The sequence below is a fragment of the Acomys minous genome (genome assembly GCF_964271855.1).
Source record: "Acomys minous genome assembly, chromosome: 16".
Lineage (NCBI taxonomy): Eukaryota > Metazoa > Chordata > Mammalia > Rodentia > Muridae > Acomys > Acomys minous.
In genome coordinates this window covers 83,553,673-83,620,416 of record NC_140498.1, presented here as the reverse complement: position 1 = coordinate 83,620,416, position 66,744 = coordinate 83,553,673, and the positions used below count along the sequence as shown (strand labels likewise).

At 49.3% G+C, this 66,744-nt stretch overlaps 2 protein-coding genes and 2 long non-coding RNA genes across 5 annotated transcripts in view; 1 reads left to right on the top strand and 3 right to left on the bottom strand.

The window, feature by feature from the left end:
- Positions 1-7,331: 7,331 nt before the first annotated feature.
- Positions 7,332-8,488, bottom strand: LOC311586276. Its single transcript, XR_014775509.1, has 3 exons — positions 8,374-8,488; positions 8,037-8,142; positions 7,332-7,528 (listed from the first exon to the last, which is right to left on the bottom strand). It is a non-coding gene; the product is annotated as an uncharacterized lncRNA (long non-coding RNA).
- Positions 8,489-16,031: 7,543 nt separating this feature from the next.
- On the bottom strand, positions 16,032-36,330 carry DHX37 (DEAH-box helicase 37). The gene is made up of 27 exons (XM_084762976.1): positions 36,192-36,330; positions 33,980-34,149; positions 33,034-33,146; positions 31,881-32,217; positions 31,206-31,354; positions 30,009-30,101; positions 29,008-29,104; positions 27,902-28,015; positions 26,808-26,909; positions 26,561-26,675; positions 26,051-26,146; positions 25,740-25,822; positions 24,248-24,392; positions 23,411-23,487; positions 22,975-23,207; positions 22,075-22,186; positions 20,587-20,693; positions 20,306-20,494; positions 19,992-20,116; positions 19,784-19,900; positions 18,785-18,957; positions 18,408-18,522; positions 18,155-18,292; positions 17,888-17,982; positions 17,730-17,803; positions 17,212-17,309; positions 16,032-17,078 (listed from the first exon to the last, which is right to left on the bottom strand). Exons 1-27 carry the CDS (start codon positions 36,292-36,294, stop codon positions 16,993-16,995), a joined length of 3,456 nt encoding a protein of 1,151 aa, XP_084619102.1. The 5' UTR covers positions 36,295-36,330; the 3' UTR covers positions 16,032-16,992.
- Positions 36,331-42,914: 6,584 nt separating this feature from the next.
- Positions 42,915-62,708, top strand: BRI3BP (BRI3 binding protein). Of its 2 annotated transcripts, XM_084762990.1 has the most exons (4): positions 42,915-43,268; positions 53,878-53,980; positions 54,171-54,245; positions 56,598-56,865. In XM_084762990.1, the coding sequence occupies exons 1-4, from the start codon at positions 43,044-43,046 to the stop codon at positions 56,726-56,728; spliced, it is 534 nt and encodes a 177-aa protein (XP_084619116.1). In that variant the 5' UTR covers positions 42,915-43,043; the 3' UTR covers positions 56,729-56,865. The 2 variants fall into 2 exon arrangements, with proteins under 2 accessions (XP_084619116.1, XP_084619115.1); XM_084762989.1 differs by lacking the exon at positions 54,171-54,245 and having other exon boundaries at positions 42,925-43,268; positions 56,621-62,708.
- A 1,259-nt stretch (positions 62,709-63,967) lies between these two features.
- LOC311586275 overlaps positions 63,968-66,744 on the bottom strand; it is an 11,489-nt gene continuing 8,712 nt past the window's right edge. Inside the window, exons 2-3 of the long non-coding RNA XR_014775508.1 lie at positions 64,798-65,249; positions 63,968-64,391 (exon numbers count right to left, since the gene is read on the bottom strand). This is a non-coding gene — a long non-coding RNA (uncharacterized lncRNA). The remainder of the gene's footprint in view (positions 64,392-64,797; positions 65,250-66,744) is intronic.

Here is a 66,744-nt window from a genome sequence, read left to right as displayed (position 1 = left end):
GGGCCCTCTGCTTTAGGAATTCATAAAAATTCAAGATCAGAGGTATTGTTCAAAGTGGACTGTTAATTTCTGTGATTTTTTTTCCATGAAGTCATACGCCACTGAGACATTAAAATGCCGTTCTCTGGGTTTGGTGGGAAATCTCAGTGGTTTCTAAGGCCGGTTTCTGTGCAGGTCAATTATTTTTCGCGATTTCAGACAGAAGTCTGGGAGGGGACAAGAGGCCGTGGTTGGTTCTGACACTGATTCTGGGTTCCAAACACACCACACACCGTGCTATATTTGGCTGTCACTTTGCTTCAGCCTCGTGATTCCTGTTTCTTGGCTGAGTCACCGGCTTCGTGGCATCAGCATTTTTCCAGAGTCTAGAAGGCTCAGAGCCAAGGCGCACAGATTGCAGAGGTGGGGGAGGGGGAGGCAGGCTTGAGCACTGGACCTGGCCAAGGGTCAGGGTGAAAGGAGGAAATGTTCAGAGGGCCCAGGGGAAGGAAGAAAGTAATAAGGGTAAATGTGTAAGAAATCGATTTTCTTATTTCCAACAAACATGATCAAAATTCTCATGCATGAGAATATCACAGTAAAACCCATTGTTCTATATAATTAATTCATGCTAATTTTTGTCAAAAAGAGAAAATATTTTTGACCTAAAGGGAAAATTCTCTGAAAATCAACACACAAGATTTTTATTTTTTTTTATTTATTTTTTATTATTATTATTATTATTTTTTTTTTTTTTTGGTTTTTTGAGACAGGGTTTCTCTGTGTAGCTGTGGCTGTCCTGGACTCGCTTTGTAGACAAGGCTGGCCTCGAACTCACAGCAATCCGCCTGCCTCTGCCTCCCGAGTGCTGGGATTAAAGGCGTGAGCCACCACGCCCGGCAGATTTTTATTTTTCCTTGCTTTTTTACTTTATTTTATTTTACTTTATTTTATTTTATTTTGATTCAAGATTTCTCTCTATAACCTTGGCTGTCCTGGACTCGCTTTGTAGACCAGGCTCCCATTTTAAAATGTGTATTTTAAAATAATCTTTGAGGCTAGGCGTGGTGGCACACGCCTTTAGTCCCAGCACTTAGGAGGCAACTAATGCTTCCTGGACACTCCTACCCAATCTTCCTCTTCACATCCAAACTGTTTTTCTGTTTTGTTTTGTTTTAAATAACCCATCGGCAGTGTGTTCTTACAACAAACAGAGGCGCCCTGCTTCCCAAGGGCACCAGAGGAGCAGGATGACAACAAGTGGCCTCCCCTCAGAGCTGGCTGCAGCCCCACAACACAACAGCTTCCCAGCCAGGACTGAGCCATCCACCAAGTTTGTCATGGCCCTGAGGGTTAAGGAGGGGATAATCCGAGTCGCCCAGGCTAAAGACACTCATAAACAAGTCACAGTGCCAGGCACTGCCACCCACGTGAAATCCTGTGTCCTCAGACGTCCTCTGGGGAGAACTTGGGAGGGCAGATATCACAGTTGCTGGTCTATTTTCTGAAAGGGACACCGACGTCCCCATGTCCTACTTGGCCTCAGGGCTTAGGTAGCAAGTAACAGCATTAAAATGCCAAACCTCCTGACCTAGAATGGGAAATGCTAGAACGTGCTAGAAGCCCCGTGACTCACTGGATTCCTTTTGCAGTTCGTTCCGCACGCAGATCCGTCCTTTGCAGGCTACCGGGGGCGATTGCTTCAGAGCTGCCACCAATGGGGACAGACCAAGGGACCCAGCAACGGGGAGGGATTGGCTGAGGACACTTGCGCCTACGCGCGTGACGGGGCGCTGCGGGATGGGGGAAGGGAGGAGAAGGATGACGCCGCCAACTTGTCCCTATGGAGTCAGCCTGCTTGGAAGGTCACACCTGGTGTGTGACCGGATTCGGTCATTGGGGCTGGGACAAAGCAGAAGTGTCAGTTGCTGGGGTCTTTTTTTCCCCTCCCGAAAGAAAAGGAAGTGTGGAGCCAAAAGTCTGTTCTGCCTCGGGTTGTGCAACCAGCCGAGGTTACCAAGGCCGCTTGGAGAGCAAAGGGAGAGAGAAAAACAGGGTGCTGTGTGGTTGTTTATGAACAAGTGAAGAAAGGCTGACCTCGGCCTCAGCTCACACAGGACCAGCCATGATGGCCCACCCTGAAGTTCGGACTTAGGCTCTGAGTGTTACATGCTTTTTTTTCTTTTCTTTTCTTTTCTGTTTTCTTCTCTCCTCCTCCCCTCCTCCCTTTCCTCCTCTTCCCCTCCCTCTCTCTCTCTCTCTCTCTCTCTCTCTCTCTCTCTCTCTCTCTCTCTCTCTCTCCCTCCTTTCTTTTGGCAGGGTTTCTGTGTGTGTAGCCCACAAGCAAGCAAGCCAGCAAGCAAAAAACCCAAACCCACACCAAGTGATATGTCAAAATTTCTAAAATTAGAAACATGTAGATCCCAGGCTGGGTCCTGTTTGAACTGAGGCCCACTGAGTGCAGCCTTTCTACCTTTGTTCATAAACAGGAAGTGCTTTTCTCTCTCCCTTTGCTTTGACAGCCGAGGCCTGGCCCTGGCCCTGGCCCTGGCCAGTAAAATCACACAAATAAATGCAATCCAATACAGGTATTATTATCTGTATCACACAAATAAATGCAATCCAATACAGGTATTATCTGTAAGGGCTACAGAGTTTCTATTATCTTCATATATAAATACTTTGTTAGAGAAACACTGAGCAAGGCTTAAAGCCTGATGTTTTATGGCCTCGGGCGTGGCCTCATCCCTTCCTGAACACATCACTCAGGAATCTCACACTGTTTACAGTAAAAGAACCCCACGTGGGGTGGGAGTGGGGGCAGTGGTGGTGCTCACCTTTAATCCCAGTGCTTGGGAGGCTCCACAGAGAAACCCTGTCCACAAACAAACAAACAAACAAACAAACCCCACCTCCTGTATTACAGTGGGCTTAACTGGGCCTTTATTGACTGCCTCTGCCTGTGAGTGCTAGGATTAAAGGCCAGTGCCAATGAAAGATCCCCAAAGGGAGACCCTCACTCAAGCCTCGGGATGGCGCGCACCCAAAGACACACAAACGACCGTCTTGCTGTAAACACATGAGGCAGTTTATTGGCGGAGCTCCGGGTCGACACGTATCTCACGCAGGAGACAGAGGGGTCGACCCAGAAGCCCAGGGGTTTGGGGTTTATATGGGCAAGGGTCGGGGGGAGTGGGAAGTTTTGGCGCGGCCACACACAATTGGTTGTTTCAAACATTTGAACATCAGCAAATTGCGTAGGCAGATCTGGGGTAAGCTCAGACTTAATCACATGGGAACAGTCCTTGGTTCCTGTTTTTCTTGAAACCCGAGGGTAGATGTTTTATCTGAGCTGACAACACATCTGGTTAAACTCAAACCTGGAAGATTGTGTGCAGGCCTCAAAGAGGATTAAGCAAACACCATAAAATTGGATGAGGGGTCTTGGCTCATTACTCACTTGATCATGTCCAGTACCTGCTTCTCTCAGGAATTTGTCCTTGTGTATCCTCCCTATCTTTTATGGCCAGCCGGTCCCTGGAACATCTCCACATTCTTTGTGACTTATCATCTGGGACCTTGGGCTAGCATACCTGTCGACCTGCACTTATGAGTTAGAGAGCTCTGCTGTTCTGGTTGCTTTAATGCTAATTAAAAATTTTCCCTTTCACCACCACATCCGACTTTTTTGTTTTTATTTTGTTGTTGTTATTGTTGTTTTGGGTTTTCTTTCTTCCTTTCTTTCTTTTTGTTTTTTTGAGACAGGTTTTCTCTGTGTAGCTTTGGCTGTCCTGGACTCCCAGCGATCCACCTGCCTCTGCCTCCGGAGCGCTCAGATTAAAGGTGTGTGCCGCCACGCCCAGCAGAGAAAGAGTGTTTGTAAAGACCATACAAACTCTATTTTGGGTTTTTGTTTTTAGATTTCTTTATTTACTATTCGTACAGTATTCTGCCCGTATGTGTGCCTGCACCCTGAAGAGGGTACCAGATCTCATTATAGATGATTGTGAGCCACCATGTGGTTGTTAGGACCTCTGGAAGAACAGACAGTGCTCTTAACCGCCATTTTGGAAAAGGAACTCCATTTTGTGTTAAACCTGGCCAAGGGCTGAACCCAGATTCCAGGAAAACTACAAACTAGTCTAAACAGAAAAACTCCCCTAGCCACACAATCAGCTCACCTTGGGAAAGTCCAGATATAATCTCTGCTGGTTAATGTGACCAGCAGGTGGTCTGGCACATAGCAACAACCAATTAGGAGAAGCCAGGCCAAAATTCCTAATACCCCCATGACTGCTTCAACCAATCTTTTCTATAGGTCAACTTGCCCCTACACCTATGACCCAACCATGAAACACCAAGGCATGTAACTCTTTGCTTGCAGCTTTTCTGCCCAAATGTCATGCAATCGCATACTGTAAAATCCATATCTTTGTCTAAAACCTATAAAAAGCCCCTCTCAATTGAGACGCAGGGCCACTTCCCTGCATCTGCTGTGTCACTGCACAGGAGGTGTGGCCCGGGCTCAAGCCTGCAATAAGACTTCCTTGCCATTGCATTTGGACTCAGCTCTTGGGTGGTCTGTTGGTGGGGGTTTATCTCTCACAATTGGGCATAACATGTTTTTATTTAAAAAAAGTGAAAGTCCTGCATGGGTCAGCCACTTTACAAAATGGCAACCCTGGATGTTGACTCACAGGCCTTTTTATGGGTAAGGAGGGGAATTTCAGTAAGATTAGGTAACTTTTAACCTGATTGGAGGGCAGCAAGGCAGTTACATAAGTCGGTCTCTGATTGGCTCAGCCAGGTGGCCACCAGGCCGAATTCTTGTGTCATGAATGTTTAACCACAAGCCAAGCACAGATGGGCAATCTTTTTTTTGTTTTTTTGTTTTTTTGTTTTTCGAGACAGGGTTTCTCTGTGTAGCCTTGGCTGTCCTAGACTCGCCTTGTGGTCCAGGCTGGCCTGGAACTCACAGTGATTCGCCTGCCTCTGCCTCCCGAGTGCTGGGATTAAAGGCGTGCGCCACCACGCCCGGCTTTCTTTTTCTTTTTTCTTGAGACAGAGTTTCTCTTGTGGTCCTTGCTGTCCTGGACTCAGTCCCTTTGGAGACCAGGCTGGCCTTCAACTCCCAAAGCGCCCCCATTCCCACCCCCCACCCCCACTCACCACCTCTGCCTCCAGAGTGCTGAGACTTAAAGGCGAGTGCCACCACACCATAAGATAAGATTTCTCCACACTCTTGTGGTTATCCATTTGTCCTTTTCTCTGGTGACTTTCCAGGGTCAGGCCTAGGTCAGGTGGGGGGATTTTTTGGTTTGTTTGTTCATTTATTTATTTATTTATTACAATATTTATTTATTATTTATACAGTGTTCTGTCCTCATGTGTGCCACACACCAGAAGATGGCACCAGATCTCATTATAGATGGTTGTGAGCCCTGGGAATTGAACTCAGGACCTCAGCACTCGGAAGGCAGAGGCAGGCGGATTGCTGTGAGTCCGAGGTCAGCCTGGTCTACAAAGTGAGTCCAGGACAGTCAAGGCTAACACAGAGAGACCCTGTCTCAAAAAACCAAAAAAGAAAAAAGAAAAAAAAATTAACTCAGGACCTTTGGAAAAACAGACAGTGCTCTTAACCTCTGCGCCATCTCTCCAGCCCCTATTTATTTATTTATTTTTGGTTTTTCAAGACAGGGTATCTCTGTGTAGCCTTGGCTGTCCTGGACTTGTTTGTAGACCAAGCTGGTCTCGAACTCACAGCCATCTGCCTGCTTCTGCCTCCTGAGTGCTGGGATTAAAGGCGTGCGCCACCAAGCCTGACTTTATTTTTTATTTTTTTGTTGTGTTTTGTTTTGTTTTTCGAGACAGGGTTTCTCTGTGTAGCCTTGGCCATCCTGGACTCACTTTGTAGACCAGGCTGACCTCGAACTCACAGCCATCCACCTGCCTCTGCCTCCCCAGTGCTGGAATTAAAGGCGTGCACCACCACCGCCCGGCCTGACTTTATTTTTATTTCTTTTTGGTGAGACAGGGTTTCTCTTGTAGTCCTGGCTTGTCCTGGACTGGCTTTGTAGACCAGGCTGTCCTCAAATTTAGAGAGATCTGCCTGCCTCTGTCTCCCGAGTACTGGAATTAAAGGCGAGCACCACCTGACTCAGGTGGTGGTGCAGGGGTTAACACCATGAGTTGAAACAGCAGAGATCAGATCCGGCTTACTCTGGCCCTTCAATGACAGGCCTGTGGAGTCACCTTACCCAGGCCTGGTGGAACCTGTAGCTACCACATTACTCACTAAGCCATCTCAAAGGCTTCTGTCTAGGGATTTTATTACTGGCGTCCTGCACGCATGGTCTGGTCACCCACCATGTGCATGCAGTACCTGACAGGGGAAGGTGTAGAATTCACTGGAACCGGAGTTATAGGTGATTGTGAGCTGCCCTGTGAACCTCTGCGCTTGCTCTCTCTCTCTCTCTCTCTCTCTCTCTCTCTCTCTCTTTCTCTCTCTCTCTGGTTTTTCTTTCTCCTCCTCTTTTTCTAAAGATTTATTTATTTATTAAATATATAGTGTTTTGCTTGCATGCACCCCAGATCTCATTATCGGTGGTTATGAGCCACCATGTGGTTGCTGGGAATTGAACTCAGGACTTCTAGAAGAGCAGACAGTGCTCTTAACCTCTGAACCATCTCTCCAGCAGCGCCGCCCCCCCCCCCCCCCCCCGCCATTTATTTTATTGTTTAAATTGTTTTTGGAAACAAGTCTCTTAGCTCGAAGTGGCTTGGAACTCATCATTAGAGCTCAGCCTCCCAAATCCTGGAAATACAGGCATGGACAACTACTCCTAGTTTAAAATAAAATCCAGCAGTTGAAAAAGCATATTTTTTGCCCGGTGGTGGTGGCATGCCTTTAATCTAATCCCAGGCAGAGGCAGGCAGATCTCTTTGAGCTCCAGACTAGCCTGGTCTACAAAGCAAGTTGTAGGATAGCCAGAGATACACAGAAAAAAACCCGTCTTGGAAAAAAACTGTGTGTAGGGGGCTGGGGGGGGGGGGAGGAACAACATAGACACACATGCGCAGATGTGCTTCCATGAAACCTGGTAGTTCACATGCTAACCAAAAAAATATTAATTAAAAATGAACTTTCAAGCCAGGTGATGGTGGTGCACGCCTTTAATCCCAGCACTCGGGAGGCATAACCAATAAAAAACTTTAGTTTTTATCAAAGTGCACCTTTAATTGAACGATAAGACATGCAGGTACGTGCATCTCTAAGCAAGAAAAGCCCACCTTGTGTGTGTCTTATCAGATGTCGCGTCCCCCTTGTGTGTGTCTTATCAGATGTCGCGTCAGCTGCGTAAAGCCAGGCCCTGGCTGGGGCTGCGGGACTTCTAGTGCCTTGCACGTCTGCACCGTGAGCGTCAGACGATGATCCAGAGCCACAGCGTACAAAATCCCCTGATGGTTCTACCTCTAGTTTTGCAGCGGTTCAATAATCAAAGCCATCTGGTCACCAACTTGCGCTGATGCCCGCTCTCTTCGGACTCTTCTAGCAACGAATGTTCAAATTTTTACAGGTTTTAGGATAAGAATTGAATGTAAATTTCTCAGTTCCAAGAGATCACTGCAATAGCGATCATTACAACGATGTCTTTCCTGGCACTATTTAGTTGCAAAGACCCGGAAACAGAAAGGAAACAAAACCAGATCCTGTGCAAAAGAAGTGGAGATGCCGGGGATCGAACCCGGGGCCTCATACATGCAAAGCATGCGCTCTACCACTGAGCTACATCCCCCACCCGCTCTTCCTACTTATCGGAAAATCCTCCCTATGCCGATAATGGATCAGGTTTTTTTTTTTTCTGTCTCCTTCAGAATTAAAATTGTATTTATTTAAAAGAGTTTTAAGAAAAACAAATTGACTTATATTTCCAAAGTGAGTAAGTTCGTTGTTTATAAGCTAATTTTTTTACAATTCAAAGAACAAACAGAAAGTAAATACATAAATAAATATATTAATTCCCCCAAATTAAGGACTTGACCCCAAAGCTCATTACCCAGAATTCTCTGCTTCCTCACATTTGAGACGCTTTCCAACCTCGATGACTGAGTTTATAGGTCTGCTTGTTACTCTTCCTCTTTCTCTCTCCTCCTACCCAGCTCCTGGAAGAAATTTCTGTACATGAAAATGGCCAGTTTCAGGCACCACAATTACGACTCAAATTTGGAGCAAGAACTCAAACTGCAATATATCAGTGAAAGGGTCGGGGTGGGGTTGGGGGGCGGGAGTTTGTTCTTTGACTGCGAGCTCTGAGGAGAGGCCCCCAAGCCTCCAAGGCTAACCCCGGGGGATTGCCTATCACGTTTAGTGTGGATGCCGCGCCCTCAAATTACCTGCCATTCATACCCATCTGCGGGCTCACAGCAACTGCGGCTTGACGTCGTCTGCAAGAGTGCTGGGCGTAGCAGCTGGGGTGACCTGACCTCTCTGAGCTTCCGGTGGGGGTATGGAGACAATCGATAGACCCAACCCTGGCTGCTTACAGGGACAGTCGTCAAGGACAGAGACTGTAGACTCGAATACCAGTTGTGGCAGTAGTCGCTGGGGTGGACTACCCGAGAGGGGCTGTTGCATCCTATACCGTCATGCCCCTGCCCCATGTGTGAAGTCCCACACCATCTTGCCCCTGGGTCTCCGGGTGTTGGAGGCTTCGTTGCTCACGGAGTATAAGAGGCGTCCATTGGCAACTGATGTGGCCCTTAGACCTCTAGGTCCGAGGCTCTGGGAGAGAACAGAGGGCACGACCTTGCAGGCTCAGGAGCAAGCCGAGGTTGCTCCTCTTCTTCCCGACAGCGCATTTGCACTTGTTCCCTCATCGCGGAACGATGTTCCCAGTTCTCCTGGTGGTTGGCTCCTTTTTACTGACCACCCAAGCCCTCTAAGAGGGCCAACAAAGGAATAAATGGACGGAACGGGAAGATGTGCAGTTGTGCGGGGACAAGAAAGCGTCCCAAATTCACAGACATCAGAAGACCCCGGGGCAAGGAGACGCAGTTACGCAGAGAAACCCTGTCTCGATACCGCCCCCCCGTACCCCCTCAAAAAAAAAAAAAAAAAAAAAAAAAAAAGGAGACGCAGCGCGCTCCGAATAGAGAGCCGGGTCGGGGGACCAGGGAGACAAACACATGGCAGTTGCAAAGAGGTGTCTTTCTAGAGACCTGCTACCCGGACTCAGCTCGTGTTGAAGAGGCTAGAGTCCAGCAAAGAGGGTCGGGCTAATTCTTCGGCGACGGGGTTGGGTATATTTGAACTAGTTCCAGAGTTTAAACAGGTTGGAAAAGGAACGGAAATCACCAAAGAGTTGATTGAAAAAAGACAATTTGCCAACCTCCCCGTCGGGGAATCGAACCCCGGTCTCCCGCGTGACAGGCGGGGATACTCACCACTATACTAACGAGGAAGGGAGCTGAACATGGTTTTGGCAAGAAGCTCCTTTAAGGCTCTTTTAATACCGTGACACACTAATTTACAGAAAATTAATCTGATTTGATGAAATCGTGTTCTTGAAGTGTCCATTCTTTACTTAGGCTTTTACTTAGCCACCTGGATTCAGAACGCAGACATTAATAAATAGACGCTAAACGTACACCGGCAGACATCACAGAGATTAGTACACGCGTGAGCGTAAGGCACTTGAGTTAGGTCGATTCACTGTCAAAAATGAGCGGAATGGAAGTTTCCGGAGCTTTTTCACCAGTGTATGATGCTGCGGGATTTTGTGTAGAAAGAAAACGAAAAGATCTGATAAATTGGAAAGGAGTTTCGAAAAAGGAAGAGCTGCCGAAACCCGGGATCGAACCAGGGACCTTTAGATCTTCAGTCTAACGCTCTCCCAACTGAGCTATTTCGGCGGCTGCGAGTATGGCGCTGTTTTTTCTCTCCTTGTCGTTCCTAATGTGTTTGTCCTTTCTTTCTTTCTTTCTTTCTTTCTTTCTTTTGTTTCTTTCTTTCTCTTTCTTTCTTTGTTTCTTTTTCTTTCTACTTTTTTTTCTTTCTTTTCCCCAAGTTCTGATGCCTAGAAATTCACACCACCCGACTCATTCTTGGATCACCCTCGTGCTGTGGTCCTCTCGCGTCCCCTAAGGCCACTAAGAGAAGGCACTTTCTGGAAGCCCAGGACCTTATTGTCCGCTGCGAATTTATTTATCATTTCCCCTATCTATAACTGGAAACACACACCTACGCTGGTCTCAGTCACTGAGAAGACCCCAGTGCTGGCGCGATATAGAAGGTGCTTATTAAATGTTTGTTGAGCGAGTAAAAAACGCTCGAATGAGCCCTTCTTGGTTCAAAGTTCTGCTCCTCCCCGCCGGTGGTCTATTCGGAATGCCGTCAGCTGCCAGGCGCCCGGGGGTAGCAGATGCCGGCTGGGCAAGTAAACACTCCGGAAATGAGGCTCAGGCTGGGCAGGGCCACACCTGACTCAAATCCGGCCACCAGACGTGGTCTACATATCTGCACTCATGCTCAGCACAGCAAAGCACGGGGAAGCGAAAGAGGTGTCGATGGGCAAGGGCCATGCCTGCTCTATCCCCTTACGGGAAGCAGAAAGTGGGGGGAAGCAAGGGGAGGAAGTGAGCCCGAGGTGGGCTGCTGAGAGCATACAGCAGCGAGCTTAGGGAGGCAGCCACATAACAGGAGTGGGGAGAGCTGGTGTAGTGGTCCAACCTGGAGCTGTGGTGTCTGGGCCACGCCTGCAGGAGAAGGCCTGGGAAGGGGACATGGGGGAGGGGAGGAGGGGGGGGGGCCCAGGAGGAGGAAGGGGCCTTGTGGATGGTCTTGATTTGGGATTAGGGGAAGGAAAAGGATGTGTCCAAGAGTTGGCGTGATGGTTCGGTGGAAAGTGGAAAGTCCTAACCACAGGCACGGTCACCTTTCCGCAGGCCAAGTGTCCCCTCCAAAAGTCATGTGCCTCAGCCCTGACACTATCTAATATGTCACAATGTGACATATTAGAAAGAATGGCTATAACTATGTGAGTCATTGGAGTGGGTCCTATGAGAAGGGGAGGCTGGGAAAGGAAACACACACACACACACACACACACACACACACACACACACACACACACGGGAACTGCCTTGAGCTTGCAGCCTCTAGTCCCAGGGGACTTACTTCTCTGTTGCTTAACATTCCCAGACTTTGGGGTTTTGTCATGGCTTGGCAGATGGAGCTCACCTCGCCAGTATACCTGCTCATCCACAACACTGGGTTTTCCTAACCAGGATGGAGGCTGTATCACCTTTGGAGATGATTTAGAGGAAACAGGGGGGCTTTCTCCTTCTTGGAATTCTAATCCCGCCTCGACCCCACCTCACATCGTGAATCTGATCTCTCTACTGACATCTACAAGCAGCTGGCATGCCTGTAGTGCACATACCCACGAGTAGGCAAAACAGTACTAGACATAAAATAAGATAGACAAATCTTTTTTGAAAAATTAGTTTGGATACATGAAGTCTTGTATAAAAAAAAAAAACAACCAACCAAAAAAAAAATAAATAAAACAAGCCAAAAACTGAGACAGGAGACGAAGTTCTGTAAGCCAGGAGGATTTTTCCTGGATTTAAAAGCCTACCATGGTTACAGGCAAACCAGGAGTTAAAAAACAAAACCTTGGTGAGAAGCGGACACCTGATGTATGCGTTCTCAGCGCCTGTTTTTATTTGGATTTTAAAATATAAATAAAATAAATCCCATCTTAAGGACAAAAATGGAATAAGGTGGGAAAGAAAAGTAGGAGGAAAAGGAAGTGGGTGAAGAGGTGAGGGGCGACTTCTTGGCCATAGCCTTAGGACTGGACTTCCTTCCTACCCATGCTTAACACATGCCCATCCTAAGTGAAGAAGTCAGTGGATCATCAAAGTAGGAGAGAGTATCTGTCTATGGGTAGAATTCAGAAGGCTAAGGCCAGGATTTCTAAAGTGCAAAACCTACCATGCAGCCTCCCCGTCGGGGAATCGAACCCCGGTCTCCCGCGTGACAGGCGGGGATACTCACCACTATACTAACGAGGAAAAGCTATAAACAGTGATTTACAGACTAGCAGCTATAGACAGACTAACATAGTGGCGGGCACACGCCTCCTCTCTACGTTCTTCCTGTCAGGTTTTTTTCCTCTGTCCTTTCTGGTTCTTTTTTTAATCTCCGTCTCTCTCTCCTTTTCTCCCAAGGCCTTAACTCATGACACCCATATCATGAAATCGAAAAGCCTTAGAACAGCGTGCATTTGGTTTCCATCACCTTTTCCAGAGGAACAACGTCTCATCAGGGGATGTAGCTCAGTGGTAGAGCGCATGCTTTGCATGTATGAGGCCCCGGGTTCAATCCCCGGCATCTCCACTTTTTTTTTAAAAATCCAATTCCTCCAATACTGTGAATAGAATAGGAGGAGGTTCTATAAACCAGTGGCGACTGAGCGCCTGTTGTGGTGTGATTTGAGCACGGCATTGTGTGCTCACTGTGTGTCCAAATAAACAGATCGTCAAGTAGCCCAATAGCCTTGCCAAGACCACGCAAAGAGTCTCTCAGCCTTTCTGGAACTCAAATTCCAGCTCGAGGGGAACAACAGGAATCCCAGGGATTTATCATGAAGACACACACAGAACTGCGGGGACGCGGGGACACGCAAGATATCTGCCGAAACCGGAGCAGGCAGGTCCACGCTCCTGAACGCGGAACGGAAGCTTTGAAACGAAAGGGCCAGAGAGTAGCGGGCTTGCTGGATTTTAGTGAACCGGTCAGAAGCGGCTGCAATTGAGGTTTGTGAGCTCCCGGAAGGCCGGAGGGTAGGGCTCGGCACTATCCGCAGGATTTTAAGGCTCCTTCTGGCGGCCAGGTGCGGTTCTGCAGGGGGCGGTTCTGGCAGAATCTGTAGGCAGCTACGTAACGTTGCATATAACTCAGGGAACCAGGCTTTGTTTGACCACTCCCCTTAGGTTTGTTCTGCCACTTTGAAGCCTGTCACCAACGTGGAGCACATACACGGCCCCCGACTTTCTATCCTCTACTTCGACGGCAGCATGAATGCCCACACGGAGGAGCGCCAGTGTGCTGGTTAAACGTCTACTTAGACATCTTTGAAGGCTGGGGTGTAGCTCAGTTTGTGAAGTGCTTACCCAGAATACACAGTAGCTAGTTAGCACTGCAGGTGCTGCATGCCGGTCATCCCAGCACCTGGCAGGGTCTTGAGGCTAGCCTGGGCTAGCTAGTGAGACCCTTTCTCACTAGCACACGAGGAGGTGCTCCTGGTCCTTTCTGCTCACCAGCTACAGGGATTGCCTTGATTATTTATTTATTTATTTATTTATTTATTTATTATCCTTAAAATTTTTATCCTCAGCAAGGATGAAGTGACAGGTGTATACCACCTGAGTCTGGCTTATGCGGTACTGGGAATGGTACCCTGGTTTGCAGCTTAGCCTAAGTGCATGGAAAACTATTGCTTTCCATTTCCTGCCTGATCAAGGGGGTGACCGTGTCTCCTGTTACCAGGGCAGGTCTCTATAATCATCTGGCAGTGCTGATCACTGGAGCAGGTTTGGGGAAAGGTAGTTTATTCACTGATGCCAATTGTGGAGGTGGGAGGACCAGATCTCCCAGCTGCCTCTCCGACAGCTTGGGAACATTCCTGGATAAAGCGGGGTGGCTTAAGGGGTGAATATGATGAAGTAACCAGAAGGCCAGGAGTTAGTCTCCAAGCTAAGGGGAAACAGGCACTAGGCCAGCAGTGCTAGCACACTCCTGTTTTCTTACCGCATGGAGGTTGGAGGCAGGAAGATCAGCAGTATAAGGTTGTCTGAGCAAAGCGTGGTGGCACACACCTGTCATCCCAGGGCTTGGAAGGTGGAGGTAGGGTTATGAGTGCCTGGGCTACATGGCACCCCACCTAAAAATACAAAGCAATAAAACAAGGGCTTTCTAGATTGCTTACTGGGATAAAGGTGATTGGCACCAAGATTGACAATTAATCCAAGTTTAAGTCCCAGGAGTTGGAGGGCAGGGGTAGACAATTTGCAGGAATCTGAGACCAGCCTGACCTATATAGAGAGTTCTAGGACAGCCAGGGCTACATAATGAGACTCTGTCTCAAATAATAAAACCTCAACTGGGTTTCATAGAACAATTTTCATATAGCCAGTAATGTATTGGGCACTGCCCCCTTCCACCATTCTCTTATGTTAATCCCTTTTGTTCCTCAGTTTTACTTTCACATCACCCATATATGGTTTTACATATTTATAGTCTAGGATTTGCAAATAAGAGAAAACATAGTGTTCATCTTCCTGTGGTTGGCTTAATCAGCTTAGTAGGTTAATCTCGCTGTTTTCCTCATGGCTGAAAGAAATCCCCTTCTTACATAAACCACATTTTCTTCACCCATTCTTTACCTTGCTGGGCACCGGGCTATATATTGCTTAGCGTGTCTGTGACGTGTTGCTTTGGAGTCCTCTGGTAAATACTCAGTAGATATTGCTGGGTCTTATGACAGGTCTTTCTAGGATTCTGAGGTGTCTCCATATTGATTTCCACAGTGGCTGGACTGGTTTCTAGCTCCAGCATCCATGTGCAAAAACTCCCTTTGACCTAGGCTGCACTGGAATTCAGAGATTCATCTACCTACCTACCTCCCGCTGCTGCCTCTGAGAGTTGGGATTAAAGGCATGCAGCATCACACATGGCTCCCTTGTCATTTTCTTGTAGAATGCTGTTTGGATTGGGGTGAAATTTCATGTAGTTAAGATTTATTTTATGTATGTGCTTGCCTGGTACCTGAGGAGCCAGAAGAGGGAATCATCCATGTCCCCTCGTCCATGTCTCCTCGAACTGGAATCACAGATGGCTGTGAACAGCCATGTGGGAGTCGAGACCTGAACCTGGGTCCTCTGCAAAAGCAGTAAGTGCTCTTAACTGCTGAGCCATCTCTCCAACCTCTTGCGTAGTTTTGTTTTTTGGCTTTTCGAGACAGGGTTTCTCTGTGTAGTTTTGGCTATCCTGGACTTACTTTGTAGACCAGGCTGGCCTTAAACTCACAGAGATTTGCCTGCCTCTGTCTCCCAAATGCTGGGATTATGATTACAGGCGTGCCCCACCATGCCCGGCTCTCATATAGTTTTTTGTTGTTGTTTTGGTTTTTTGAGACAAGGTTTCTCTGTGTAGCCTTGGTTGTCCTGGACTCACTTTGTAGACCAGGCTGGCCTCAAACTCACAGAGATTTGCCTAACTCTGCCTCCCCAGTGCTGGGATTACAGGCGTGTGCCACCATGCCCAGCTCTCATGTAGTTTTGATCAGCATTTTCCTAATGGATATTAAGGTTGACTTTTATGTTTAATAATTGGTCAGTGTACAACGTGTGGAGTGCCTGGGCAAGGCATAAGAGGGCACTGGATCCTCTGGAACTGGAATTATAGATTGTTAGCCACCATGTGGGTATTGGGAATCAAACCCAGATCTTTGCCGGCCTCGAACTCACAGTGATCCACCTGCCTCTGCCTCCCAAGTGCTGGGATTAAAGGCGTGGGCCACCGTGTCCAGCCAAAAGACATTATCAAGAGCATAATGTCAGCCCACAGAGAGAAGGGATTTCCTAAGTGTTGTCTGAGAAGAGTGTGGCTTTGCTTACAGAACTCTCTACAAGTGGCCCAAGTGATGACCGAGTGCATCAGCATCATTTGTCATTGCATCCCCCCCTCCCACCAGAGGTAAACAACTTGCTCTCTTCTGTAGATGGACAGATGCAGCCTAACACTTGATAGAACACACTTAGCCAAGAAAATGAACAGATAGCTCAACACTTGTGTCAGGGGGAGGTTGCGGGGGTGGGGTGGGTGGGGTGGGGGGGGTGGGGGTGGGTAGAAAGGGGAGGGAAAGAGAATGAATGAATGAACGAGACAATCACCTAAGGATGAAGTTCTGGAGAGGGATAGGGTGAGACCTGCTGAGCATGCAAACATGTTTGATGTAACAGACTGACAAGCTGGAACGAAACAGTTCGTCATGAACGTTTACTCTAAAAAAGTTTTTTTGAGACAGAGTTTTGCAAGGGGTGGGGGTGGGGGTAGGGGGTGCTGGTGGCGCATGCCTTTAGTCACAGAATTCAGGCAGAAGCAGGTGGATCTTTCTGAGTTCGAGGCCAGCCTGGTCTACAAAGCTAGTTCCAGGACAGCCAGAGCTCCAGAGAAACCCTGTCTTAAAAAACAACACAGAACACACAAACAAAAAGATCCAGTGTTGCCAGGCGTGGTGGCGCACACCTTTAATCCCAGCTTGTGAGGCAGAGCCAGGCGTGAGTTTGAGGCCAGCCTGGTCTACAGAGTGAGTCCAGGACAGCCAAGGCTAACACAGAGAAACCCTGTCTTGAAAAACAAAAACAAAAACAAAAACAAAACAAAACAAAAGACCCAGTGTTGCTATGTAGCTCTGGTTGGTCTTACATTGATCCTTACCAGCTGAGGCCACAGGTTCGAGACCATACCCAACTAGAGTAGTAGCTTTTTAAGACAGAGCTTACTGTCTACAAATGCCAAAGCGGGACTCTTGCAACGAGGCTCCATCTGTGTGGGACACAGCTCTGCGGTGGTATCTATGCCTCATCTAGGAACAACCTTTCAGGGAAAGTCTCTGGGTCACAGAAGTCTGCAGTGCACCTCCTGCCCAAGATGCTATGAGGCTGGACAGGTGCTCTGGGAGAAGGGTCCATTTTTCTGTCCTGGTATAGCCACTGTGCATCCATAGGGGCTAATGTCATCTCAAGAGCCCATGTTAGACAGGGAGGAATGTGGGAGACACGCCATGTCTGTCTTGTAACAGTCTCAAAGAAGAAGGCACTCCTGGTCAGCATAGTGGCGAGCTTGGCTCTGAATTGGGCTCAGGTGAAAAAGGCCTTCCAGGGCCACAGCGTGCCTCCTGGTAATAGCTGAGGAGCTGGCTGACTGTACAGCTGGGTGTTTGGTCAACAGTCAGTGATGGGGGGCCAACTCTTCTCAACGTCTGTGTGCATAGCCTTCGGGAGCCACTCACAGTATTCAGCCAGCAGGTCTGAGGGAGGAGGTGGCCAGGGTTAGAGTGGCAGGACAGGGGGGTGCTTGGCTGGACACACCACTATGGCCCATGGGATGGTTAGGTCCTTCCACTGAGCAACATCCTCCCACCTCAGCCCCGTCACACTCACATCTGGGTCTTTTCTTCCATGCGGCCAGTAGGGCATCACGGGAGTCAGCTTTCTCAGCCACAAGGGCTCTCAACAGACTCTCTGTCCTGGGCTGCAGCCTGTGGAAAGGGGACAGCTGACTAGACCAGAAATGGGGGTGGACAGATGGTGGGGCTGGTCAGCCTCCTGTGCATGGCAGCATGTAGGGGTTCACTAGCACCTCTCCTTACTCATGGCCAACCAGCCCCTTGGAGAATACAGATATTCTTTATCATGAGGGTACATTGGGTTAGGTTGAGTCCTCCTTCAAAGGCTGGGGTCCATAGGAGGAGGGGACACAGAAAAGTGGAGTAAGACAGGTAGGGAAGAGTCCTGCTAGGGAAGCAGGGACCCCAGCCATCTTTCAGAGGGACAAAATGCACCAGGCCCACTGACAGCTCCTGAGGTTGTCACATCCCCAGCATACATGACTGACATAGCAGCCCCAGGGACGTCTCTCTGCCATTGCCCCCTTGACATGCTAGGAATACACTTTGTACCTGGCCCAAGTCTTCAGCATGGTTCCGGGGCTAGACAGCAGGCAGCTCTTAAATGAAGCCAGCTTGCGGAAGACCTGGCAACAGAGCATAGGACGGCTGAGTGGGGCCTGCAGTTCATGACACCTAGGAGACAGGCCACAGGTAGCCCAGGCCCTTACCTGTCCCTCCAGCAGAAACCATGCAAAGTACTTGTAGCGGTCAAGGCCTTCAGGAAAATCCACCTGGACGGCGGGGAGTGGCCAGCCCACGCGGTCTGGAGGGTGAGAACATGTGATAAAGGGCCCACGCCACATCCATCCTTCCAAGCCCATCGGAGGAGCAGGAGTGCTGCACTTGATACCCTCAGGCACATTACATGGGCTCAGGAGTCCAAGAAGCTCATGGCTGCAGGTGGTCAGGCCACCAAGGAAGTGACCCCAACTCACAGAACACACTGGCCCGGTGGCACAGCACCCGTCCTGACTCTGGACAGTAAGTGGGAGCCGGCTCCTCCAGGGGTGCCTCGAACTGGCAGTAGGAGGGCAGCAGGGATGGGATCCACTGGATTTCCACAGTAGAGACACCTGAGGCCAGGAGAGGGCAGTCAGCAGGTCTCACAGGCTTTCCCAGACACACAGGGTACTCTATAGGGCCCACTGATGTCACCCCGTGGCTCGAGGCCTGGCTACTACACAATACCTTTCATGTACATCTTGGTGGTCTCCACAATTTCCTGGTAGACCACGAACTCAGGCAGCTCTCTGAAGAGTACAGAGCTGGGGTGGATGAAGACGGGGTCATCTAGGAGAGGAGTCTATAGAGAAAGATGGATGGAGGCTCAGGTCAGAGAAAAACCTGAGCTCTCTTGAGTCTTCAAGTCCAACCTTCAGGATCCAACTATCAAGCCAGTGAGTCAATGACCGGGCAATACCCAGGATACATTGCTTGCTTGGGGATACCTTGAAACTAGGGGTGATATCCTAACCCCCAATAAACAAAGGGCTTCACTTGCTCTTTTGTGGGAGCTTTCCCCAGAGGTCATGGGGCCAGTCACCAAGGGCAGGCCCATGTCCCACCTTGTAGGCGTTCCTCCACTTGGGGTCCAGCAGGTCCTCGTTCTGAACCCGGCGGGCCAGGTGGTCACCCAGGCCAGCTGCCATGATCTGCTGCAGGTAGGTCACTTGGCTCTCAGTAGGCGGCGGCATTTTGGGGTCTAGGAAGAGCCCAGCCTCAGGGCACACTGCATTGACTGGGAGGAAGGTGAGAAAGAAGTATAGGAAGTCTGGGGTCAGAGGAAGGTGGCCAGGCCTTCAGGATATCACCCAGCACTTAGGCCTTGCCCACACAGTGCTTGGTTCTGATACACAGGCCAACAGTGGCTCAGCCAAGAACTCCTTCCAAGGCCAACGCCATAGATTCCCATGTCTGCAAAGCCATGTTAGCTGGTATGCTAGTTACAGGAACCTCAGTCCCATCTGTCCCCTCTGCTGAAAGGTGGCCTGTGACCCACATGGCCACCTGCTGTCATTAGTGTCGGGTGGCCGTCCACAATTGCAGGCTGTTGCATCTGAGGGTGAGGCTGCGTAAGTGTGAGAGAAGGAAGGACAGCAGCCCACAAAGATGCTGTGGGAAAGCATGTGGCAGGAAAACAGCCACTGATCCTTGAAGCCCACAGCTGCTAGAACAGCACTGAGTTCCCAATTAGATGCTACCTGCACCCAGTGACTACCCTGGATCAGAAGGTGGGGACACTCCTTGAGTTCTAGACGGAGGTGCCAGGTGACACATGTGGCTAAGATGAGTGCGAATCCTGTACCCATGGGCCAGAACTCTGGGGACAGGTGGAGAGAAGGGTCCTGGGCAGAACAGGAGAAGAGGAACAGAGGGGCAGAGAGCCTGAAGGGCAGCCGTCTGGGTGAGTGTGCAGGGAACCTGTATAAGGGCACTGGGTACTGACCTAGGGTTAAGAGCCCATCTTAGTGAGCAGGCAAATGAGCAAGTATGGGGTCTCCATCACACCAAGCCCAAGCAGAACGGGGACCAGATGTCTGTTCACACTGTCACCTGGGCTGTACCTGCAGTGGTCAGCTGGCCACGCAGACGCCGGATCTCTAGCATGGCCTTGTAGCGCAGCCCATTAGCATGGCAAAACTGAGGTGAGCAGCCGGCGTACTCACAGGCTCCCACAGCACCTGTTGGGCAGGGTACGGGGTAATCACTAGGTGGCTCCAACCTCCTCCAAGCCACCATCACCCTCCTTTATGCCCTAGCAGTGGCACCAACCCAGCAGCACCATGAGGTCACCAAGCTTCAGAGATGCCCCGTGCCCAGCCCAGGTCCTCTTCGTCTGGGTGACCCGGGCTCGGCGCCCCTTCAGCTCTGCAAGCTCCTTTTCACTGGCAGCTGGTCTGTAAACACACACATGGCCCGCTGGGCTTCAGCCTACTGCCCTCAAGAGATCCTCTGACTGTCAGGATCTCCAGATCCTCGCCCTCCGCCACCCCATCTTCAGACATAGCAGCTCAGGCTCCCCAGAATACCACTGATATCAAAAAGAGCCCAGAGAGCTCCGAGGGACGAGGCTGTCACTAACCCACCTGTCCAGCTCCTCAAACAGCTCACGCACAGTCATGGCAGCCACGATGGCAATGGTGTAGGGCAGGCAGCCATGCTGCTGGCTCAGTGCCAGCATCTTGGCATAGCGGGGTGCCACAGGGAAGGTGGACATGGTCCGCCCCAGCGCGGTGATGGGGCAGCTCAGTTGTGACTCCTGCAGCTTCTTCATCCTGGGAGCAAGGGACACAATGGGGAGCCATGGAGCCTGCACTTGGAGGCTCTGTGCATGCTTGGGCTCCCCCTCCCCCCTCCCCCCTCCTACCTTTCTCCTTTTGGAGGCGCCTGTAGGGCCCCCAGGGCGATCAGCAGCTCCTCTGCAGCAATGAGGGCCTCCACGGATGGAGGTGTGGGGAACGGGAAGTTGATGACCTTGGCACAGGAAAGCAGGGGAGGGACAGAGTGATGCAGAGAAGCCAAGCCCATGAGGTCACGCTAGCTGCAATAGGTGCTGCTCCCCCTTTCCTCCAGCGTGTCCTTTAGGCCATGGCTCATGCTCTCTGGGACATGGGGGCTAAGTGCTGAGGAAGTTGCCAAGACCTCTCCAGGTCCATGTGCTAGGATTCCAAATTAATCCTACTGTGTGCCAGGGGCTATCCTTGTCAACTAAAACCTAGGAGTTTATAAGCAACGACATTGAAACCATCACACAATATTTAGAAACACAGCATGACAATTAAGGTATTATGCTTGAAAAACATTGCTGTGGCCACAGGTGCCACAGGGATGAATGTTGTTAAGTTCTCAATGATGAACTAACGTATGTGATTTTTCTTAATTCTGAATCAGTTATGATTGTAACAAAGAAAGAAAAGCTCAGCCAGGCATGGACACTTTTAATCCCAGCACTTGTGAGGCAGGCGGATCTCTGTAAGGCCAGCCTGGTCTACAAAGAGAGTTTCAGGAGAGCCAAGGCTACACAGAGAAACCCTGTCTCAAAAAAAAAAACAAACAAAAAAACAAAAAGAAAAAAGAAAAAATATCTAGGGATTCCCACCCCTCCTTAAGGGACAGATTTCTTCACTAGAGTGATGAGGGCACAGGCATGTGCCGCTGCATACAGTCTTTTTAAGAGATAGGATTTGGCCAGGCATGGCGGTGCACACTGCTCACCCTAGCATGGGCAAGCAGAGCAGGCGGATCTCTGTGAGTCTGAGCCTGGCCTATAGAGGGAGCTTCAGGCCAACCAAGGCTACATAGTCAGGGCTGTCTGAAAGCAAACACAGATAGTGAGAGCAAAAGTTGGCTTTGCTCTGTGCTGGAATTCATGTTTCAGGCTGGCCTTAGGCCATGGCAACCCTGCTACCTCTGCCTTCTAAGTGTTGGGGCTATACATGTGAGCCACTAACCTGATCTTGAACTATTCTTCCTGTCTCTACCTCCTGAGTGTTGGGGTTTCAGGTGTGCACCCCATACCTAATTTATGTGGTACTGATATGGAACTTAGGCCTTCCAGCACACAAGGTATTCAAGTAATCAAGCTACATTTCCCTCTCCCTCTTTCCCGCCCCCTGCCCCCCAAGACAGGGTTTCTCTTTGTAGCCCTGGACAATGCTGGCCTTGAACTCAGAGATTTGCCTGCTTCCTCCTCCTGAGTGCTGGGATTAAAAATATGCATCCCAACACCTGGCTTATTCTTTATTTTTAAAGTTCTTTTATTTTACATTTATTTATTTGTATGTGTGTGTGGTACATGCACACAAGCCATGAGGCAAGTGTGGAGCAGGACAGAAAACGACATGAGAACACTGACCTTCTCAATGTTAAGGGCTTTCATTTGCAGGATCAAGTCCTCCACTGGTCTGCGGGTGATCTCTGGGGGAGGAAACTGCTCAAAGTCCCCGAAAACAGCTGAGGAATACAGCCTAAGTGGGGAGAAGTAGGGACCAGAAAGAAGAAAGTCAGACAGACTTCTGGACCTACCCATACCTGCCACTCACAGAGGCAGGCCCTCGCCTTACCAGGGGCAGTGGGCCCCACCTCCAGCTACCCTGACTATACTATCCTGTATTGTCTTAAGTTTTCCTTTCTATAAACTAAAATGGTGCTGGAAGAAGAGCAGTAAAGCTATTCAAAGTGACATTAATTGGAGAAAATACTGACCAGCGACATAACCAATATGATCTAACTCCCAGACTTCAGCTATCAGCAGACACTTGGAGCCTAACTTAGATCTAGGAAAGGCCTGGACAGACAGTTCCCAAGAAGGCACAGAGGTGGCCAGTGCATGAAGATGCTAAGGGCTCTTGCCTCAGGGACACACAGACCCCAAGCAGCTGACACAAGACCCTGCCTCGTGTGACTGCAAACAACCAATGGGGTGAAGGTGTGAGATGAGACCCTGGGCATTCAGCTAGTGGTCTGTTCCTCCATTATAAGGCCCAGAGCTCCACAGGGCCAGAGATGAGCACAGACGTTGAAACTAACACAGGGACACAGGTGTCCACAACAGGAGACAGGAGCAACAGAGATGGACAGTACTTCTGAACTAGCTGTTGACCACCAGTCACAGGCACAGGGGTGGAAGGCAGGGTAAAGCAGCCAGCAGTATGGAAGGGCCATGGTGCTCCTGAGGACGCATGGCCCACTCACTGCAGAGGGGCGGCTGCAAGTCTGCTTCTCAACGCCTGTGACGCAGGTACTAGTGACCTACCTATAGCAGTGACCTGGTTCTGTCCGGCCTGCACGACCAGCCCGCTGGTCAGCGGATGCCTGGGAAACCCAGGTGACACGGAAGGAGGACACGCCTGTGACACGGTCATAATAGCGCTTTTTGACTTTCCCACAGTCCACCACATACTTGATGCCAGGGATAGTGAGGGATGTTTCGGCCACATTGGTGGCCACGACACATAGCCTCGTTCCTGCTGGGGGAGGTTTGAAGACCTGGAAGCAGTAGTGGGCAAAACAACATCAGGATAGGTAAAAATCTGTGAGACAGCCATGGAAGGATTGCTTTCAGCTAGGCAAGGTCCAAGCACAGCCACCAGTGGCTTCAACTGTTTCCTCCACTATCAGAGTGAGTGGAATGGGAAAGCACCCGAGGCTTGACCCACCCACCTTAATGCTCTAAAGAGTTGTCCCATTACCTGTGCCTGCTTCTCAGGGGCCAGCAAAGAGTAGAGCGGGAGCACATGGAGGGGCAGGGAAGCATCTGGCTGTTCACCTGCAGTCAAACATGGGACACTGGAGTCCAGGTTGGACACATGGCACAGCCACAGGCCTGCCTCTGGCTGCCCGGCAGCCCCTGAAGCACCCCCTCCCATGGGAAAGGCGCCACCCCAGCCTTCAATGCTTGCCCCGCAGCAGCAGCCACTGAGAGCAAGTTGGCCCTGGTGTATGTATGTATCCCTCCAGACAGTGTGGCAGGCTGTGCTTGTACAGAAGGAACCTTTTCTAGACATAAAACACATAGAAGTATCTCTCTCTAAAGATAGAATCTAAGCTGGGCGTGGTGGTGCATATCTTTGGTCCTAGTACCCAGGGAGGTAGAGGAAGGTGGGTTTCTGTGAATTTGAGGCCAGCCTGGTCTACAGAGTGAGTCCAGGATAGCCAGGACTACACAGGGAAAACCTGTCTTGATGGGCAACAACATACTCGGGGCCCCTGAGAATCTAGACGCCTTCCCTGTTGCATGAGGACTATGCCAGCACAGGAAAGGCCAGCCTGGGGATGGTGACCCCAACACCACCATGACAAGTATTAGGACCTCAGGAGACCCGAGTGGACAAAGCCACCAGAAAGACCACATTTAGTGGAGTGTGGAGGAGCCAGGATGTGTTTGGTCACATGAACACATATGGGGACAGGACTTAGATTCTTCTGGCCCCAGGGCCTTCAGGCCCTTTAACACAACAGGGACTCTGCAGACCTGTGCTGACATCAGGGAGCAATGAGCCTGAGGGCAGGGCTCTGCCAGAACACACCTTCATTTGTCTCACTGTCACCCAGGTCCAGATCCAGGTCAGAGCCCAGGGCCTCCTCCTCGTCATCCATCTCTGCCTCCCTGTCCTCATCACCTTCGCCTGCTGGCAGCACAGAGTAACTGTCCAGGTTGATGTGGGGCAGTGCCTGAGGAGACGCCAACACCATGGGCTCAGGCAACCTTGGGTGTGAACCGAACCACCCAGGGTAAAGAAAAACTTCCTCAGAGGACACCTCGTCACAGGGACCTAGGAGGTGAGGTCACTGAGCAATGATCTTCTGTGCCTCGGTCTCCTAGATTAAACATTAGGTACCAGGGGCCAGAGAGTTGGCTCAATGGTTAACAGCACTTGTTGCTCTTACAGAGGACCTGGGTTTGATTCCCAGCACCCACAGGATAGTTCACAAGCATCTCGACTCCAGTTCAAGAGGATCTGACTCCCTCCTTTGACTTCCCCACACACCAGGCATGCACATGGTGCACATACAGAAACACAAGCAAGGCCTGGTCTACAAGGCGAGGCCAGGACAGCCAGGGCTACACAGAGAAACACTGTCTCGAAAACCCCTCCACTCCCGGGCAAAAAAAACAAAAACAAAAAACAAAAACCACACAAACAAACACTCATGCACATAAAATAAAATGAATATAAAGAAAAAAAAATTTTTTTAATTAGGTACGAGTTAGACGTGGTGGTGTACACCTTCAATCCCAGTGTTCTAGAGGCAAAAGCAAATGGATCTCTGTGAGTTCAAGGCCAGCCTAGTCTACATAGCAAATTCCAGGCCTGCCAGGGTTACATACTGACATTCTGTCTGAATAAGTAAATAAAATAAATAAATCAGGCTGAGTGTGGCGGTGCACACTCTGTAACCCCAGCACTCGGGGAGGCAATGGTAGGCAGATCTCTGTGAGTTCGAGGCTAATCTGGTCTACAGAGCAAGTCAAGGACAGCCAAGGCTACACAGAGAAACCATGTCTCAAAAAACAAAACCAACCAACCAACCAAATAAATAAATATGAGCATGAGGTCGTCCCACAGGACTGCTGTGAGCTATGCACACACAGAGTTCACTAAGCGCCTGGCCCACCTTAAGTGTAAAAGAAGGTAGAGGCCGTCAGTAGCCACAGCGAGTATCCATACCACCGACACTGCATCCAGCTATCAGGATGCCTGAGATGGCCCCTCCCCTGGCCTGGCCTGAGCTTCACACAGCAAATCTCCCTACTTCAGCAAGCACCCATGGCTTTATCTGTGCTCCAGGACCCTCCCTGGCAGACCCTGTATTGTAAATCACGATGCAACCCTACCCTGCAGTCTCCAGAGCTGTACTACCCACCAGGACTCTGCGCTGCGCAACAGGACTGGACCAGTTTGGCTCCTAGATGCCTTGGAGGAAATGGACTTTAACTTTAAATTCATTCTCTTAACACTTAACAGCTACATGAAGCTGGTAACTGGCCATAGCTGGGCTCCACAGGCTCCCACATACCATAGCCTGGGCCTTCCTGGCCCGGGTCCGGGACTTCTTAAACCTCCGCATCCCTTCTGCTGAGTCCTTTTCCTCTTCTTTTTCTGAAAAGGAAGAAGCGGGTGAGAAGCTGCCAATGCAGGCAGCTAGCACTTTACTCTTGTCACCCACAGCAAAGCTGCAGCAGTGATGAGCATATTATTTTGGGGGTACAAAGGTGCAAGCTCTCCTCAAGGAAACTGAGGTAGAGGCTGAAACCCCAACCAGAGTACCAGTTGCGAGGTCCAGGGGTAGCAGGTGGTGAGCTCTGACGGGAGGCTGTGGGTACTTACCTTGTGGCTGGGGGCAACGTGTGGGGAAGGCTTTCCTAAGCCGGCGGCACAGTGCATGCACCTCAGCCTGCCCCGTGAGAAACACCAGGATGCCGCCTACAAAGAGAAACCGGCCAGTCATCTGGCAAACTTATTCTTGTAAGGAGCACCTGCTGAAAAGCTGGGAGAACCAGGAGGAGCCAAGACCCAGGGAAACAGGGACTGGGTGGGTGGGAACAAATCACCCTAGGCCAGCAGGTGGGGGGCGGGCACCTGATAAGACTGAAGCCGGACAGGGCTGGCTAGGGTCAGACTCTAAAGGACAGAGGCTTCCATGCTTGCCCTTTTCAAGAGGGTGCTTTGACACGCCCACCTTTGCCTTAGCTGTGAAGGGTACCAGAGTGGCTATGGCTGAGACTTGGGAAGAGTCACCATGCCACTGGTCTGACTGTGCCCTGTGCTGCCCGAAGGATGAAAGGCAAACCCATGCCCTCAGTGAGGAAGGGCTGTGCCAATCTCATCAGGCCTCACCTGCAGGCAACATGCGGTGGATCTTGCAGACCTTCCGGAAGCATTCACCGCTGTAGTCATCCAATGGGGTCCGCTTGTTGAAATGTACTGTCACAGGGAACTGCCTAGACTCAACCTGTGACAGATCCACACAGATATGAGGATGCTGCAGCCCAGGGCCTCTGCCCTCTGAATCAACCCCTAACACTGCCAGTTCTTACTCATCAAGGTCAGGCCGAAGCTGGCCAGGGGCTTACCAGCATCATACCTTGATGACCGGGGGAGGAGTGGTGAAGAGCCGCTTGTTCTGGGTGAAGTCCTCTACCCGGAGCGTGGCTGACATGATGAGCAGCTTGAGGGGCAGGCGCCTCTGTGGAAGAACAGCCAGGTGACTCAGGCACATGGAACGCTGTACCTCTCAGCTCCTCGGTTACGTACAACTAGCACCTGCACTCCTCGGGTTGCCCCCAGGAGAAATGGAACACAGCCACAGGGAGCCTGTCTGCTGGGGTTCACATAGGTCAGAGCCCTGACCATGGAGCCGCTAAAGGGCCACAGCAGGATCCTACGCTTGGGGTCAGCACTGGGATGGGAGAGGCTCAGTCATGGGACCCAGAGCTTCTTTCTGGAGGGACATAAAATATTCTAGAGCTGGCTGGGTGTCTTTGAGCTGGGGACTCTCGCCACCTACTGTGCATCCTGTCTGTGGTCATTTTCACTCTCAGGTCACATTTTGGGAAGACTGTCACTGGCCCTTAGTCCTCCTGGTACTCACTGACTGGCTCCTTATCTATTTCCAACTCACAATCCTGAATTTGCCTCCTGCCTGCCACCCTGACCAGAGTGGCTCCCGGAAGGCAGGAATGGCAGACCATCCTTCCCTGGTCATTGCCCATCCCTAGTGCCTTGAATGTGGCTGGGCACACGGCACCCTCAGAACACATGCCTCCCCACTGAGCTTGTCTGTTGAAGGACAGAAATAGGGCCACTTATCAAATTCCCTCCATATAGCACCTCCCCAAAGCTGGTCCCTCATCACTGTCTGAGCAAAGAGCTGGAAAGTGGAACAGGCTTGGGAGGGAGGCCTGGAGAGCAGAGGGCTCAACCCAGGAGTCCTGGGAACCCACAGAGCCTGATGCTTTGAGTGCACCCCCTTTAGCTGGCTCTAGCAAGGCTTTCCCAGCTTTAGCTTTTTGCCTGTGGAGAGGTCACTCACTATGCATGACAGGAACAAGGCCTGTGAGTTAGTAGGGACAGCACGGACTGATGTAGCCTGGCACTGGCAATAACTCATACCCAGGTAGACTGTGTCTTTTGGTATCCCTCCCAGCCCAAGCCCCTGACAAGGTACTTCCCACACACCTTGGCCCGGAGAGCCACAATGCGAGACAGGAGGCCAAGGAGGATGTCTGTGTAGACGCTCCGCTCATGGGCTTCGTCAATGATCACCACTTTGTATTTCAGCAGCAGGAAGTCCTGAGGAGGTGGGGGCAGTTACACTAGAATGCCACCAAGCCCCTACAATCACAGGCACTGAACCGCATACCAAATCCCAGGCTGCTCCCACTCCCTCAGAAGCTACTAGAGGCTCATGGGAGAAGTCCATGGGCACTCTGACTGTCTGCAGCCACTCTGCATGGCCAGGAATCAGGCTGCAATCGCACACTGCAAATTCAGCCTTTCCTAGCACGTCTTTAATCCCAGCACGGGGGGTGGGGGGTGGGGGGGGGTGGGGGGGGAGGGAATGCAGGCAGATCTTTGTGAGTTCGAGGCCAGCCTCGGCTACAAAGTGAATCTAGGACAGCCAAGGCTACACAGAGAAACCCCGTCTTGAAAAACCAAAAATAAGAAATGAAAAAAGGAAAAAAAAATCCTGGCTTCCTTCCTTTACTTTCTTTTGATGGTATCCCATTCATCCTGAGTTAGCTTTGAACTATGTGACCAAGAATGACCTTGAACTACTTCTTATTCTCTTGCCTCCACCTCCTAAGTGCTGGGATGCCAAGCTTTTTTGTTGTTGGTGGTGGTTGTTTGGTTCATTTTGTGTGTGTGCCTGTGCGTGTGTTGCTGGGGCTGGACCAGGGCTTCATGCATGCTAGGAAAGCTCTTTACTCCCTCTAGCAAAATGAGTATGCCAGGTACCTTGCTCACTCACCCTATGCCCTCTCTGCTCACGCTGACCCCCTGCCCTTCATCACTGACAACTTCTGAATGAAAATGATTCTATGAGACGCCAGTGTACTGATCAAGTCAATGAAGCTCCAAGAATGGACCCGCTCAACGCCACAGATGGCAGTCACACTGGTGATCACAGCCAGGGTAACATTCTACATTCTACTGTCCCTTACACACACACACACACACACACACACACACACACACACACACACACACACGTACATGCACACACACGCACACATACAAACACACACCACGTGTCCTGTGTGAGACTAGGGCAGGCATCCTACCTTCTGGATCTCTTTGAGCAGCACACCGTCTGTCATGAACTTGATCCTGGTTTCTTCTGTCACGTTCCCTTCGTAGCGGATCTGGTAGGAGACAACCCTATGGGGAGAAGATTCATCTCGGGTGGCGGGGGATCTGGCTACACAGTCCCTTCAAGGGAGACAGGGGAGGATCGTCCCATGCCATGCTTGCCCCAAGCTCTGGTCTCTTTGGGCCAAGGATAGGGGGAAGCTTGGGTGACAAGCAGACTGAGGAGCTACGTCACCAGACACACTACAGATCTTGGGCAGCTGAGCTCACTGGGAGACAAGCAGGTCTTCACTCCCAGAGCCAGGCACTGACAAGATGGTGGAGATGCTACAGGGCTGGGCGTAGGGAGCAGCTACTAACACTAGCCTGCAGGTACCTGGGCCTCATTATCCTGTCTATTTGTGGGCATGTAAACATTTTATAATAAAAAAGTTGGGGCTGGAGAGATGGCTCAGTGGTTAAGAGCACTGACTGCTCTTCTGGAGGTCCTGAGTTCAATTCCTAGCAACCACACGGTGGCTCACAACCATCTATAATGTGATCTGATCATACTGTATACATAATAAATGAAATCTTTTAAAAAAAAAGTTAAGGCAGGGGAGGGGAGCTTGGTGGCAGGGTGGTTGCCTGGAACATGAAGGTCCTATGTTCCATTCCCTGCCTCACACTGTAAAGAACATTAAGGTCTGGCAAAAGGCTTTATGACCAGAATTCTGGGTTTATGTGGCCTTACACCACTGGTTCATTAGCTGTCTGTCACCTGCTCACAGCCAAGCTCCTATACAGGCATACTGTCCCTCAGTAAGTGTTGGGTACCTAGATGGCCCCTCCCCTGCTCCACAGCCCCTGCCTCAGGAGGTCAGGAAGTCTCTGCTGGACCATTCCTGAGAGTGAGGCAAAAATGACTCCTACTGCATCTTCCTCCCAGCAAGCCTGCAAAGTCTCCCTGGATCCCCAGGAATCAGGGCCTCACCGCTGTGACAGGTTCATCTCCTTGGCCACTCGCTGGGACATGGCGACGGCAGCCACTCGGCGGGGCTCTGTGACACCGATGATGCTGTCCTCACTGGGGAAGAAGACACATTAGCCTTGCCTGTTTGTCCTGGGGCCACCTACATGTCAGGGTCATTAGTCACTGAGGTTGAAACCCAGAGCACAGGGCACCAACATTGCTTGCCTTGCCCAGTGTCAGTACAGCAAAGATAAAGGCCAGCCAGGGGGCGGCCCACATCTTGCAGCACTATTGGGAACCTAGCAGAGCTTGGTATACAGCAGGGACACAGATCCCAGGGACATGGCTGGAATGAGGAAGTTTCATCTGGGGGGGGGGGGTGGGGAAGGTAGGGATGGGGTGAGGGGGGCTGAGCTGCATGGCATTCCTGAACAGACAAAAGCCTAAGTCCAGACAACAGTATGACAAATACACCCTGTAGTGCTGAGAATTGGGGCCCAGGAGAAAAGAATTCTAGAACTCTGTATCTCCTACTAACTGATTTAACCTCACAGTGAGCTGAGGTGGCTGTTGGGGTACAGAAAAACCACACTGAGTGCACAGAACCTGGCAAGAAAAGTTTCCATGTGTACAGACTGAATGCACACGTGAGGATTCCCTTCAGCTTGGATGGCTAATCAGGACTGCATTATTTTTTTATTTTTTATTTTTTGGGTTTTTTTCGAGGGAGGGTTTCTCTGTGTAACCTTGGCTGTCCTGGACTCACTTTGTAGACCAGGCTGGCCTTGAACTCACAGCAATCTGTCTGCCTCTGCCTCCCGAGTGCTGGGATTACAGAATAAGCCATTGCGCCCAGCTGGACTGCATTCTTAAAGGGATCTGGCCCTTGACAATGCCACCTGCCAAGGGGACAAGCTCACAGTGGTGAGCGTGAGTTCCTAAGAGAAGTGACCTGACACACAGTGCTCATCTCACAAGAGGCCAGAGTAATAGTAGGAGACATATTACTCCATGTACCTGGCACGATGGTGCGTTCATCACCGAACCCACGTGACCACTGAGTTTAGTGTCACCATCCCTATCTCTCGGGAGAGGCTGGCAATTTGTCTGACGTCACACAGTGCACAAAGCAGAGCCAGGATTGGGTCTGTTGGAGTTCAAACCCTTAGCGGTTCTGGTCCCCCAGAGAGTACAGGGATACCCCTGGCCCAGTCCTACCTGCTGTAGCCTGCTTCGTAGAGAAACTGGGGCACCTGTGTAGTCTTCCCACTGCCAGTCTCACCACACACAATGACAATGGGGTGCTCAGCCACCGCCTCCATGATGGCTTGCTCTTCAGCAAGGATCGGGAGCTTGAGCCGCTCTTTCTGTGGGGGAAGAAGTCATGCTGGAGGGTAACCCATTCACACCCAGGCCATGCATGGTGACTCAGCTTCTAAAGTGCATAGCCAGGGGCTAGAGAGATAGACTGGTAGGTAGGAGCACTGGCTGCTCTTGCAGGGGACCTGGGTTCGAGTTCCAGCAACCACATAGCAGCTCACAACTATCTGTATGTCCAGTTCCAGCAGAACCAGCGCCTTCACCTGACCTCCGCAGGGACACATGTGGTGTACACACACACAGGCATGCAAAACCCCCATACGATGAAAATGACATTTAAAAGTCACCTTATAAAAAGTAAGGGAAAATAAAAGACACAGCCAATTGGTGTTGAATAGCTCCAGAGAAGCACCAGCCTGGGCCCTTGAGACGCTATTATATCACCCATCTCACCCCGGAGTCCCACAAGGAGGCACAACCAGGCCCCCACTCCTGGAAGTGGACACTGAGACTCCTTTCTGCCAAGATGTCCCATTAACCTGAGCTTCTCTAACCACAAGGAGAGGAACAAACCTGCATTTCAGGGGTGCGGTTCACGGGGATGAATACAGCAGGCTTGGCCACGGGTGGAGGTGAGGCAGAGGTTGCTGTTTTTGAAGGCGCAGGGGTCCCAGGTGGAGGGGGTTGGGGAGTGGAGGCAGGGCTCTTGGTCCCAGAAGGAGCTGATGGCAGATGCCCTAGATCTCTCCCCGGGCTGGCCCTAGGCTGGTCAGCTACGGCCTCCTCAGGCTCTGAATCCCCTGAAGACTCAGAGTCCTCTGTTGATGATGACCTGCGGCGCTTCCGGTGAGCCCCACCAAGGCTACTGACCTTCTCCTGGCCCTGGGCCGAGGGCTGGTCAGGCTTCCTCCTGGGAGAGCAGAGACTTCAGAAGGCTACACCACAGACCAGGGCCAAGGGCCATTACCCCTCCCACCTTAGGACCTTGGCACTGGCTGTTTCTGCTCCGAGACACATTTCCTGTAGGTTGTTACACTCAAGTGTCTGCTTGAAGTCACCTACCAGGGAGGCTGTGTGCCACTGGGCTCAGTCTCTTTCGCAGAGGACCCCTTGTGTCTGCCTAACATTTCCTGGATGTAGGGCATATGAGTCCTTGGCTATCCAACACTATCTCCTTCCAAAGGGAAAGGACCATTTTGCTGCTTGTTCCACCTCAGCTCCAGTGAGGCTGGACCACTGTACAACAGCAGCTCTCTGGACAGAGAAGCTCCGTGTGTGTGTGTGTGTGTGTGTGTGTGTGTGTGTGTCTATCTGTCTGTCTGCATGTGTGCGCTCAATGGTCTGGGATGTGCCACCTGGACAGAGAAGCTCCGTGTGTGTGTGTGTGTGTGTGTGTGTGTGTGTGTGTGTGTGTGTGTGTGTGCTCGATGGTCTGGGGTGTGTCACCCTGCAAGAATGGCAGACTGGGGCGGCCCCACATTTGCAGTGGTCAAGCCCAGTGGGGCGTGGGCTTTCAATGTGAAGGCCCTGAATTCATGTTACACAAAACTGCAAGAAGCAGCTTCATGGCAGATGGGGCCTTAAAGGTGCGAAACCAAGGTCATGGCTGGTGAGAAACTGACCTACTTGTGACATATAAGATGGCAGGCAGGTGATAGAGGAACATTCAGCAAGGATAACCCTCCACATCCCCCATGACCTGAGCATCTTAGCATCTGTGACTCACTCTTTGGTGTGATACATGCGGTCCCCGGTGCCTAGCTTGGCCGTGGTGTAGAAGAGACTCATTTCAGCCTCCGACACTTGGACTTCGCTCAGTTTCTGGAGCAGTTCAGCCCGCTGGGAAAGACATGAGGGCATTAGTTATTGGGTAGCTACTGACAGCTGACCAGGTCCCAGGCCTTCTCCTGGGGAGGCTGGGCTTTCAGGGGGTCCTAGTCTAGTTAATATTAGACTCTAAACTATAAGGCAAGATGTCACCCCACAGCTATGAGGTACTCTGGACACACAGGTTAGCTATCTTCGATCTTACAGAACCCAGGGTCATGGGATACAATTCTGCAGCGCTGGCTGTCCCAAGGCCCAGCAACCAGACTAAATAAACCATGGGACTTCTCAGGTGTCATGGTCCCTCAGGATAGATATGACTAACAGACAGCTCATTTGGCCTGTCCTTAGGCTACTCACATGGCCACATAATTTCTACCACCCTAGGTGAGCTGTAGCAATTTTGGCTTTATTGATTTTTAATGCTGTACTTCTGTGTTTTATGCACATTTTCCTTTTTTCCTTTTTTTTTTTTTTTTTTTTTTTTGAGACAGGATATGTCTGTGTAGCCCTCAGTGTCCCGGAACTCTCTCTGCAGACCAGGCTGGCCTCAAATTCAGAGATGCGCCTGCCTTTGTCTCCCAGTGCTGGATTACAGGCGTGTACTGCTACTGCTGCCTGGCTTCACTTCACAATTTTTAAATCAGGCCAGCATGCTCAGAGGCTCACTTGGATGCCACATGTCGCTAGTGGCTACTGTGTCACTGTACAGACACAAAACACTCCCCTCCTTTCAGGAAGTTCTACAAGACAATCTTTCTTCAGAGAGTACACGGAGGGACAGGAACACGTCTCAAGCAGCCCCATCTGGAGAGCTGGTGCAGACCAGCCGCGGCAAGGCGTACCTGGCTCTTCTTCTCCTTCTGTTCCAAGACTTTCTGTAGCACCTTCCTCTCCTTCTTTGTCAGTGGCTTCCTCTCCTTCTTCGACGGGGGTGGCGCCTTGGTTTTCTTCTTCTTCTTCCCCGGGAGAACGAGTGCGTTGCTCGCATCCACTCCTTTCAACACATCCTTGTCTGAAAATACAGCTCTGTCTCACTAGGGTGCAGGAAGTCAAGGGGTGTCAATGCTCATTCACAGTAAGTGGTCTCAGGTTACCACCTGCTGCAGGTGGCCTGTGTCACCTACACCTACAAGTCTCTGAGTGCCAAACAAGGGTCTGTGTGTTTATCATTACCAGACTATGACACTCTAGAGGGGCTGGGGGATGTGGCTCAAGCAGGAGGAAGCCTGGCTAGCATGCTTAGACAGTACCTCGTAAAGCCAAGCAAGAGGACCAGAAGTTTAGTCATCCCTGACGACACAGGCCAGGCTGGGATACACGAGACCCTGAAGAGTGCTTTCGGAACTGGGCTACTGAGCTGTGGGGCTGTAATTCCACTGAGGAAAAGTTAGGTCCCGTTTTATAGATATGAAAACAAAGGCACAGGTATGTGAAGGGATGTGCCCTAAACCCAAGTTACAGGAGAAGACAGACCTGAAGACCAGATCTCTTCTGTTCAACCAGTCAGCCAGGAATAGTACTCCAACCAATATTCCTGTTCTCCCATGCAGCATCCGAGATGGAGGGCGAGTCCTTTTCACAAGGTCGGGGTCAGTGCCCCGCCTCCACCCTCCTCTCCTTCATGCCTGGTCTCTCTTCTCACTGAGCCAACACTCCACTCATCAGACTTAAGTAAACACCATCTATACACAAAACTGTTTCTGTCCCCTGAACTTGCCTGTCTTGCACAGCTGAGTCAGTAGCTTCTGGGTTTCCTTCTAACATCTGCAGGGCCCAAGCACTCACACCCCACCGTGAACAGCCCACATTCTGCCTTCTCCAGCAGCAGCCTGGCCAATGCCCATTCTGGGACTCACTCTTGTCACCTCTCTACTGGGGCAGGGGCCAAGTCAGTCTGAAAATCCAGCCAGCTCCCTCAGAAGACACCAGAATACAAAGACCATCTCGTTGATCTGAGCACCAGCTCCAGCCTCCTGCCCCACCGTCCTTCAACCGTAATGCTTTTCCTTAATTGCCACAACCAATACACCATTATTATGCACCACCTCCATCCTGTCCTATCCTTGTTTTGCTAAGTCTACCATAACTCCCTATTTCCTCTCTTTTAGAAGATCGCGATTGAGACAGTGTCCTGCTTTGTAGCCCTAGCTGGCCTGGTCCATGCTACATGGCCCAGATGGCCCTGGGTTCATATCCCTCCTGCTAGATTTACAAAGTCTATTTGCCAGCCGGGAGGTGGTTGTGCACTGGGGAGGCAGAGGCAGGCGGATCGCTGTGAGTTTGAGGCCAGCCTGATCTACAAAGTGAGTCCAGGACAGTCAAGGCTACACAGAGAAACCCTGTCTCAGGGAGGAAAAAAAAAAAAAAAAAAAAAAAAAAGACAGGGCCTCGCTGCGGAACTCAGGCGCTAACTTCAAACTTGTAGAGATCCTCCTGCCTCTACCTCCTAATTGCTGGGGTTACAGGAATGAGCTACCATACTCAGCCAATCATCTACACAACCCCCAAAACGCTGATGTCCCCTAGTCCTGCGTTTCCCCTCTCAGCTCCACGCAGGTCTTCTCAAGGTCTTGACATTACACGATCCATGGAAGACCTTCCCCAGCACACCACCCACTCCTATCTTAGGCTCTCTCTCTCTGGTACCTTACCCGCATGCCTACCATATCTTATGCACTTTATCGTTTCTCTGTGCCTGTCTGCTCCGGGTAAGCAAACATGCCTGGAGTGACAGGAATTTCCATCTATTCTGCTCTCACTACTCCCGGAGCCCAGAACAGTGTTCCCGGGGCTCACAGATCTGGGGCCCCAACACCCAAGCATTGCAAGCAACCTGGCGTACGGCTCACGGGCCTAATCTGAAACACACATTTACAGGTCTCTAGAACGAGATCATTTTGGAAGGCCTGAGAATGGATAAAAAGACCTCATGTGCGTATCAAACTCCGGCCAGCATCCCCACGTCGCGGTACAGAAAGGCTGTCACGCCCCCTGCTCGGGTCCTGTGGAACCTGGCTCCCACTCCAGCGATCCTCCCGGTCCCCGGCTCCTCACCTTCGAACTCCAGCCGCACAGGCGGCGGTTCAGGGCCCTTGGCAGGTCGGGACTCCGCCTGCAGCCGTCCCTTCACGTTGTAGCGGCGGCGCAGCTTCCCCATGGTGTCTTCACCACGCGCGCGGCTCCCTCAGCGAAGACCACTGGGAACCCGAACTAAGTTTCAAGACTTCCGGGTTGCACATGCGCAAGAGCCCAACCTCAGCTTCTGAGAGGAGGAGCTGGAGGCGGGACCTGCCGGAAAGAGAGGCCGTGCCGGAAGAGGCGGGGCGCACGCCGATTGTGGGCGGGTCCTATGTAAATAAGGGGGCCGGGCCTAGAAGTATCTGAGGGATGTCAGTTTCTGACCAAGCTGTCTTACCAGGTGCAGTCTAAGGACGTTTGAATTACATAATAATAAAAATTTGGGGCTGAAGAGATAGTTCCGCCATTAAAAGCAGTGGATGCTCTTTCAGAAAACTCGAGTTCGAATCCCAGGACCCATATGGTAGTTCACAACCGGTCCAGGTGATTTGACGCTAACGACTGTTCTCCTTGGGAACTGCACTAAATGTGCATACACAAACAAACACATGTAAAACACACACACACACATAAAAATATAATAAATCAAGGCAGGCGTAGTAGTGCACGCCTTTAATACCAGCACTAGGGAGGCAGAGGCAGGTAGATCACAGTGAGTTCGGGGCCAGCCTGGTCTACAAAGCGAGTCCAGGACAGCCAAGGCCAACACAGAGAGACCCTGTCTCGAAAAAACAAACAAACCAATAAATCGAGGCAGAGGGATGCCTCAAAGGTTAAGGACACTGACTGCTCCTCCAGAGGTCCTGAGTTCAATTCCCAGCAATCACATGGTGGCTCACAACCATCTATAATGTGATCTGATACCCTTTTCTGGCCTGCAGGTATGCATACAGACAGAACACTGTATTCTTCATCATCATCATCATCATCATCATAATAATAATAATAATACTACAATACAATAAACCACCAGGTGTGTGGGAGCATGTTCCTTAAATCCCAGCTAGCACTCAGGAGGCAGAGGTAAGTATATTTCTGTGAGTTCCTGACTTGCTTGGTCTACATATCTAATTGGGTAGTGAGTTTCAGGATAGCCATAACTACATAGTGAGACATAGAAGCCTTTAATCCCAGTACTTGGAAGGCAAGAGGCAGGTGGATCTCTGAGTTCGAGGCCAGCCTGGCCTACAAGAGGAAGTTCCAGGATAGCCAGAGATACACATGAGAAACCGTGTCTTAAAAATAAATGAGAGGTGTGCCAAGTGTGGTAGCGCATGCCTGTAATCCCAGCACTTGAGAGGCAGAGGCAGGCTGATTGCTGTGAGTTCGAGGCCAGCCTGGTCTACAAAGTGAGTCCAGGACAGCCAAGGCTAACACAGAGAGACCTTGTCTCAAAAAACAAAACAAAACAAAACAAAACAAAATTAAAAATATAAATAAATTGAGAGGCAGAGGCAAGTTGAGCTCTGTGAGTTCGAGGCCAGCCTGGTCTACAAAAGGAGTGCAGGATATCTAAGGCTACACAGAGAAACTGTCTGGGGGTAGGGGGGGAGAAGAGAAAAGGCAGGGGCAAGTGGATGGGTCTCTGTGAGTTTGAAGCCAGCCTGGTCTACAAAGAGAGTCCAGGGCAGCCAAGGTTACACAGAGAAACCCTGTCTTGAAAAACCAATAAAAAAATACATAAATAAAATAAAATAAATGAGGCCTAAAAATATGGTGTCAAATGTTGGGCAGTGGTGGCGCATGCATTTAATCCCAGCACTTTGGAGGCAGAGGCAGGTGGATCTCTGTGAGTTCGAGGCCAGCCTGGTTTACAAAGTGAGTCCAGGACAGCCAAGGCTACACAGAGAAACCCTGTCTCGAAAAACAAAACAAAACAAAATATGGCGTAAAAGCACTTGTTGCTCTTGCAAAGGACCCAGTTTTTTAGTTCTTCGCACCCACATAGAGCACCCTAACTCCAGTGCCCTCTTCTGACCTTCGAGGGCAGTAGATACACAGCTGGTGCATATGCATGGCATGCAGGCAAAGCACACACAAAAACAAGAGTAAAATAAATTCTTAGTACTGATTAAACATATAACATATAACTGCCCCTAGTACAAATGTCTCCTCTCTCCTCATTTTTTTGTTCATGTGTGTTTTCTAATATCCTCACAGGTGAGGCGTATTAGTTCCCGCTGGGGGAGGGGAGAAATGTAAAATATTTCCATGGCAAGAACAGAAAATGTAAAAAGAAGCCATCTTATTAAATGGCTTAATATGTACTCTGTCACTTTGAGGCACACTCGGAAGCATTTCAGAACCCTGTAATTACTTTGCAGATAGAACAGTTACACTGTACCACACTTTTTTCTGTTTAAGAGTTCATTTGAATGGGGTGTGGTGGCACATTGAAATATCAGACCTTGGAAGGGGGAAGCAGAAAGATAATAAGTTCAAAGGTGGCCTTGTCTCTAGAGTAAACTAAAGGGCAGTCTGTCTTTAAAAGGGAGGAGGAAAAAAAAAGGAAAAGGAGGGCTGGAGAGATGGCTCAGAGGTTAAGAGCACTGAGTTCAATTCCCAGCAACCACACAGTGGCTCACAGCCATCTATAATGTGATCTGGTGTCTCCTTCTAGACTTCAGGCACACATGCAGGCAAAATACTGTATACATAGTAAATAAATCTTAAAAAGAAAGGAAAAGGTAAAAAATGTGGGAAAAGAAGAACAAGTTTGGGTTACATAGTAAAACCCTGTCTTTGAAAAAAAAAAAATTACAAGCTGGGCCTGGTAGCTTGCTTGGGAGGCAGAGGCAGGCGGATTGTTGTGAATTCGAGGCCAGCCTGGTCTACAAAGCCAGTCCAGAACAGCCAAGGCTACACAGAGAAACCCTGTCTCAAAAAACAAAACAAAACAAAACAAAACAAAAAAAAGAAAAAATAATTACAAGATGCAGTAAGATGGCTTAAAAGGTAATGACAGTTGACTCCTAAACCAGACCATCTGAGTTCTGTCATGGATCTCACGCATGTACCGCGCGCGCGCGCACACACACACACACACACACACACACACACACATGCACAGAATAACAACAACAACAACAACAATAATAATATCTTTTTAGGCTGGTTCTCTCTGCATAGCCCTAGGTGTCCTGGAACTCACTCTGTAGGCCAGACTTCCCTCAAACTACCTGCCTCTGCCTCCCGAGTGCTGGGATTAAAAGGTGTGCACTGTCTTAGCACACGAGGGGACTTTCCACAAAGCCTGATGCCTGGCAGTTCAATCCTCAGAACCCATGGTGCATGGAGAGAACTGACTCCCTGAGACGGTCCTTCACGCATACACCGTGGCACATACAAACTGTGGCGCACACACGTACAAAAAAAATAAATGCACTAAAATAGTAGATGCAGAACAAACATCCAGAAGATACAAAGAGCACCTTAGACACTGAGAAAGAAAAGGGGCACGCACATTGGCATGCTTGTGTTCCTAAGAGTGAACAAGAGGCTGGGCATGGTGATGCATGCCTTTAATCCCAGCACTCGGGAGGCAGAGGCAGGTGGACCGTTGTGAGTTCGAGACCAGCCTGGTCTACAAAGTGAGTCCAGAATAGCCAAGGCTACCCAGAGAAACCCTGTCTCTGTCTCGAAAAACAAAACAAACAAAAAAAAAGTAAACCAAATCTCCAATAATATTTGAAACTTCTATAATACAGCAGACAGAGTTCAAAATTCATTTTCAAGTTTTTTGTGTGGATGTTGGAGATTTGAACCCAGGTCCTCATGGTGCACAACTAAAGCTCTCACCTATGGAGGAATCTGAGCTCTGATTTCTCTCTTTCCTGGCGATGGGGATGGGTCCAGGGCCCCAGTGTTCTCCCTCTCTCTCTCTCTCTCTCTCTCTCTCTCTCTCTCTCTCTATTTTATTTATTATTATTGTTTGCTTTACAAGACAGCATTTCTCTATGTAGCTGTCCTGGAATGCACTCTCTGTAGACCAGGCTGGCCTTGAACTCACAGAGATCCGCCTGCCTCTGCCTCCTGAGTGCTGGGATTAAAGGTGTGCGCCATCACCGCCCTGCTTATTGTTTGCTCTTTGAAATGGATCAAGGTTTATCTTTCTGGTTGTTTCAAACTTGCTCAAGTCGACCTGGTTTGTTTGATTTAGGGTGGGTGTGAAGGTTCCATCCTGGAGTCTATGAAATGGAAGATAGAAAGGACACAGGACCTGACACTATACGTAGGCCCAAGAGGCCCACAAGATAAGACTGAAGAAGTGCCAGGCTGAATGCGGTGACAGGTGAGTTATGTGAGGCCGAGCACACTGGGGTGGACGTTGTCCTGCTGTACAGATGAAGTTCCCATGGGCAGCGAAGGTCTCTGGAGGATTTGTCAGTGTAGGTGCTGGCCCATGGCAAAGTCCCTCAGGAGATGTCAGGGAATGGGTGAGCCCTAGGTAGGGTGCTCTGAAGCCTCTCCCTGCCTGCCAAGGACCACAGTTCTGGGCGAGTAACCAACAACTGTATATGCTGGGGTGGTGTTTCCTAGAATTTCATTTATTTCATTTTTATGGCTCTGGAGATTGACCAGAGGGCCTTCCACATACAAGGCAAGTGAGTGTCCTAGATGTACACTACATCTCTGGCTCCTTTAAAACAAAGTTTATTTTTTGATGACTTTTTGGCCAACGTAAATGTATATGCACCACACGGGTGCCCGGTGCCCACAGAGGTCAGAAGAAGGTGTCAGTTCCAAAGGAGCGAGAGTCACACACGATTGGCTATGAGCTACCACGTGGGTGCTGGGAACTGAACCTGGGTCTTCTGCAAGAACAGTAAGTGCTCTTAATCTGTATGCCATTTCTCCAGCCCCTCTCCAGCCCTTTAAATTTTTTCTTTTAAAATTTAGCTGGGCAGTGGTGATACATGCCTTTAATCCCAGCACTCTGGAGGAAGAGGCAGGCAGATCTCTGTGAGTTTCAGGCCAGCCTGGTCTACAAAGAGAGTCTAGGACAGCCAGGGCTGTTAGACAGAGAAACCCTGTTTCGAAAATCCTAAAAAAGAACAACAAACAAAAACATTCTGCACTTGGGAGGCAGAGGCAGGCGGATCTCTGTAAGTTCCAGGCCAGCTTGGTCTACGGAGGAGTCCAGGGCAGCCAAGGCTACTCAAAGAAATCCTGTCTCTAAAAAACAAAACAAAAACACAAATAAAATTAATGACTGTGCCTGGCAGTGGTGGTACACACTTTTAATTCCAGCACTTGGGAGGCAGCTGATCTCCATGAGTTCCAAGATGGCCAGGGTTACACAGAAAAACCCTGTCTCAAAAAAACTATAAATAATTTAAGTAAAATTTGTATGTGTATTTGAAAATCAAAGGACCACTTGTGCCTGTGGTTTAAAAATAAAAACAACTCAAAACAAACAAAACAAAAAAATCCAAAATACAATTTCAGCTCTCCTGTTCCTGACTCCAACCTTTCCCTTTCTTTCTTTCTTTCTTTCTTTCTTTCTTTCTTTCTTTCTTTCGTTTTTTCCAGACAAGATTTCTTTGTGTAGCCTTGACTGGCTGGAACCCCCTCTGTAGACCAGACTGGCCTTGAATTCAGAGATCCATCTGTCTCTGCCTCCCAAGTGCTGGAATTTAAGATAGGAGCCAGCACCTCCTGGCTCCTCATATTATTATTATTATTATTATTATTATTATTATTATTATTATTATTATTATTATTATTATTATTATTATTATTATTATGTTTGTCGAGACAGAGTTTCTCTGTGTAGCCTTGGCTGTCCTGGACTCACTTTGTAGACCAGGCTGGCCTTGAACTCACAGCGATCCCTCCCGAGTGCTGGGATTAAAGGCATGCGCCACCACGCCCGGCTTTCACCTTATTTTTTGAGACAGGGTCCTATTGTTTAGGGAAGGCTGTCCTAGGACTCAGGGTATAATTTAGGCTGGCCAGAATTGACCATCCTTCCTCGCTTACTCAGCCTCTCCAGGGTTCGACTTACAGGCACGCACCACCGTGCCTGCAATATGTTTACCATGATTCTTAAATCTTTCAAACCTGTAGTCCTCTGGTCCTCTTGCCTGCCATGATACGCGGTTCATCTATAAAAAGCCCAGTAGCTTTTGTTGTAGGAAGCCCTGAATTTTGGATTGTAAGTTCCTCTCATCCTTATAACTCCTGTCAATTTGGACTTTTTGTGCCCTAGAGTCGCCTAGAGGTGGCGCGGGTACTTCCTGACACCAGAATTAACTGGCGGGACCAACTCTAGGCACCCTCCCTGTCCCAGCCTCTTTTAACGAATCCCATCAAATCCTTTAAAGGGGCAGCACAAAGCCAAACCGCTTCTCCCGCTACCTCTTCTCACGTTAGCTTGCCAACGTCCCCTCTCCAACCACTTTGTGGCTAGGAAATGCCACTCGTGCAGGAGGGGCCTGAGAACGAAAGAACGCGTGTCCCGCAAGGCCTGCTTTTGGGGTGCGCCGAGGTGACTCACACCTGCCCTTTGATTTTCCAAAAACTTGCAAGGACCTGGCCCAGACTAGGAAAGAGCCTTTGCAATCAAGCCCCGCATGAGCTGCGGCGCACAGCAGAGTTGATAGTAACAGCAGCAAGGGTACAGGAGAGGCGCCCCCGAGGGGGTGGGGGTGGGGGTGTCAGCCGGCTGGAGGCGGGGCTTCGTGTGTGGGCGGGGCGGGGCTGCAAGGCAGGGCGGGGCGACGGCGCGCCCACGCGGTGCGGCCGGGAGCCCTAGGTGGCCGTGTGCTCCGCCTTCTCCCCCCCCTACCCCTCTTCAGCCCCGCGACCCTCCTCCCGTGGCCAAGCATGGGCGCGCGCGCGTCCCAGGAGTCCCCGGCCCGGGTCGGGCTGCGGGTGCTGCTGCCGGTTCTGCTGCTGGCGCTGCTGCTGCTGGTGCTGGTGGCCCCTGGAGCGCAGGGGGCTCGTGGTCGCGGGGCTGCGGACAAGAACAGCCACCGGCGCGCGGCCAGCAGCTTCTCCCAGAGCGTGAGCAGCCTCTTCGGAGAGGACAACGTGCGCGCGGCTCAGAAGGTGGGCGGCGCGCCGCGGTCACCTTGCGGGACTGGGAGACCGTTGCGGGGGGGAGGGGGCACCCGGGGCTGGGGACGATCGCGGCTTGCTGCAGCCCGGGCCACGGGAGCGCGTGACGCCCGACCGCTTACCCGCCGCGTCTCAACGGTCGCCCACTATGAGCCAGGCACTGGGGACTGCCGGGTCCCCGCGCGGCCGGGCCCCAAGGGCCTTACACCCCTTGCCTCAGAGATATCTGGGCCGAGTCCTCCTTTCCAAGGAGCGATGGGGTCTGAGCTATTGCTTTGGCAACCTGAGCGCCTACTGTGTGTGTTGGGGTGGGAATGGGGCACCTCTCGGTTGGAGCCTTTGGTTTAGCTTGGGAGCCTAGGGTCTCCCGGACCAGGATGAGCCCCTCCACCAAGGAGCTCCCCCTTCCACCTTGGCGCCTACTTCGGGTGCACGGTGCTGAGAAAAGAGAAGTCAAGATGCACGCGGGTTCTTTTTTGCCTTCCTCTCGTTTCCTGGTCTCTGGCCTTGGGGTTGTAGAGTCCAGAGAACTTTGGGTCCTACTTGGGCCGCTCCCTGTTTCCAGCCGGATAAGAAGTAGGCCCATAGCTCACTTGGTGTGTTTAAGTGTGAAGTCCAGAGGTCAGACTCGGGTATTCAACCTCAAGAACCATCCACCTTTGTCTTTTGAGACAAGTTCCCCTTTATTGCCCTGAAGTTTGATGGTTAGGCCAGGCTGGCTGGCCAGTGGACTACTAGGATCTTGCTTCCATCTCCCCAGCACCGGGATTACGAACGTCCTTGTTATTGAACTCAGATCCTTATGCTTGAACCCAGGTTCTTATTCTGGAACCCTGGTCCACATGCTTGCACCGGCACCGGAAGCTCTTTATCGGCTGAGCCATTTCCCCTAGCCCCAGTGCCTTTTTTTTTTTTTTTTCTGGTTTTGGTTTTTCGAGACGGTTTTTCTGTGAACAGCCCTGGCTGACCTGGAACTCACTCTGTAGATCAGGCTGGCCTCTAACTCACTGAGACCCTCCCTCCTCTGCTTCCTGAGTGCTGGGATTAAAAGTGAGCACCACCACCTGCCCTGCAGGACTTTACTTTTAAATACTTATTATTTTTAGTTTGCTGATTGCCTGCGTGCACATGTATATGTGAGAAGTCCAGAGACAGCTTTAAGGCATCTTTAAAATTCTCTGCTTCCACCATGTGGGTCTTGAGAATCCATATGTGGTCATCAAGCCTGGTGGCAAACACCTTAAGAGGCTGAGCTATCTTGCCTGGCCCTGGCTTCACTTCTTTAAACCTCAGTTTCTCTGTTAAGTGGGGATGGCAACAATAGTTTTCCACACCCCCGCCCCCCCTCAAGACAGGGTTTCTCTGTGTAGCCTTGGCTCTCCTGGACTTGCTTTGTGCCCCAGGCTGGCCTCAAACTCACATTGATCCACCTGCCTGTGCTGGGATTAAAGTTTTGAGCCATCTCCCCCAAACCTTCCACACACAATAGTTCTTTTGTTAAGATTTGTCCATGTAGCTGGTTCCTTTCTGGTCCAGAATCATGGCTCTTTAAAGCTCCCTCTTGGTATCTTGGCCGTAGGGTAATTTAATTGAACATTGCTTAGCTTTGCTGTGAATATTTAGAAGTTTAAGACGTAAAAGAAAGTTTATTGGTCCTTCGCATGAGGGAAAACATTAAGAACTTGAGACAGGATGCCAGCCTGGTCTACAAAGTGAGTCCAGGACAGCCAAGGCTACACAGAGAAACCCTGTCTCGAAAAACAAAACACAAACAAACAAAAAACCCTGAGACAGGATCTCTCTACATAGACCAGGCTGGTCTCTAACTCAGAAGAGATCCACCTGCCTCTGTTTCCGGAGTGCTGAGATTAAAGGTATGTGCAACCAAGCCTGGCTGTGTTTTTATTTTTTGTTAGGTGTATTCTGGTGGTTGTATGTGTTTATACACATGAGAGCAGTTGCCTACAGAAAGCAGAAGAGAGCATCAGATGCCCTGGATGTGGAGTTACAGGCATTTGTGAGCAGTTTGACATGGGTACTGGGAACAAAACTTGGGTCTTGGGTTGCAGCAGCATGAAATTTTAACTACTGGCCCATCCTTCCAGCCACCTTTATGGCTGGTTTGAAAACTGCTATTACTAACATTCATGTACCAACTGTATAATAGTTACATATCAGTATTTTTGGGTGCTGAGGACTGAGCCCACAACCTTGAGCATGCTGGGCACTCAGGCTAACACTGGAGCCCCACTCTCCTTAATAATGTTCAAATGAAGGAAGGAGTTCTTACCCTCCCGTTAGACAAAGCCCTCTCGTATGTAAGCATTTCCCATACCGACAAGCAAGTGTTCAGTGTGTAGGGTCTACAACCCAATCCCAACCCATTCCCCAGATTCTCTCTTCTGTCCAAATGAGACACAGAGAGGTGGTCAGAACCATAGTCCTGGCCAGGAGGCAGTGCTGCACGTCCTTAATTCCACGACTCAGGAGGCAGAGGCAGGTAGATCTTGAGGCCACCCTGATCAACAGAGCCAGTTCCAGGACAGCCAGGACTACACAGAGAAATCCCGTCTCAAAAAAACAAAAACATGAAACAAAGCAAAAAACCCACAAATAACCCCCCCCAAAACCCAGCACAACAAAACTAATTAAAAAACAAAACAAACAAACAAACAAACAAAAAACAGCACCAGTACTCAGAGCTATGGCAGTTCAAACCCACACCATCTTCACAAGGCTTATTTCAGTAAAATCTGATTAGAATATAGAGGACGTTCTGTCCCTCCCTCCCTCCCTCCCTCCCTCCCTCCCTCCCTCCCTCCCTCCCTTTCTCCTTCCCTCTCTTTTGAGACAGGGTTTCTCTGTGTAGCCTTGGCTGTCTTGGACTTGTAGACCAGTCTGGCCTTGAACTCACAAAGATCCGCCTGCCTCTGCCTCTCTGAGTGCTGTCCACCCTTTTTTTGCTTTCTTTTTTCTTTTCTTTTTTTTCAGACTGGGTCTCACTATGTAGCCCTGGCTGGTCTGGAAACTCACTATATAGACCAGGCTGGCTTCAAATTCAGAGCTCTGTCTTTGTGTCTGGAGTGCTGGACTTAAAGATGTGGCCTATCACCATCATGCCTGGGAAACAGACTTTTTGAAAACATCCTCACACCCAAGGCTGTTTTGATTCTAATTAGTAAGCCTAGGGCTGTCAAAGCTACACAGCAGGCTTTTCCTTTAGTTAAAATCAACTGAGGACCCAGATGATGGCTCAGTGGGTGAAGGTGCAAATGTGCTTGCCAGTAAAAGCCTTGAGTTCCTTCCTTCCCCAGTGGCCAAATGCTGGAAGGAGAGAACTGACTCCTGTGCGTTGTCCTCTGACCTTCACAGGTGGAGTGTACACACACACACACACACACAGAGTTTTTCTTTCAAGTTGTATTTTCCCCTCTGTAGGACATCACTGGCCCACAGACACTATAAAAACCACCCATGAGGACAGGTGAGATGGCTCAGCAGGTATAGGTGGCTTTTCACCAAGCCTGATGACCTGAGTTCACCCACATGGTCAAAGACATACATGCACTTAAGTTATTTCTTAAAAGCCATCCCTAAACATCTGCTGGGTGTGGTGGCTCACGCCTTTAATCCCAGCACTCGGGAGGCAGAGGCAGATGGGAGGATTGTTGTGAGTTTGAAGCCAGCCTGGTCTACAGATTTAGTCTAGGACAGCCAGGGCTATGCAGAGAAACCCTGTCTTGGAAAACCAAAAAGAAAAGAATCTCAGCCACCATATTACTGAGTTACTTCCTTCCTGGCTCCACCATTTTTGAATAATATAATTATATATACTCTTAGATCATCTTTCTCTTCACTGCCCACGAAATCTCCGCTCCCTTGTATTTCACATGAAGGATTTCGCTTCCTTTTCTTTTAATTTTTGAGGTGGAGTCTTGCTATGTATTCATTCTGGCCTTGGACTCATCATCCTCCTGCCTCAGCCTGCACAGTTCTGGGGTCACTGGCAAGGGCTAACATGCCCCCCATCCCCCATTTTTAGTGTGCATATGTGTGGGTGCACAAGCCTGTTCTCACAGAGGCTGGAGGAGGACTTTTTTTTTTTTTCCTTTTCTCGAGTTAGGTTTTTCTCTGTGTAACAGCCCTGGCTGTCTTAGACTCGCTTTGTAGACCAGGCTGGTCTTGAACTCCCAGAGATCCACCTGCCTCTGCCTCCCAAGTGCTGGGAATACAAGCGTGCGCCACCATGCTGGGCTCAGAGGAGGACTTTAATTGGTCTTCTCTGTCACTCTCTGCTTTATTCCCGTGAAACAAGGTCTCACTGAACCTGAAGCTAGGCTAGCCACAGCAATGCTCCTGTCTCCACTCCTATAACACTGTTGTTACAGGAATATACCAGTGCTTGCTTACCCATCAAGTCTTCTTACCCACTGAACCATTTCCTTTTTTTTTTTTTTTTTTCTTGTTTCCTTAAAGGCAGGGTCTCCTGAATCTAGGCTGGCTTTGAACTCCTGACATGTGTGCCACCACACCCCGCCCCCGACTCTACTTACCAGCTTCTAAGTGGTGGGTTTTCAGGCCTGAGCCACCAACCCAGCTTATGGCATGCTTGGGATCAAACCCAGGGCTCCATGAATGTTAGGCAAGCAGGCTACCAACCCAGCTATACCTCTAGTCTCTTACTTTTTTTTCTAATTATGGTAATAAAATACACACAGACCCACATTTTACTGTTTTCACTCAGTTCAGTAGCCACAAGCATGTTCACAGGGTTGCATACCCATTGCTTCTAGCTTCAGAAGTTCCCATGGCCCCCAAAGGAAACTCACTGTTGACCAAGCAGTCAATTGTTGTCCTCTACCACAGCCAGGCGCTAGTCCCTCATCTCTACACACTTTCCTGTTTGGATTGTTCACAGAAGGGGGACCCGACACTGCTTGACTGCTTTTGAAGGGAGCAAAGGCTGTGTGTGATGGAGTCCACTGCAGTGTGTCCCTCCAAAGGGGACTTGAAGCAAGACCTTTCCATGCAAGCTGTTGCGTGTGCACACAGACAGCTTCCTCTGTAGATGTTAGAAGCGGATCTGTTGTCAGGCTGGTCCTGTACCACCTGTAATCCTGGCTCTGGGGAAGTGGAGGCGGGAGGATCAATGGTTCAAGGTCAGCTTCAGCTATACAGTGAATTGAAACCATCCTGGCCTACATAATACCATGTATTGAAAAATAAAAAGGAAAAAAAAGGATGGGGTAATTTTAAAAAAGGAATTATTGTTATTACTATTGCTATTATTTTTGGTTTTACGAGATATGGTTTCTCTGTGTAGTCCAGATTGGCCTAGAATTCAGAGATTCACTTGCCACTGCCTTCTGAGTGTCGGGATTAAAGGCATGAGCCGCTACTGCCTGGATATTTTCGTGTGTGTGTGTGTGTGTGTGTGTGTGTGTGTGTGTGTGTGTGTGTGTGTATGTACATATGAGTGCAGATACCCACAGTGGCCAGGAGAGGCGCTAGATGCCCTAGATCTGGAGTTACAGGTTTGTGACTGTGAGCTGCTTGATGTGGGTGCTGACGTCTGAACATGTTCTATGCAAGAGCAGCAAGTGCACTTACTCATTGGAGGCTCCATTCCTGTTGTCCACGAGCTGCACCGTGTAAAGTCTGGTTCTGCGGCTCTAAGTGCCCTGGTCCTGTCTTTTCTAGGGCCTCTGCTTGGTTTCCCTGTGCTTGTCTTCAGTTGAACAGTTGGTCTGTTCTGTTTTTATAGAACATTTCCTCTGTGGCTGCTCGCAGGGAGGTATTTTGAGGAAAATAACTGACACTTCCCTGGTCTTTTTGTCTCCCACCGTAATCATTTGAGCAGCTTTATTGAAGATCATTGAGTTGACGCCTTCACAGATTTCACAAAGGGTGTGAGCTGACAAATGAGGCGTGGGCACTCATGGTGACACCACCAACAAATACCATGTCTCCTCTTGAACATGTTTTCTTTTTCATATTTATTTATTTACTTATTTACTTGTGTGTGTGTGCATGTACACATGCACACATGCTCACATGCATATCCATGTCAGTGTTTGTGTGAAGGTCAGAGGACAGCTTGTGGGGGTGTCTCTCCATGGGGAACAAACAGGTTGTTTCAGGCAGAGTAGTAAGTCTCTTTACCTACTGAGCCGTCTCCCTTCTCTCATTTTCTCTTTCTTTTTTTCCCTTTTTTTCTTTTCTTTTAAATAAAATTTCAAAATACTGAAAAGTTGAAAGAATAGAAAGCAAAGATGCTCGGCTGCCTTTACCTATTGCTCATATATTTTCTGTTTCTCTACAAGTGCATCATACACATCTTTTTACATTTTATTAAACACCATTTGAGGGCTAGCGAGATGGCTCAGAGGTAGAGAGCCCTGGCTGTTTTTCCAAAGGTCCTGAGTTCAATTCCCAGCAACCACATGGTGGCTCATAACCATCTATAGTGAGATCTGGTGCCCTCTTCTGGTGTGCAGGCATACATGCAGGCAGAACACTGTATACATAGTAAATAGAATAGAAGAAAAAGAAAAGAAAGTTGTTTTTGAGAGGTGGCCCAGTGGGTACAGGTGCTTGCTATGCATGCCGGGTGAACGGAGTTCAGTCCCCAGAACCCACAAAAAAGTGGGAGGAGAGAACCCCATTCCAGAATTGTCCTACCTCCTCATGCATGCTTCGCCCCACAATAAGCAATGCTTATTTTTATTATTTTCTTTCTACTTGTTTTGCTTAGTGGCGATGACACCTCATTTCCTGACAGCCTGCTCTACCCCTGTTTTGGCCAGTCACATAGTCACAGGGCCATATTGGTATTTCCTCCCCTTTCCCCTCCCCCCCCACTTCCCCCGAATTTGGAGCCCTGATGTGGGACAGCTCTCTCACCTGGTATCTGCTGGCTCTGCCTTGGGGCTCTGGACTTGGCTGTCACTCACCAGGAACCCAGTTATCACTGGTTTGAAGCTGGAAACCTGAGGTCAGTGATCTGGTAGGCTGCCTTCCCCTGAACCCTAGAATGTGCCTGCAGGCCCCCTTCACTCTCTGTTCTAGTGGCTGTCCTCTGATCTGTGTGTCTCTGATGTTCTCTCTCTCTCTCATTTTGTTTTTGGGGGCAGGGTCTCTCCGTGCAGCCCTGGCTGTCCTAGATCTCGCTCTGTACACCTGACTGGCCTCGAACTCACAGAAATCCTCCTGCCTCTGCCTCCCAAATGCTGGCATTAAAGGCATATGCCACCACCACCCGGCTTTTTGTTTGTTTGTTTTTGTAATTAAACCCAAGGCCTCATGCATGCTAGGCAAACATTCTACCATTGAGCTATACCCCCAGACTTTTTATTTTGAGGTGAGGGGTCTCACTAAGATGTCCTGGTTGGCTTTGGGCTCATTCTTTAGCCTAAGGCAGGCCTTGAACTTGCAGTCTTCCTGCCTGTTTGGGAGCACAAAGGTCCTTGTGCTCATAGATAAACACTAAGGAATGTTAAACATTCAGGGGTTGTCTTTTCAAGAGAAGAGATATATAGCCTGTTTTCTGCCCAGAGGCCTGGGAATGAGGTGTTAGGGTGCAAGGCCAGGCCATACTTGGCTCCCCGAAAGTTCCCACAGCCAGGACTGGAGATGGTTAAACAGTCTAGACTGTCCCCATATTATCTATATGGCCAGAAGCTCCCCCAGGCTCCCCCAAACAGGACCAGAGGTGGTTGGTAACCCAGATGACCTCTGTGCTAGCTGTATGACGGAGACCACACCAGCTCCTCCCCTAGGCCCTTAAGAAAACACACATACTGGGTGTTGATGGCATACAACTTTATTAATCCCTGCATGTGGGGAGGCAGAGGCAGGATCTCTGAGTTCCAGGACAGCCAAGGCTACACAGAGAAACCCTGCCTCCAAAAACCAAAAAGAAAAAAATAGATACCCCACGAAGGCCTTCTATGGAACCCATCATCATAGAAGAAGTGACCTGTGCTTTGATAATGGTTTTGATGCACGTATTATACTTCCTTGTGCACATGGGATTGCTTTTGGTTTTTTTCCAGACAGAGTCTCTCTGTGTCACCCTGGGTGTTCTGGACTGGCTTTGTAGACCAGGCTGGCCTTGAACTCACAGTGATCCACTTGCCTCTGTCTCCCCGAGTGCTGGGATTAAAGGCATGTGCACCAACCACCACAGCTGGCACCTGGCAACTTTATCAAATTGTGCTGTACTTAACTATGTGTAAAAGTCAGACTCTAGAAGTTAGAACCTGCACTGGCTAATGAGTTCTGCTGAGCTTGCCTCATGTGCATCACTGGATCATTGGATCATCATCCTGCCAGCCCTGGTGTTGGCAGAGACACCCCCTCCCCCCCACCCCCTTCCACACACACCTGCCTCAGCCTCCTGAGTAGCTGGGATGACAAGCCTTCCCACACACTGCCTTGTAAGGACCTCTGCCCTCTTGCACTTGGCCTACCCTAGTGGTCTCATTGTAGCCAAAGTACTTCTTTAAAGACCCTGTCTGTCTTCAAACATTCCCTCCTCGGGGACTAGGGATTTCACATTCAAATTGAGGAGAACACAGCCAAATCCAATCATTTCCATGAAGTCGCTGGGTCTCCTTCCATGTCTAGCTTTGCCAGAGGGACCTGCATGTTCATGGATGGGGGACCTGCCCTAGCATGTCCTCTCTTTCCTGGCCACTTCACAGCCTGAGAAAGAACCTCTGGTCTGGATTGTTCTCCCAGGAGCCCTTCCTTGTTATCCTGTCACTCACTGGTTTGAGTGGACAAGTGCAGCAGCCACTTGCAGTGGGCCAGGTGACCTGCTACCATATAGAGCCTCTTCAACGGCTTATGTTGAATCCTCTCTTGGTCCCATTTTCCAGCTGGGAAAACCAAGGCCTGGAAGGTCCAGCATGTAGCTTATCCTAAAACAACTCATGCACAGTGCCTCCCAGGCAGCTGGTGCCATCGAAAATTGTACTGCTGCTGCCTCTCTTCTTCTTTCTCTCTCTTCTTCCTCTTTCCTTCCCTCCTTCCTTTCTTGTGATTTTTTTCTTTCTTTTCTCTTGGTTTTTGTTTTTGTTTTGTTTTGTTTTTTTGTTTCTTGAAACACGGTCTCAATATACAAGCTCTGGCTCACTGTGTATACGTGGACCAGGCTGGTTTTGAACTCACAGAGATCCACCTACTTTTGTTCTCTAGCACTAGGATTAAAGGCAAGCACCACTATGCTCGGCTTTTTTCAGGATTTAAAAAAAAATTATATGTGTGTGTACTTGTGTGCACAGATAAAGGCATCAGAGGCCCGTGGAACTCGGGTTGCAGGCTGTTTGAGCTGTCCCGTGTAGGTGTTGCTGGGGACTGAACTCAGGATTTTACGCATGCTAAGAAAACATTATCCCCTGACTTCCGTCCCCAGCCCTGGTTTTGAGTTTTATGCTTAGGTGTGTATATTATCACTATCCTAATCAGGGTTAATAATGCTGTGGTGAGACACCATAACCAAAGCATCTTGGGAGGAAAACATTTAATTGGCTTGTGCTTTCATACCAGGGTTCGGCATTGAAGGAAGTCAGGACAGGAACTCAAGCATGGCAGGAAACTGAAGGCAGGAGCTGATGCAGAGGCCATGGAGGGGTGCTGCTTACTGGCTTGCTCCCCATGGCTTGTTCAGCCTGCTTCTTTATAGAACCCAGGACCACCAACCAGCCCAGGGGTGTCACCACCCACAAAGGGCTGGGCCCTCCCCAGCAATCACTAATTAAGAAAATGCCCTATAGGCTTGCCTACAGCTGGATCTTCGGGAGGCATTTTCTCCACTGAGGCTCCCTCCTCTCTGATGATACTAGTTTGTGCCAAGTTGACACGAAACTAGCCAGTACAACCAGTTATTCAAAAGAAGACATGAGGAAATCAGGCAGGAGCTTGAATTCCTGATTTTCTGGTCTACTGGCTTTTCCAAATCACCCGGAGAGCTAATGAAACTTAAAAAAAAAAAAAAAAGATTTATTTATTTTATGTATATGAGTACACTGTCTTCATGTACACCAGAAGACAGCATTAAATCATATTACAGATGGTTGAAAGCCACCCACCATGTGGTTGCTGGGAATTGAACTCAGGACCCCTGGAAGAACCGCAAGTGCTCTTAACCTCTGAGCCGTCTCTCCAGTCCCTGCTAAGGGAACTCCTGAGGCCGTCGACAGAGCAGGAGCCCTTGCTGCATAGTCTCAGGCTTCAGCGTTGGTCCTTTAGAGAGCCAGCTGCCCTGGGAAGCATCTTGAGGACAGAGCCTCCTAGGCAGAGGAAGCAGATACCCAGACCAAAAATGAGCAGAACAGTAGGAAAAATGGCAAGTGCAGTGCGGCCACTTTGTGGTATAGCCACCTCACCCCCAGCGCACGTGTTTTGAGGGTGTGTGTAGAGGAGGGGCTTTCCACGTTCTACGTGGTGGTGGATCGGCTATTACGTCTTGTTCATCAAGTGACCATAGACTGCGTGTGAGACAACTCCTGGTCTTTCTGTTGAGGTGCCTTGAGTGGGTTGGGACGATGGTGTATTGGCCGATTTCTTACTGTCTTCTGTCTTCTCATCCCTGCAGTTACTGTCCAGGCTGACTGAGCGGTTTGTACAGGGCGTGGACATGTTCATAGAGACGTTATGGAAAGTTTGGATGGAGCTCTTAGAAGTTCTTGGACTTGATGGTAGGTATGGGGGTGGTTGTGCAGGGTGTTGTGTTGTGTGTTTCTGGGGGTATAGCCTCACTGTGTAAGGTGTCTCCATTGCTTCTAGCTGAGTGTGTATGAGAGGCCTCAGGGGATGGAGCAGGTAGGAAGAGGTATTTTACCTTTAATAGCTGAACATAGGGTCCATGACACTTCAAAGGCTGTGCAGATCGTGGAAGCAGAGCCTGTAGTGATGATGCCATAGGCTGTCTGGAGTCCCCAGAAGCCAAGAGGGGCCAGAAAGGTGCTCCTCAGAGCCTTCATCCTCAGAGCTGTGCTTTAGCACAGCCAAAGACAAAGGCAGTCAGTCAGTAGAGAGAAAAGCATGAGGGAAGGAGTGAGGGAAAGCATACTTCGGGAGCCTGGCCCTGGCCTTGGCCTTTTGGCCTCGGGAACAGATTGATGTACTTCACCGTCTAATGATCGTCAGCTACCTGGAGTACAGGGGTCAGTTGTGACAGACAGGAAGATGGATATAGCTTTGTACCACGAGCCTCTCCAAATGGGTTAGTCCTGGGCCCCCTTCTTTACAGATGGAGCCAACGCTGCACAGATGGGGCCCACACATCCCCGCTGCGGTCAGCTCTTTCCCACTGAACTCACTCCCAGCCTTGAGTCACTGAGTGTGACCTTCAAAAGGCCTCACACCAGGCCGTGCCACCTTGCTATTCAGAGGCAGAGATGTGGCTCTCAGAGGAGGCCGGGTGGCATGCAGCCTCCTTGGGACTGAGCTGAGTCAACATGTCCCCAAACGCTGCAACTGTGTGCAATCCTGCGAGGCTCCCTCAGCCGTCACCTACTGGGATCGTGCAGCTCCTGGTTGCCATCCCTGGGCAGCGAGCCTATAGAGATAAACCTGATTGCAAGGAATTGCATGTAGCCTGGGCTGGGAAACTGCAGAGTGGGATAGTTACTGGACACCAGGCATCACTGAGGAGACTTGGTCAGGGGCAGTCGCCTGAGGGCCGCTGGTGGAGGAGGTGAAATATTTTGTTTCTTTTTTTCTTTTTCTTTTTCTTTTCTTTCTTTCTTTTTCTTTTTTTCTTTTTTCTTTTGAGACAGGGTTCCTCCGTGTAATAGCCCTGGCTGTCCTGGAACTCTTTTTGTAGACCAGGCTGTCTTGGAACTCACAGCAATCCACCTGCCTCTTGCCTCCCAAATGCTGGAATTAAAGGCGTGCACCACCATGCCCAGCGAAATACCTTGTTTCTGTGGTGTGAGTTTCCCTCTTGGCTTTGATAAACTGCAGGACGGATACCCTAAGGCCTTGGGAACTGTGACTCAAGCTCAGAACCAGGAGTGTGAGCGCTGCCTGCCAGAAACCTTATTCAAGGTGGCTGCTCACAGTTGCCAAGCGGTTCCTTCCTGATTGTTTTTTTTTTTTTCCAGAGTGTTAGTTACAAGGAGACACGCCTCCCCCCCTCAGATCAGTTTGATAAGCTTTGAGGTATATGAAAATAGAAGTCTTCTATTGGTCATGTTTCTGAGAAAAGAAATTGGTGAAACTTAGCCTGGCATGGTGGCCCATGCCTTTAATTCTCATACTCAGAAACAGGCAGATGTGAGTTCAAGGCCAGCCTGGTCTACTTGAGGATCCACCACCACCACCTCAAAGTTTCTGAAATCAATTTTACTGTTTCTGATTTGCTGTTATTTTTGTTTTTGTGGTTATAATTTGGTTTGGTTTTGAGACAGGGTCACCTGTACTCCACACCAGCCTCAAATGATTTTGAATTCCTTTTTTTGTTTTGTTTTGTTTTTCAAGACAGGGTTTTTCTGTGTAGCCCTGGCTGTCCTGGACTCACTTTGTAGACCAGGCTGGCCTCGAATTCACAACAATCCTCCTGCCTCTACTTCCTGAGTGCTGGGATTAAAGGCATGGGTCACCATGCCCTGCTTGACTGAATTCCTGATCCTCCTGCCTCAGCTCCCCAAAGTGCTGGGATGACAGATATGGCCATTGTGAGCAGCCTGAGGAGATAGCTCCTTGCAAACACAAGGACTTGAGTTCAAACTCCAGCACCATTTTTAATAAAAATAGGTTTCTCTGTGTAGTCTTGGCTGTCCTGGAACTCTGTAGACCAGGCTAGCCTCCCAGCTCACAGAGATCTGCCTGCCTCTGCCTCCCCAGTGCTGGGATTACAGGTATGTGCCACTGCAACTGGTGCATAAAACTTATTTTTTTGAGATTTATTATTTGTTTTTATGTGTTATGGGTGTTTTTGTCTTCATGTACAACCATGCACCGCATGTATGCAATCCTTGAGGATTTGTCAGCCAATCCCCTGGAACTGGAGTTACAGATGGTTGTAAACCACCATGTGGTTGCTGGAAACCAACCTGAGTCCTCGGCAAGAATAGCCAGTGCTTTTAACCGCTGAGCCATCTCTCCAGCCCTCACAAAAGGTGTTTTAAATTCAAGACGTGACAAACCATCCTGAGGCACCCTTGAGCCTCCTCAGCTAGTTTGGAGGCCCAAGTGGTTGCTTATTTTTGCTTTCATTGTGTGGGTTTTGGCAGGAGTCCATAGGCCTTAGCTCCTGAGCTCCGCTGTTGCACCCGCTTTCAGAGAAGGTCTTGAGCCCTTGGGACTAACTGGCCCTGTCCTCTGTTTCACAGTGTCCAACCTGTCACAGTACTTCAGTCCAGCCTCCGTGTCCAACAGTCCCACCCGGGCCCTGGTGCTGGTCGGTGTGGTTCTCCTGGCCTACTGGTTCCTGTCTCTGACCTTGGGCTTCACCTTCAGCCTCCTGCACCTGGTGTTTGGCCGCTTCTTCTGGCTCGTGCGCGTCATCCTGTTCTCTATGTCCTGTGTGTATATCCTGCATAAGTACGAGGGCGAGCCTGAGAACGCCGTCCTGCCGCTCTGCCTCGTAGTGGCCATCTACTTCATGACGGGGCCCATGGGCTACTGGCGAGGCAGCCCCGGGGGCCTCGGCAGCCCCAGTGTGGAGGAGAAGCTGGAACACCTGGAGAACCAGGTGAGATTGCTCAACATACGTCTCAACAGGGTGCTGGAGAACCTCGATCGCTCCAAGGACAAGTGAAGGTCAGCTGCCTGTCCCTCCAAGGGTGCCAGTTGGGGGATGTCAGAAGACAACGAAAAGATAACAGCCGGCAGTCCCACCAAACCCCAACCCTCCCAATAAACTGAACAAGAATGCCACGCCTGGTATTTCCCACTGTGTGTCCAACGTAGGACCCATCGGAGAAGAACCAACTTGTGTAGAACTTAGAGCGTTGCTAGTGGGAAAACATATCTTTTAAAACAATGGGTATAACCCTTTAGCCATGTAGTCAGATAAGTTTATCTGTGCATAGAACATAAAGTTGATTCCCTCCCTCCCCCCAAACATTGAAGTACATCTTTTTGTAAGGTTTTTAAATAAAGGCAGATGAAGTCAAGTTTATCAGAACTTTGAAAGGAGCACTTGACGTTTTTAAGGACGCTTAAATTGGCTGGTGGGTGAGCACTGTGTGCGATATCTTCCTCCTCCCACATGTGATCTTTACTTTATGTCGCTTGGGGTTGGTGGAGACTTGGTTAACGAGTGTTGTCTCTCATTACTGTGGACACTTGAGCTTCAGGTCCTACGGACCCTGTGAGCTCTGTCTTTGTGTTTCTTTGTGTCTGTTTCTGTTTTTTTTTTTTTTTTAATGGTGCTGGGGACGCTCAGCTCACCCCCACCCCTGTCTGTTGAATTTCTGAATGAAGGTACCCATAGATCCTGGAATCTTTTTCTCCCCCTTGGACTTTAATGTTGACTAACCCCCAGAAGGAAAATACATGGATGGGGCTACAAAATGTCTTTGGAGTTTGATGCCAAGAACTTCCTGGGTGGGCCCTGAAGAGCATTCTAGAATCCAGCAAAACTCACATTCCCTGTTTGCCAATGAGGCCCAGGTAGGCAGGTGGACTCTGCCCGGATTTGCATATTGTTTCCTTTGCTTTTAATTGACTCAGGACCAATAGAAGAAAAAGAACTGTTCGTGGCCAGTAACATTGTTCATTCCATCGCTTCTAGAACATTCTTAGGCATAAGCCACCTTGAGATCTGAATTGTTTGTCCTGAAATTTTTATAATTATGTGTCTTAGGTGCTTTTTGTCTGGGGCCCACCCAGGGCATTGCTCTTTTAGCTTAGCTTCTGAGGTCAGAGACTGGAGGTGACACCCCTCTGCCAGCATTCTGTGGGAAGGAAGCTGGCTTTCGCAGGATGTGGCTGGGACGGCCGTTGTCTCTGGAGCTGTTGTCTCTGTCCAGTGAACCCTGGGGCCACTGAGTTCCAACTTCAGTTTGGTGGAGGCACCTGTCGCTTCTCATGGCGGGCCCTAGTGGAGGAACCCAGCTGACACCAGCACTGGTGCCGTGTGTCTGTGAAGTTCTGTCTCTGGTTGCAAGTATCTGGAACACAGATTTGGGTCTTTCTGAGGATGTGTACGAGAGAGCCCTCTGTCCTTGAGGTGACTGTATGGGACTCCCATTACCTGAAATTTCATTCCCTTCTGGAACCCATACTGGGGAAGTCTTTCCACAAACGACTTCTGTGTGAGACATTCCATCTGTACTGTTTAGATACTGTAAACAAACCTATATGCAGCACGGGGTGCAAGTAGCTGGGGAGGGGCACATTGATGGCTAATGTCCTCTTTCCTTCCAAATGTCTGGCCATGTCACAGCAAAGGACCACTTTGCAGATTTTGGCTTAGGCGCAGTCTCCCTGGAAAGCCAAGCATCTGTGCTCTTGCCTTGCTTGGTTCCTCTGGTGTGGTGGCCACTGAGATGTCCTAGTCAGGCCCTAGACAGTCAGCTCACTGAAGCTGAGAGTGCAGTCCCAGTATTCAGGAGGCAGTGGCAGGAGGATTGCTGCCATTTGGAGGCCAGCCTAGTCCAAGTAGTATATTCCAGGTCAGCCAAGGTTACATAGCAAGACCAGAAGCCAGGTGAAGTAGCACATGAGAGCCAGAGGCAGGCAGAGCTCAGAGTTTGAGGCCAGTCTGGTCTATATAGTGAGTTCCAGGCCAGTCAGAGCTACATACACATTTGAGACCTTGTCTTAAAACAATAATAATAATAAAAAGGTAAAAAAAATCTGCAACTATTTTTCCCAAATGTAGGTTCTATAGCCAGTTTTATAGTTTGATGTGTGTGTGTGTGTGTGTGTGTGTGTGTGTAATATAAGATGCCTTCATTTTAATTTTAACTTATTATTATTATTATATTATTATTATTTGAGACAGGGTCTCTTGTATATTAGGCTGGTCTTGAACTTGCTAAGTAACTGAGACCGGCCTTAAACTTCTGATCCTCCTGCCTTCACTTCCTGAGTACAGGATGACAGGTGTATGACAGCACACGCATTGTATGCAGTCCTTGAGGTGTTCGGGTATTTGGTATAGAGCATGTTCTTTACATGTTAAGAGAGCATTCTAGCGTCCAGCCCCAAGATGCCTTCAATTCTGGATGGAAGAATGTACAAGTCAGAATAGAATGTTACTTGAAATTCTAGTAGTAGTTCTTTTTTGTCTTTAAAACTTTAGATGGTGTTTGATGCATACATTTTACCTTGCTTGGATGTATTCTTTTGTTTGTTTGTTTTTTGTTGCTTGTTTGTTTTTTGAGACAGGGTCTCTCTGTGTAGCCTTGGCTGTCCTGGATTCACTTTGTAGGCCAGGCTGGCCTCGAACTCACAGCGATCCACTTGCCTCTGCCTCCTGAGTGCTGGGATTAAAGGTGTGCGCCACCATGCCTGGTGGTGATTTTTTTCTTTTTGTCTCTCCATTCCGTGGAAGTGTGCAGCTTTTCCGCCTCCCTTCCCCACCATCTCTCTTGTATGTGGAAAGATGTATTTTTGTACCTTATTTCATGCCTTATCTTTAGGGCTGTGTACAACTCCTCCTCAGCTGAAAAACATGATAAAGAAACATTTTGATGGCAGCTGCTGTGGATCTGTTATAACTAAGGGTCAGGGGCTGGCAATATGGTTCAGTGGATAAAAGTAGACAGGCCACTTCCACAGATTTTCCTCTGACCTCTGCACATGGGCCATGGCTTGCCACCCCTCCCCCACCAATAAATCCATATATAATGTTTTTAAATGAAAAGAAGATAGTGTTAGGATTTTAACTGTCTTAAAGTCAGTGTTAATTCCCTATGGGTTCTTTCTCACATTAAGTACTTGCTTTACCAAGAATGGGATTGAGGCTGTATTTGCTGTCTCTGTAGTACTGGGTCCTTGTGAGCATATTGGGGTTGGTGATTTTTTTGGTGTTGGTCTTTATTTTGAATATTTTATTATTATATGTGTGTGTGTGTGTGTGTGTGTGTGTGTGTGTGTGTGTGTGTGTTTTGACTGCTTGTATGTCTGTGTACCACGTACGTGCCTGGTGCCTGCAGAGGTGAGAAGAGGGTGCCAGATCCCCTGGAATTAGATTTACAGAGAGTTGTCAGCTGCCATGTGGATGCTGTACATCAAACCTAGGTCCTCTGGAAGAACAGCCAGTGCTCTAACCACTGGACAGTCTCTCCAGCCCTATTGTTCTGTTCTGTTTTGAGATGGGTTCTCTTGTAGCCCCGGCTGGACTCAAACAGGCTATTTGGCTGAGAATGACCTTGAACTCCTCCTGATCCTGCCTCCACTAGGATTAGAGATGAGTGCCACCATACCTGTTTTGGTTTATGGAGACAGGGTTTCTCCCTCTCTTTGTAGACCAGGCTAGCCCTGAGCTCACAGAGATCTGCCTGCCTCTGCTTCCCTGAGTGCTGGGATTACAGGCGTGTGCCACCAAGTCCAGCTAGCCACACCTGGTTTAAGTAGTGATGGGAATACGTGCTATATAAGCACTCTACCAAATTAACCCAGCCCCAGCCTCTGGACAGTATTTATAGAGTGATCTCTTCCCTATTCTAGTGTAGCACACAGGCACCTTTCACAAATACACTTTCCTTTGTTGCCAGAATCTCCCACCCTTTGGGGCCTTTGTTGAGCCTTGGCTTTCTCCCCCCCCACTCCCCCCCCCCACCCCCCCCCCACCCCGGCAATAAAGTGTGGAAAAGAATGTCCTTACTGCTGGCCTTGTGAATCATAATGGGGTCTTCTGTTCATAAAAGTGGTCCAGGGACAAGCCTGAGAGGCAGCGTGGAAGTGAGGCTCAGCAGGTCACATGGGTTATGAGCAGAAATGGGGGCCGAGGATGGCCTTTGTGACTGTCAGGGAAGTGGCCAGGAGGGCACGCCTTTCCTAGGTACCTTGTGAGAACCTCCAATGGAAGCCTGTGGTTGGGAGCATGGCCTTGGCACACCCATGAGGGCCAGTGTGAATAGCTCTGCTCACGTGGTCCTGCCACTCTGGCCTGCTCACAGGTGGTTTGGAAATAGTATGACAAGGAGGTCACACATGGTTGTAGTCCCAGAACTCTGGAGATAGACAGGAAGGTGGTGAGTTCAAAGCCATCCTGGTCTACAAGGCAAGATCCTGCCTCAACAAACAAACCCAACTTGTTCAAGAGTCAGTACATCATCTAAAGATGTAGGCTTTACAGTGTAGAGGCGACAGGGTCTCACTCTAGCCTAGGCTGGCCCAGGCTGCCCTTGAACTCACAGAGATCCACCTACCTCTGTCTCCCAAGTGCTGGGATTAAAAGTTGTGCACCACCATGCCTGGCCTCCCAGCGGGTTTTGAATTGCCTGATTTAACCAGAAAGCCAGCGCTGGTGCACCTACAGCTACAAAGAATTTCCAGGGCAGCCTTCCCAGCCTTTTTTACTTTCAGGTCCTGGCTTCATGAGCTCTGCCCCTCCTAGCATGCAAGCTGCTTTTCAAAACAACCTGTGACTGTGACCATCCTGCAATGTTTTTTGTTTATGACCATTTAAGTACTTGGGCTTTGGGCCCCTCACCTGTGAATATATATATATACCTATATACATATACGTACACACACACACACACACACACACACACATTTATACTGCAGGTTTTAACCCATACCTTTGTCACTAGACAACTGCTGCTGATATGCCCTGACTAGCTCCGGCCACCTTCAGCCATCCTTCCATGTTTTGCTCTTTGGTGACATCCCGCCATAGCTAGGACAGACACTGAGAACCTGTTCTTCTGTCCCGGTGGCACAAAAAAGCACACTGTTTGCATTGTCACCCGGACAGCTGTGGCAGCTGAAGGCATGACTGACTCTCTGCCCCAGCGTCTCGGCAGATTTCAAGCTTTTGCTGTTGTGTCACTTTCCTATCTACATCTGTGATGAATCTCTGAGTCTCCTGTAATTAATTTCTTGTGGCGGTGATTGCTGTGCAGTTAAATCCCCGTGAGATAATTATTTCCCTGTCTTAGCTACAAAATCTTTTTTTTTTTTAATAAACTGATAATGTCTTCACAATCGAGTTCGTGTTTTATGTCCTGGCTTAGAAATTTTATATAGTATTTTGTTTGACACACTAGAAAGCCATTCTGTGTGAACATAGTGTAGGGGTGTGCACACATGCATGTGCGCATACCTTAGGTGGAGAGCTGATTCTACGAATATCTTATATAGAAAAAGAGCATCAGGCTTAATTATTTTTTTGCAAAGTGATGATACATTCCTCTTATTTATTAATCACTGGCTTTGATGTTAGAAGTCGTTGTAGATTGACTAAAGAACTGGATTAAAACATTGTGAATATTATGACTTAATAAATGTTTACTGTAATTTTGTTGTTTGGACTCTTGCGTGAATTTCTTCTCTTTGGTGAGGCACCTGTGGTAATCCCCCTAATTAGAGAGTCATTTTCTTTTTATCTTGGGTGTACAACAGCTTGCCTGCATGAATATGTGTGTGCCTTGTGTGTCCCTAGTGCCCTTGGAGGTCAGAAGGTGGGGGGGGGTCAGAACCCCTGGAATTGGAGTTACAGATGCTGCCATATGGGTGCTGGGAGGCGGATCAGATCATCTATAAGAGCAGCCAGTGCCATCTCTCCAGACCCATCTTAAAATATTTATTTATTCTCATCTTCATATATATATATTTAATATTTTTTATTTTATTTTTGAGACAGGAGCTGACTGTCCTGGAACGTACTATGTAGACCTAGCTGATGTTGAGCTCAAAGAGTCCCACCTGCCTCTGGCGGCTCCCCTACTCCACCCCCACCCCGAGTTCTTGGATTTAAAGTGTGCTTAACAACTCCAGGCTATTTTGAAATTATTCTTTTTGGGGGGGGGTTCGAGACAGGGTCTCTCTGTGTTAGCCATGGCTATCCTGGACTTGCTTTGTAGACCAGGCTGGCCTTGAACTCACAGCAATCCACCTGCCTCTGCCTCCTGAGTGTTGGGATTAAGTGTGCCACCACGCCCGGCCTTGAAATTATTCTTAATTATGCATTTATGTATTGTTGGTGGAGGATGGTCTGATGTATTTTGATGCTAATTACTGCTTGCTGTCTGTGTGACCCAACTTTTACTTAATAAAAAGCCATCCCTCCGGGGCAGGGCAGGAGATAAGTGGGGCTAGGAGAGAAAGGAATTCTGAAAAGAAGAAAGACTGCCACATAAAAAGAAGAAAGGAGAGAGACCTAAAGAGAGGAGAGGAAGGCCGCCATGGGTTAGCTGGAGGAGAAACACGTGGCCGGCAGCGTGGATGGAACATCCAGCACAGATGAAGAACATTAACAAGTATTTGGGATTATGGATGGGAGGTAGCTTGATAGAAGTTATTAGAAGCAGATGGCATGGGATTGAGACAGGGATAGTTTAGAGGATATCTGCCCTGCCCCAGGTTAACTAAGGCTATTTTAAAATATAACAAGTGTCAGTGTCTTTTTTTTTCCTTTTTTTTTTATTATTATTAATTCTTGTTACATCTCAATGGTTATCCCATCCCTTGTTTCCTCCCATTCTTCCCTCCCTTCCGTTTTCCCCTTACTCCCCTCCCCTATGACTGTTCCTGAGGGGGATTACCTTCCCCTGTATATGCTCATAGGGTATCAAGTCTCTTCTTGGTAACCTGTTGTCCTTCCTCTGAGTGCCACCAGGTCTCCCCCTCTAGGGGACATGGTCAAATATGAGGCACCAGAGTATGTGAGAAAGTCATATCCCACTCTCCACTCAACTGTGGAGAATGTTCTGTCCATTGGCTAGATCTGGATAGGGGTTTAAAGTTTACCGCCTGTATTGTCCTTGGCTGGTGCCTTAGTTTGAACGGGACCCCTGGGCCCAAAGTGTCAGTGTCTTAACTGATATTAGCCAGGCCTACAGATAATACAGATAATTTTTAAAAACAATAGATTTTTAGTTGCTTGCAGAATCCAGAAGAGGGAATCAGATCCCTTGGAGCTGGGGCTATGGGTGGTTGTGAGCCGCCTCAGACAGGTGCCAGGAACTAAGCATGAGTCCTCTGGAAGAGAAATAAGTGCTCTTAACTGTAGAGCCATCTCTCTGGTCCAGTTTTTAAAGTTTTTATTGTGTGTGTGTCTTGTATTGTTTTGTTTTGTTTTGAGATGGAGTTTCTCTGTATAGCCCAGGCTATACAGTACTGGATTCCCTTGGTAGACTAGGCTAGCCTTGAACTGCCTCTGCCTTCCAAGTACAGGGATTCCCAGTGTGTGTGTGTCTGTGTGTGCGTGCGCATGCACCTGCATGCACATGTGTGGTTGCTCAAATGTGCAGATGGCTGCAATAGCAACACAAATACTATTGAAGAGTTGCAGAGAGAGGTCTGGGTAGAAGCCCCAGGAGCAAAGGATCTGCTGGGAAGATACAAGGATTCCGGAAGCTATTAAGCATTCAGGGCCAAACCTCACGTTGGCTAGAAATCCTGGCATGGGCTGGTGGGGTAGTGGCCCTGGTGGCTGGTGGAGGAAGCCAGAGCCTTGTCTGGCCTCTGCTAGTCTTTGGCTTCCGCTAGTAGTGACAGCAGGCAGGTGGTGCCCTCTGGTGTCACAGGGATCAGCTTCAGAACCCTTAACCCAACTGTGCTCCAAAGCTTGTGTGATGCTAGGCAGCTGAGCTTTTCCGGTCTTTGGGTGTACTGGCCTTGGACCTCTCAGGCCTGTCAGGTGTAAAGATTGCGCAGCTCTTCTCAGCAGTCATCAGTTCAGCTCTCCTGTGGAAAGTCGCAATTCCTTAGCTCTCAGTGTCGGCCTCAGTCACAAGCTGCAGCCTTATAAGTTTAGACCCTGCGGCCACACCCTTGGCCCTGAGGGCTTGACCGCCTTCTTACCTCCTTATTTCCTTCAGTTACGTGAGACCCTGTCTTTAAAAGAAAATAAAGTAAAAATGGGGCTAGTGAGATGGCTCAGTAGGTTTAGGTCCTGCCACCAAATTGATGACCTAGTTTGATCCCTAGGACCCACATTGTGGAAGGAGAACTGACTCCCCTAAGTTTGTCTTCTGACCTCCACATGTGGACCATGCACACATGTACCCCCCTACTTACCCACATGTACATGGGGAGGGACTATAATAAAAATAGATTATTGAGTTGGGCATGGTGGTGCACGCCTGTAATCCCAGCACTCTAGAGGCAGAGGTAGGCGGATCTCTGTGAGTTTAAGGCCAGCCTGATCTACAAAGCGAGTCCAGGACAGCTAAGGCTACACAGAGAAACCCTGTCTCAAACACACACACACATAATTATATATCTGCATGAAATTGTCAAAGAATAAAACATCAGGAGTGCTTATAAACAACTTATCATTAATAATAGTGGTTTTTATTTTTTGAGACAAGATCTCACTATGTAGCCTTGGTTGGCCTCAAACTCAGCCTCCTCACTATAATTAAAGGCATGCACCACCACCACCACCACCACAATCATGATTTTTTGTTTGTTTTGTTTTTTGTTTTTTGAGACAGGGTTTCTCTGTGTAGTCTTGGCTGTCCTGAACTCTTTGTAAACCAGGCTGGCCTCAAATTCACAGTGATTCACCTGCCCATGCCTCCCAAGTGCTGGGATTAAAGGCGTGCACCACCGTACCTGGCTCAATCATAATGATTTAAAGCAATTAACATCTGCCTAGGGACCAGGGAGAGATGGGTCCCTCTTATCTGTCTCAGACTCTGCACTGTGACACTTGTTGCTGTCAAGAATTATGGATCTGGGGGCTGGAGGGATGGCTCAGAAGTTAAGAACATTGACTGCTCTTTCAAAGGTCCTGAATTCAATTCCCAGCAAACACATGGTGTGGCTCACAACCATCTATAATGCGATCTGGTGCCCTCTTCTGGCAGGCAGGTGTACATGCAGATAATAATAAATCTTTTTTTTAAAAAAAACATTAAGGATCTCGGGCCTGAGAGATGCTCAGTGATTAAGAGCACTGGCTGCTCTTCCAGAGGACCCAGGTTCAATTCCCAGCTACCCACATAGCTCACAACTGTCTGTAACTCCAGTTCCAGGGGAATCTGACACTGTCACACCCATGAAATAAAATTAAATACATTATTATTTTTACTTATTTATTTTTTGTTTTTCAAAACAGGGTTTCTCTGTGTAATAGCCCTGGCTGACCTGGACTCACTATAGACCAGGCTAGCCTCGAACTCACATTGATCCTCCTGACTCTGTCTCCTGAGTGCTGGGATTAAAGGCATGTGCTACCATGCCTTACTTAAATTATTATTTTTAAAAAGTTAAAAGATCTGACACTTGAGGCCCTTGAAAGCTTCTGAAACCCTGGAAAGACATCACCTCCTGCCATTGCTACACACACACACACACACAGAGAGAGAGAGAGAGAGAGAGAGAG

What these genes read in the sequence shown, in the direction of transcription:
- DHX37 (XM_084762976.1), bottom strand. Translation starts at nt 36,294, where the DNA reads ATGGGGAAGCTGCGCCGCCGCTACAACGTGAAGGGACGGCTGCAGGCG. An exon ending in CGCATGTATCACACCAAAGA is followed by an intron (nt 32,218 to 33,033) that starts GTGAGTCACAGA and finishes CTGCTCTCCCAG; the next exon opens with GAGGAAGCCTGACCAGCCCT. An exon ending in ATGGAAGAAAAGACCCAGAT is followed by an intron (nt 17,079 to 17,211) that starts GTGAGTGTGACG and finishes CTCCTCCCTCAG; the next exon opens with ACCTGCTGGCTGAATACTGT.
- BRI3BP (XM_084762989.1), top strand. Translation starts at nt 43,044, where the DNA reads ATGGGCGCGCGCGCGTCCCAGGAGTCCCCGGCCCGGGTCGGGCTGCGG. An exon ending in ACGTGCGCGCGGCTCAGAAG is followed by an intron (nt 43,269 to 53,877) that starts GTGGGCGGCGCG and finishes TCATCCCTGCAG; the next exon opens with TTACTGTCCAGGCTGACTGA. An exon ending in AGAAGTTCTTGGACTTGATG is followed by an intron (nt 53,981 to 56,620) that starts GTAGGTATGGGG and finishes TCTGTTTCACAG; the next exon opens with TGTCCAACCTGTCACAGTAC.